We start from the raw sequence: 72,089 nt of genomic DNA on the forward strand, positions 1-72,089 counted from the left end.
GATAATTATAAATGCAGAATTGTGCAGCCCAGCTAAACTTTCTGCTTCTTTCTCAACCCCTTGCTTCTGAAAATCAGAATGAGGAAAAAAAAATCTTAAATGGCTTATTATTTAGCAGTGCCATTACATGTATGAGTTTTTCATTTAATGCCGAAAAAGCGTAAATGCCTTGGTGTGCCAGTCCATCTCCGAGAGGAAGTCCTGGCGTTAGCTGCTGCCTTTGGGCCAGCAGAGGGAGCATAGAGCTTTGGTTTTTGTGGGCTTCAAACCTGCAAGTGGAGGTTTGTCCTTTTCTGTCCCAATTTTTCCCCCAATAAAAGGTTTTTAAAACTTTACGATTGCACCTTCAGTGCTAAAGGCATCACTCTATGCATCATGAACACAGCTGTAAGGTAACACAGCTGTTAGATTGCTGTACTGTAAGCAACTTTTAGCACCTGGAACTCCAAGGCAGATACAGGTAGGGAACTTCACCAAGATGAGACATAAGCTATTGCAGGGCACGGTGGCTAGATTGCATCCCAAAGATGTACCTTCAGACCATCCTTACCTAGTGGCACAATACGTGCGTATGCACAGCAGCCACTGCACAAAAAGGAGACGCTGTTTTCCAAAGGGCGTGTTTGTACACATACGCGTATCCAACACAGCTGTGCCCAACTGGCTTCAAAAGGGGTGTGAGCTGGGTGTTGTGAGAATTAATTAGCTAATGAGCCTTATCTTCCTGTCATTACTCAGGTAAAACTTCCATGTGTCTGAAGCCCAATAACTGCAAAACTTGAGGATGAAACTTATGATATTTGTGCTACTTGTGCAGCTGACAACAGCAGGGGCTGTTTGCCCCCAGCCTCCAGCCAGAGGAAAAATGTGTGTTCAGCTCTTCCATGCACTAGAAAATCCATACAAAGGACTCCAGAAAACTTAAAGACAGAGTCAATTAAGGCCTTTTCTTTTCCTCATGATTCTCATTATCGGATTCTCACAGAATTGGATCCTACTTTACCATGTCTTCAAAGGGACTCTTGTTAAAGGAAAAAGCAGCACTCAGCATCTTACAGGTTTTCTTCCCAAGTAAAAAGCTCATTGCAAAATCCAGCAGACAGACACATCCCTTGGCTGCCTGACTCTCCCTAAAAGAGTCTGGAACCGTAAGTCTTCTGGGATCAGATTTTCATAAGCTGAGGCCTAAGGTTGTAGAGGATCTTCTCATGCACAGTTACTGCAATTGCATATGTATTGCTGCCTTTTGTACATACAAATGGAGCCTCTATGCTAGTGCACGGCTCAAAGGAAGCTAAACAGCTATACAAAAATACGCAGGGGCCTCAGTTTTTATTTTATGATGTGAATAAAGTGAAGGGGGAAGAAGGAGGTGATGGGAAAAAGATGAAATTCAGACCTCATCAAAGTCAAGGGTAGTTTTCCTACAGACTTCAAAAGATTCAGAACTTCATCTGTTACATTTATGTGCTACTGAACCCAGAGATACATTCAGAAACAGGTTTCACCCTCAATTCATTTGGCAGCCCAACTTCTTCCTGGTTGAATGGTGGAAGCACTGACAAGAATCTCTAAAGAAAATTCTACCATGATCTAAATCAGTAGTCCCCAATTTTTTCCGGCTGTCTGGGCAACGTAGCTCCTTCTAAGAGCCAGTGAGAACTTTATAACCCAGCCCTTACGACTCACATAGCCCGAGGTAGAGTGTACGTGGAGGTCCATCGGACTGCCATGCAAAGTAGCACAATGTTTCCCAGAAACCATGAATATGCTAGGCAGTTCATTCCCAAGCTGCCCCTGCAGAAGACAACTGCTGAGAGTAGGCTACAGGCTGGGTAAATTGTGTTTGCAGGCTGTGTTTGGCCTATACTTTGAAGAATGGGTGCTTTTCCTCCAAGTTCTCACTGCTTACACAAATCTGACTAATGACCATTAACTGTCCTTCAACAGCCTCTTATATCTTTCTTTTAGGAAGAAGGGGTCAGGGGAGATGTGGGAAATGTTCCCTTCCTTTGGCCAAATTTAGCCTTGGTCTATGCAAGTGCAACATTGCTGACACTGCCGGAGTTATGTATTGAGAAAAATCCTGGACCCACTAAAATTGATGGCAAAATTCCCGTTGACTCTAATAGAGACTAGATTTCACAACAAACGTTAAGGGAGTGTGACTGCAAGACTGAGGCAAAGGCAAAGTAAAAGCAAGAACGCTTTCCTCACTGCAATCTAGGGACAGGGCATGGTTCTCCAGGGCTCTAAAGCAAGAAATAAAAATATAAATAAATAATATATAAAAAGGATCCTCCTGTTCAGACAGTTACTAGTTCTTGGCCCTTTTTTCTCCCATCTTCTCATCTACAGACACCCGTCCAGCTGCCCTTTCTTCACACTTGACTGTCCAGTTAAGCTTCTCTGTCAGCCTAACTGTCACTCCTCTTTCAGCACATGATGTCAGCCCTCCTGCCATCTTGCTGTCACTCTTTTCACATGGCAGGATTCACAGCCTTAGCTCACAGACCTGTTTGTATATCAGAAGACAAATATTTGTCATACTTGCTCCTTGTCCCCCATTAAAAATGAGCTTAGGTAAGAAAGAAAAGCCTGTCAGGAAAGAACTGAAACTGGATTTCTCTGCCATTAGTGCTCAAAATTGTTGGGTTTTTTTTCTTTTGCATCTCCAAAAATCTGAGAAGAATTGAGCAGTGAAGGACTCAGCTCTGCTGGGGTATAAGCATACGTATTCTGTAATGGCCTTTCAAGTGCTTTCCTACATGTAGGTTGGGGAAGAACAGAGTTTTTTGTCATTATTACTGTTTTGTTGTGGGGTTTTGGGTTTGGGTGGTTTTGATGGTTTTTTTTTTCACACTGATCTAATGACATCTAAGCAGTCATTTTGCACTGCTGGGCAAAGGCAATAGCAAACTTGTTAACCATGCATTTTTATACCACTCCCCAGCACAAAAGACAGACCCCAAAGCACCCAAGTTGGCAGGTTCTAAAATGCTACTCAGTTTAACAGCAAAATATTGCCATACACATTGTGTGAGCAGACCTTAGAGTAGCATTAGTTGGTATAACATGACAAACGAGAATCTGTAAGTCTTGATTACAGCAAAGAAGAGTAAGTGAAACTGGTCCATATGGCGAAATCTTCCCGTCATGGGTTCCCAATGTGTGAAATCTTTGCAGGATATGAATAACCCCTGGCTTCGATGTGGAGCTGGATTCTCAGAGGATGGAAGTTAGCAATGGTAAATCAACCCAGCTGAGTATCTCCTCCTCAATATAATAAGCTGTTTATTTATCCTGCTGCAGAAGTGTTCTAGGAAGTTGCCAAACAGGAAGGAGATCCTTGCCTGAAGTAATTTGCAATCTGAAGACTGGATCCTACCAAAGCATCTGGTCTGAGGTTTTGAATAGCTTTTACTCCCATAAGATTTCAAAAGGTATTCAGGAAGGCCATGTCTTACAGCGTGCTGTAACGTTTGGCTAAAATTGCCTGTAAACTAGTCTCAGGCACTTAGCAAGCCTGTGCTACCTCAGCCTTTAAAATAGGGCAGAAATGTGCTGTGAATAGGTGAACTGGAACTAGATGCACAAGGACATGAAATTATATTAACAGACATATAAATGTATCATATTGCAAATGAAAGCTAGACAATAACAATACTCCAAAAATAATGTTAAAGAATGTAAACCTTCCTTCCCATGGCCTGACCCACGAGTGCAGAGATGCCAGAACGGAGGGGTTAGTGCAACAGGATAAACTGTGCTGCATCTACAGATCACAGACTTAAACCTGCTGCCACACACCTCCTTTCTTATGACAATTTATTTCGGTTAAATACCCCCAGGCCACCCCTAAGCGAACAGCGATGTTCCTTATATCTTGTTAGTAGGCGGCATGATAAAGAACTAAGAACACATATCCTGCATTATGTGAGTAAGGAGGACTTAATGCTGCTGGAGATTAGCTAGTTCTTTCTTTTTAAACTCGATTTTCACAGAGCCCAAATGTCCAGAAAAGTTGGTTTCTCTCCTTCATTCAGTCTCTGGCTTTACTGTTGGTTTTTTGAAGAGTTACATTTCTGGCTGGAATACAATGTTTCAGTCACAGTGGACAGACATTGCAGAATATTGCAAAGAATATTTGACCCCTGACTTTTATTTCCTAAGTGTATCGTCAGTGCCAAGCACTGAATATATTAGCAGAATGAGGCATTGCTAAATGACGACACTAAGTCTAACAGATCTGGATTTTAGTTAGTTAGCATACACTAACTACCTCATGTGATGGCAGGAAATGACAGCTCCAAGGCTGAAATCAGATCCAGGCAGGTGGGCTCCTAAAGGGGCTCGGTGCAAACACAAATGTTGGCCCGTGTGGATCCAGCTGCAGCAACAGAGGCTAAGGTTGCACAGGCCTGTGGAGAAAAACCTGTAATTGTATTTAGAATTTAATGCACCCTACGTACATCATTATGCATGCACATCATATATGATGTGTCATGTGTGATGATACATCAACACTGCCTGCATCAGATAGATAAGGGCAAGGAGTGCTGCGTATGTAAAACTTTAAGTATGGCGTAGACGTCTAGACTTGCCTATGGCAAGACATTTCAGTAATTCTCAGGTGCAGGGCTTTTGTTCCTAAATAAACAGATCCGCTGAGCCCAAGACATCTTTTTGAACTCCAGGATACGGAGTTCCTGTAAGAGGGGAGCAATCAGGGCGAACGGCTACTCCTTGCAAACTGCGCAGATTGCTTTCCTCGCTGTGCGGAAGACAAGGGACAAGTTATGCTAGCCATGGGAGCAGATGCAGAAACGAGGAGATAAAAAGTCAAAGCCCAAAGATTGGCTAATAGAGAAAGAAGTGTTGTAACTGCTAAATCACCCAAACTGCTTTGCCAAACTTTGACATGCTTGATTTCCTGTGCCTAAATAATTTTTAGGCTTAAAAAAAAAAAAAAAGAAGGGGATGAGGGGAGGGGGGGGGGAAGTGAGGAAAAATAACCAGCTGTTCCTTGTATAGTCCAGGAAACATGTTTGATTTATTGCTTTAAGGTTATTTTTGAAGGGGCTGCCTGTGGCAGCCAGAGTGCCGGAGAAGTCACTGAGGCCTGTCCACTTGAAGGGCTCAAACTGTTTCCTGAACAGCCCTTCTTCACTCGTCACCTCCGACAGCTCTTATTGACAACGTGTGACTGGGGCCCCGGAGTGTTTTAAAGCCGCGGGGGGCCGGGGCGGACAATGGGGCTGTCAATTACCTTTTCCCCCGTTGTGAAAAGGGGGCCGCGGACAATGCGCCCCGGCGGCGGCGGCGGCGGGGGGCTGTGCCGCTCGGGGGCCGCCACCCCCGCCGCATTCAGCGACGGGACGCCCCCGGACACCGACGCGGACGCGGACCCGGACCCGTCTCCGCCGGCCGAAGGTGCCGGTGCCGCCGCGGCGAGCCCCGAGGGGGCTTCGCGCCTCCGCGCTCCGGCGGGGCGGGCAGGGTGCGGCCTTCCCACCCCTTCCTCCCAGTCTCATCCCCATCATCATCATCCTCATCATCCCCATCCCCGCTCACTAGCCCGCACCCGGCGGGGAACGCCCAGGCCGCTCTACCTATATTGTGCTTTTAAAAACTTCCTGTGTGCCTTGATCACTTGCTGAGAGGACTGTCCATCATACAGGCGCTTTGTCTGGCAGTCACTTCCATTTGAATTTGACTGACTGAGGAAGCCCGAGTTATTTGTAAAGAACAACAAGGCTTTTCATTCATAATTTCAGTAGGGGGACAGGGTGCTAATGACTGAGCTTGAATAACCAGGGAATGTGGTATTCAAGGCAGGAAGAAGCCCAACTGGCTGCCAAATGAGAGGAAGGGAGGGAAGGGGAGGGGGGGATGTAGGTGAAAGTGCCTGTGTGAAAAGGCAAACAATGAAATCGGGATCACACACATGTATACAAATACAAATCAGGTTCTCAAAAGGTGAGACAGGCAAAGACAGAAGCAGGAAGGAGAGCTGAGGAAATTCCCGTTTGTATTTCATTAACTCGCCTTCATAATCGGCTTCTGCAATGCTAAAAACGAGGAGGTCTCTGCAATAGGAAGCTTTCTTCCCTCCTGCCACCCCCTCATCACAGAGAAAACGCTTTAGCTCTGCCATACCTTTTTACTACAGAAGAAAACTCAGATTTGAAGTTGGGCTGAATGAAGATTTTTGCCTTCGCTGCTTAAGCTCTAGCTTTGACAAAACATGAAAGCACCAAAGCTAGCCCAGGCTGCGGCCCAGCACGCACCATCTGTACTTATAATTTTACACATTGACTGTCTAAATACACCTATTCTCTAACTCTGCCAAGACCGCGTCTTCTCAAAAGTCAAACTTGACCTGATGCAAAAGCTATTCAACTAAATAAAGGTTGTTAGCTTTATTTCCATTGTCTGCAGTGGGATTTTGAAAAAAGCATTAACAGACATATCCTCAGCTACAACGGATTATACAGATCCGTATATTTGTGTCCCTATGGAGCAAACAAACCTACGTAGCTAAGAAAAAAAATAAAAATTGAACAGCACATAGTTTGGGAAACATAATTGCTTTGACACAACATAAACCATCAGAAGTTGATATAATTTATGTCGATTTGAATTGTGTTGTAAGAAAGCAACAATAAGAAAACTTAAACTATGTTAAATGGCTTAAACATTTAACCTCAAGAATGAAGGAAGTTTTCCAGTGGGCTTATTTTGCAAGCTCTTTCTGTCAGATGCGGTGGATTTATGGTGTATGTTTGTAATGCCATTTCCAGCGCTTCCTTTAGCTTTTGATAATTAGGACACCATCCTGGGAGCCGCTCTAGGCAGCTGGATTCCCTCCGCGACCTGGAGCACCGCAGACTTTCACTTGGGCTTCAGAAGGCGTCAGGGGCCTGCTTAGGAGGAACAGCTCTGAGATTCAGCTTCTCACTTAATTTCTGCCTTTGTCTCTGTGGGGCTTTTGAAAGTAATAGGCCTGAGATGATTACAAAACCACATATAAGATAGGAGTAACTACACCAGATGCAGAGACTGAAGTTTAGAGGAACTCTTTAATCAAGTGGTGGGAGTGGATGCTCCTGCAGAGATAACCTTGTTAAAGTAATCATTTTGTCCTCTTTCCTCTCTAAGTAAGATAAGTATAATTATCTAACAGTTCCTGCTCTTTTAAGGTGTTCCAATTCTATTAGACACAGATCCTGAAATTTTAATTGTGCAGGAAGACCCCGGAGCCCACAAGGAAACACAACGCCATGGGTCTCCATGTGAAGCAGCATCTACACAGCGGAGAGATTGGACTGGGACCTGGGACTCCTAGTTCTTGCTTTTCAGAGAAGGTACTTCTTTCTTTCACCCCTGGGTTTTCTCACCTATAAAATGGACATAGTGACATCTTTTGTAAACTATTTTGGGATCTGTGGAGAATATTGTGATAGAGTACCCAGCATTTTAGCTATCATTGTTGATATTGCCATTACAATCAGGAAAATGAAGACAGTCCTATGCAGATCTGACGGCAGGATCAGGGTCCTTCACAATTTTTTTTTTTATTGATGCCACCATACAAACAGGATTTTTTGTTGTATTCCGATTTTCAGACAAATGTTGGGGAAACACCAGTTTTTGTTTTACTTTTCGTGCAAAATTCATTCATCTCTAGGAAATTATTCTGTTCTGCACACCTCACCTCTGCTTTTGGGATGTGCTTGTGTGCTACTCAGATGAATACAAGCCTTTCACAACTGAGGAAAATAAAAATAATCTCAGCACATGGGAGAAAGATGATACAACTTTTAACAGTTGCTCAATCTGCTTGCTTTGTTTTGCAGCAAAATCTGTCTTACTTGTACCTATCTCCTGGCTGGCTTGCAAGCTAGACAGTGCCGATGGCTAATCTCTCGGAGGTACTCATTTGAACTCCGGCCTCTGGTGAAAAAAGGTACCTGACATTCTGGGAAGAGAGTAGCCGTCACAGCATGGAGGTCCATGCAAGCTACCTCTTACTTCCGAGAAGAGCAGGCATCTGAGCTGTTCCAGCTACGTTGCTTACCCGAGATATTAACTTACCTTTCCACTACATTGCAGTTTAGAGCTAGTTTGGGTATCTCTACATCAGTGGTTTTCTAACTGTGATCTGTGGGTTCCTATGGACTACTTCTAAATGGGAGGTCTTATAATTTATAATTTTCTAAAATAGTCTGCACTTCCCTTATGAGATTTTTTTTCTCTTCTAAAGCATAGAAAAAGTCTACAGACTGAAGAAGTTTGAAAACTACTGCTGCAAACCACAGCAGAGATGTGATAAATCTCTTCATAGAGCCTTCCTGTTCCCAAATATCCCGTAACTGCTAACATTGACCTAGTCACTTTAACCCCAGGTCAACACACAAGTGTCTGCATCCTGCTACAAAATATTTTGGGAATTTCCAAACTAGCACTTAGTTACTGACATTTTAATAGGCAATCTGTTAATTTTGCATAAAATTCTAGTATAGTCAAGCCCAGTGTTATCTAGCCTCTAATTGAAATGAGGCTAGACAGTGCGGTGTTTCAAATGCTGACAGACATGGCTTGTCTGTGCTGTCATTCTCATGATTACTTCTACCAAATCAGTCAAAAATGTTAGGAGGAAAATCCTAGGACAAACAAATGCAGCATAAAAGCCTGCTATAATACCAGTTCACCAAATAAATTGCACTTAGTCTCGTCCATGCCAAATTGTCCCACTTTTGAACATTTGGTCTCAAGGTATTTGAGACGAGAGAGCTAATTATAAAATGCATTGTATAAGCTGGAAAGGTTTGTAAAGTTGAATTCCAAAAAACCAATGCTGATTTTATCAAGGACACAAATATAACCAAATAACATTGAACAGCACATCAAAGAGCATACTAGCTTTATTAGAACAATTTATATGCAAAATCTCCACATTACATTATAAGTACTAAATGTACGTATTCTTTAGTATAATTTCAGAAGGATCAGGAACGGGATTTGTTTATTTTTCAAGTTTACATAGGTATATTTGGTATTCAGCAAGAAAATATTCTCCTGCAACTGTCCCTCCATATACTGGGGCAATCGTCAGATGGGATAATGTTACACAGGATCTGGCCTATATCACCTTTAAGGAAGGTGGCCATCACTAGCTAGATCTGAATAACAGTACTTTATTCCCAGACGATCTGTGCATCACTAAAAGCAGGAGACCAAATCCCAGCAGCTGCAGAGCATGTGTATTCCCAACCAGAGTGGCAGGTATTTATTCTATTTTTCACATTTAACGGTGCTACTCCTTGTCCTACCAGAGTGGGTTCCCAGTAGCACACCAAGTGTATCGCCTTCGCTCATTTTCCCTCTTAAGGAATTCTGGGGTTTCCTTCACGAGACCTCCAGTGAAAATCACAAAAGCAAAAGTAATGGTACTGAGGCAAGCACCTACTTTTCTTCATAAAAATGTCCAGCTGTTCACAGTACAGTGAGTTTGACTTCTCTATTTCTCTCTATGACATATCTAAGTGTCCTTGTCTGCCCTGAGAATCTCAGTGAAGTATCGGTACGCAAAAATCTTCACAGCTAATCACAAACTACTTTAAAAAAAGATCCTGTAATTCTCTTAGGTACATTACCTTCTTCAGAGTTACAAACATGAAAGGCAATCAATTGAAGTCTAAGTTTCTAAGGAAATACTAAGCATTAGAAGCAGTGTGCAGCCAAACTTAGTCCTTTCAGAATCAATATCCTCATATCACTGCACTAACTCGCGAGATAATGCACAAAATGTTCTGAAAGTCAGTGAAATTTACTGTGCTTTCATTCTTTGCGAGAAGCAGTTCCTTATGAATGAACTTCTTTTCCTTTTACAAAAAAAAAAAAAGGAAAATTACTACTTGTTTTCAGGTCCTGGGTCTGAAAATGGAACGAAGTAAAACTTGGGACAATTTGAGGATGTTGCAGAGAAGTTTCAACTATTTTAGAAGAGTCTCTCTCATGTCACAGACCTCGCTCACTCCGCCCAGTCCTTCACCTGAAATCACTGGATTGATACTGTTCTAATATATCACGAACACACACATATATATGTGTGCATGTAAACATATATATATGTATATGTGCGTGTGTACACATATATATACACAACAGCTACATTCCTCTGCTGACAATGAAATAAAGACCTTCATCTCCAAAATAACACAAAAATCATGCAGTGGTTAGAGCAAACCACTAGGGGAAACATAGTCACATGGATTAAGCCCCTGTCCATGACAAGAAACGAGAAATGTGAGTGATACATGTAATCCTGCGAAAGCTGGTTCCAAGGAAACATCAGATTAAAGGCCTGAGAAGTCAGTTTTGAGGTTCCAACTTGAAAATGTAACAAAAAAAAGCGCGCATTTAATTCTGCATATTTGTGCACTAGTTATTGGTTACCTGTGTGCAAGTTAAATTTCTGCACAAATCTTTGCAGGTTTGGCGCTTCTCTTTCAAACTCCGCAGCACCGGGATGCTGTATGCTTGGGGGTTTTTTTGTTGTGTCCTTTTTTTGTGGGTTGGTTTTTTGTTTTTTGTTTTTTTTTTTTTTTTTTTGCTGTATGAGATTGACAAGTCGCCGTTTTGCACACATGACTGGTTCTGTGAATAAAAATAGCTTCCACAGTTTTCGTATCTCTCTTTGGGACTGCTCACTTATACTGAGTGTATACACCTGTGCTTGAGAACCAGCATATAAATTGCCGATTGCACTCCTGACCAACAGATTTAAAAATGGCATGATGAACTTTCCGGTTTAAACACTATTTATATACTCAGTATAAACACTGAAAATCTAACAGACCTTTCCCATTTGCACAGGCTGGCGCAAAGAGTTCTTCACCTATTTTTGACTTTGCTGTGTGGGAGGAAGTGATTTTTCTCTTTCCACAGCGAAGTGAAATTAAGATCGTGCCTTCTCTTTCCCAGGTAGTTTAACCGGTGCTTGCCCCTCGCAGCCGACCCCCGTGGATTCCCTCGCGGGCACAGAGCCCCCAGCCCGCACACAGGGCGCACCTCCGAGGATGCCCCGGTCGCTCCTCACCGCATCCACGGGCGCACTCCGCTGCTGGGTACCCCCCCCGCCCCCGCCTCCCGTGGGGGAAGCCCCTGGCCTTCCTCCCGCCCTTCCCCTGCCCGCAAAGGGGGCTGCCCGACGCCGGGGCTGCCGCCGTGCCCCCGCAGCCCCCCCCCCCGGCCACCCCGGAATGAAACCCAGCCCCGCCGGGCCGCGGCTCCAGCAGCCGGCCTGCCCTCGCCCCGAGGGGCGCTTTGCTCCGTCTGCGGCTGCTGGGGGGGGGGGCGAGGAGGGTGTGGAGGGGACGGGCAGCACCCCCAACATCCCCTCCCCTCCCCCCCCCACCCGCCGAAGTGGCGGCGGTTCTGTGCAGGATAGGGGCTGGTGGAGCCGGCGCGAAAGGGCAGAAGATGGACTTGTGAAACTCGGGCTAACCTTACTGTCAAGCATCTGTGGAAAAGAATTCGCAGGTTCAAAATATTATCGTGGAGGAAGGGGTATTGGCGTGTAAAAGCACGAAAACGCGAAGGCCGTCCTTGTAGCACGCTGCCCTTTTTATTTCCATGGTTTTATTGAGAATGACCACCCCCCACCCCCCCAGAAAGCGGCGACTGGCAGGTGTAGAAGGGGAAGTGCCCGCAAAATTGCCTCAAGTAGTAAAAAATAAGAAAGCCGGTGGGGTTTTTGCACGGAGGATTATTCATGTAAATAACGCCATGCCTTTACCGCCTTTCACATCGTGTGTATTTTAAGCAGTGCCACACGTGATACGGGTATATTCGTGCTCGGTGCATGCCTACGTGGGTACGCAACTTTGCGCGCTTAAAGACACATGTAGGCGCAAGATGCCCGGGGCCGGCGACAGCGGCCCCGTCGGTGATTTCAGCTCCTACAAAAGGGACCGAGCCGTGGCCGTGTCAGGAAACGCCCAGAAGACAAACAGTCACGTTTGTGAGCTGCTCGCAGACCGTGTCCCCCACACGAATGGGAATTAATTAAAACAAAGGGGTTTTTTTCTTTTTTTTTTTTTTTCTCAAAACAAAAACCACCCGCCCCCTGCACAGGCGTGGGGAGACCCCGCTGCCCCCCTGGGCCGCCGCCGCCGGAGGGGCGGAAAGCACCGCCGCCAGCGGCCTGTCCCGCCGCCCCCCTCCCCTCCCTACCACCCCCTCCCCTCTCTGCCCCCCCCCCCCGCCCCCCGGCCCCGCCGTTCCGCGCCCCGCGGGCTCCGCTCCGCGCTCCCGCCCGGACACGGGGGCGCCCCCCGCCGCCGCCTAATCGCCTTAATCCGCGGGACAATGCCCCAAGTCATCACCCTTCCTTCGCCCTGCGCGGCCGGGGACCGGCTGCTGGGAAGGGGGAGGGACGGTGGGGGCAAAAAGTGTAAACTTTTATTCCACGCGGTTAAAAAAACACGCGGGGGAGGGGGGAGGGGAAGCAGCTGGAAACGGGTCTCCCGAGAGCCCGCGGCAGCGGGGAGAGCGTGCCTCCCTCCCCCGGGAGAAGCGAGCTCCCCTCGGCTCCCCCGCAAACCTATCGCTGCCTGCCTCTGAATAAATACACGAGCACAAAAGCAACCCCAAGCGCCGTGTGACGGCGCACGGAGGAGCCTCCCGTGAAAACAGGCTGCGGCGAGGCCCCGGCAGCGGGGCTGCGGGGCTTGCGGGGCTCCCCGCGCGGCGCCGGCAGCGGGGCCGGGAGCGGGAGCGGGGCCGAGGCGGCGGCGGCGCTGCCCTTTTGGATGCCTCCCGCAGCTCGGAGTGCTGGCAGGGCGCTGGGAGCGCCAGTGAATGTAGCCCCGCAGAGCCAATGAGCTGGGACCGGATGCGATATATCCTCTGGGACAACAACTGCTCTGTTCCTCCTCAGATCCACATGACGCCATTTACTGCTGCTTTTGCAGAGAGATCACCCTACCTCCTCCGGAAAGAAAAAGAGAGAGAGAGGGAGAGAGCGAGCGAGCAGAAAAACGCCGAGCCCCTACAGCTCAGATCTCAAATCTTCCTCCTCCTCCTCCAAACACACAACAACAACCACCACCACAAATCCGCTGCGCTCCCAAAACAGCCCCCCCCCCCTCCCCGATCGCAAACCACAGAGCTGCCTGCAACACACACACGCTCGCAGAGGGAGCGAGAAAGCTAGAGGGAGAGAGGGGAGAGGAGCTTGCAGCAAGCAGCTTCTCAGCAGAACGGCTACATTGCACAAGCTGCTGCTTTTTTGGAGGAGCTCAGTGGAAGAAAGCTTTGGGATTTTATTTTAGATCCACTTTATTTTGTTTTCTTTGGCTTTGCCTTTCCTCTTGATCATTTGCAACAACAACAAAAAAAGTGACTTGGTATTGGCGATTCGGCCTCCTGTTCATTGAGGAAAAAAAAAAAAAAAAGGAAAGTGTGTGTGTGAGAGACTGAGTGATTTCTTTTTAGGAGCAAAGGAAACCCACCCCGATCCGGAGAGGTGTTTTTATTATTATTATTATTATTATTATAGTATATACGCGCACACACGTATTTATAATCGATTTGGGGAGAGGGACCTAACTTTGCTCTGGACTTTTTTACATGGTGATCATTCCTACTCTCATTTGCAAGCTGGACTAAAGCAGGGTTTGGAAAAGAATTTTTTTTTGCTTTAGGGCTGGATTTATTTGCAAACCGCAGGAAGAAGAAAATACAAGAGAGAGAGGGGTTTGGTGCAGCGCCGCGATCACGGTGAGAGCCTTTTCCTTCTTTGCAAAACAAGCTTTTCAGTAACCCCCCCCCCCCCCCCCCCCGGTTGCTCCAAGAAAACTCGTGGAAATGTTTGAGGCCGATCCCTTTTCCATTCGTACAGGTTCTCCCTCTCCCCCCTTCCCCGCTCCTTCCTTTCCCAGAGAGGAGCCGGAGGTGGGATTTCGGAGCGGTTTCTCTCCGGGGAAGGAGGGGGGTGGGGGGGGGTGGGGAAGAAGCTGCGCTGGGGTTTGCGGGCTGCGCCGGGTTTGCGCCCCGCCGGGGTGCCCGGAGGGGCTGCGCGGGGCGCGGGGGACTGCGCGGGGCGCGGAGGCATGCCTGCGGGGGGCTGCGAGCGGGGACGGGGACGTGTAGGGAGGGGGGGACACACGGCACGACTTCGGCGCGTTCTCCCTGCTGCGGGGAGCCGGGCACGGGCGGTCCTGCGCGCTCCTGCCTCGGCGGGCACGCGTGGGTTTCCGACAAGCCCCGGGGGCGGGGGGGGGAAGTGAAAGGAGGGCGCTGCGGGGCCGGCGAGCGCCGGGGCTGTTTGTACCCCCGGCTTGGGGGGGAAAGCGAGCAACCCGCCTTACAAGTGCGTGATTTACGCCCGTCTGTAGTGGCGTCGGGAGATCCGTGCGGTTCGGAAGTGAGTGCACGTCTGGCATAAATATATATACGTGTGTGTGTGTACACACATATACTTCTCGTGCGATGAAACGAATTTGATCCATAAGACGAGGAAAGTTCTTCCCCAGGTTCTTCTATGGATATGTGTGGAGGGGAAGGAAAGCCTTAATTTTTGCCTTTACTGGTTTTTTTTTTTTTTTCCTTTGGTGGGTTTACTTTGTAACAGCCCCCTCCCCCCCCCAAAAAAAAAAAAAAAAAAAGCTGCTGGTGTTTTCAGCAAGCTATTTGTGTGTCAGTTTGCCCCACCCCGATGGTAAAGTCCCTTTTGCCCTAATCCATAGTCTGATCACACACTCGGCCCTTAATGGGGGTTTCAAAGCACTTTGAAAGAAGAGGAGGTGGTTGGTGTGTGTGCGGTGGGGATGGGGGTGGGGGTGCCTTGCACAGGCTCCGGACACAAAACAGAAATTCACGGGCAGGGGACTTCTCCCCCTTAGGCTCGCCTTCTCCCAGCCAGCGAGACACGGGGTTTTTCCACAGCACGCAAGAAGCCCCTTGCGTTTTAAACTTCCCCAAATGTGCCGAACGCGAAACCCGGCCCCCTTGCTCGCTCTTTTGCCAATCCCAGCTAGGAGAAGTTAGCAATCATGGCACTTGAGCTCTGCGAGAGTGGACTTTGGCTTTTGGAAGTGGGGAATCGCGTTATCACCCACTTGCACACACAAAAAGGCAAATGCTGCTTCTCTGCTCTTGGTGGATGGAAAGGGGAGAAGGGCTAGATCAGAGGAGGGGGAGACGTGCTTTCCCGTAAGAATTTTCCGGCAAATACATGTTTGCAAATAAATGCGCTGGAGGTTTTGCGTCTTGTCCTGTCAGCGGATCTATCAAGGGGAGGAAAAAAAAAAAAAGGAGGAGGATGGCCCGGCTCGGCCCGATGTCCCGCTGAAAATGCCTTCTGGGTCCCTTCGGGCTGGGGCGGAGGGGGGCGGGCTGAAGTTCAGGCAATCTGCAGAATATGCGTAAAATCAGAGGAGCCTTTCCAGCGGCTGGCTTTGTGAAGCTGAATGGGTGCTTACGGCGAGGCGAGAGGGGGTAATCTGCCTTTTGCCCGACTGTCCCGGAGGTGTTGTCTCAAACCGTCTGCAGGGCGCCTTGCATTACCCGGCAGGGGAAGAAGGCTGCTTTAGCATCTCTCGGGGGAAGGGCGGGGGGGAAGAGTTAAAAGGAAACATGGGTTTGACTTTCCCGATAAGGCGGCTGCGGCAGCCCCCTCCCACCTCCCAGCCCAGAGGATGTCTCTCGGTTATCTCCAGGTTGTCTGCACTTGCGGGGCTGCTGCCGGCTCCGGCGGGCGAGGGGCTGCCGCCTCCCACCTGCTGCGCGCCCCCGCCGCGCCCCCATGCAGCCGGGGAGGGGAGGGGAGGGGAGGGGAGAGGGGGCGAAGCGCCGAGGCTGCTCCTCCAGCTCCCACCTTGGCGTCTGAAGGGGGCTCTGCCACCGGGACCCGGGTCGTCTTAAGCGCCTGCTGGTCGGGGTCAGCTTTGCTTTCGCACCGGGCTGTCATTGCGGGGGAGGCAGGGGTTGGCTCGGCGGGTCTCCCCGGCTGGCTCAGGTCGGGACGTGGAGGGCAGCTGGTGCCTCTCACGGGTGGGGAAGGTATTTTATTTTCTGTTCTTTTTTATCTCCACGTAGTTTCAGGTGAGGAAAGGTCTACTTAGGCTGTGGGTTGGGACTTGTTAAATGGCAAAAGGTTTTAATTTGAAGGAAGCGTGAGCAGTGCTTCCAGATAAGTTTGCAAGACTTTTTAAATTTTATTTTATTTTTTTGGGGGGGTGGGGGACAGGACACACCATGATATACACTCTGTGTCCAAAACCAGGATTTGGCAATATTTAAAATACGTTGTCACTCTTAATATTTTTATTATTTTTAAAGAGAAAAGCACTTGAGGGGAGGGAGCCAGGAGTGAAAAGGTTAAATGTTTTCCACTGCTGTTAGAATAAAGACAGTGTCCTGAGATATTCATTGTTAAACTGTTTGGCTATATTTTATTATACTGCCGTATAGTATTATTGTTGGTAACTGATGTGTACAGAGTAACACTATGGTGCTCTTTCTAGGTATAATTGAATACATTGTGTGGTCCTTGTAAGAAGCTTGGGTCCTGCTTGGGTTCTAATTGTAAAATACTGTTCTGGATTTTTGTATAGATATTGGAGTTTGGAATCACTTTAAGATATGATAAAGGCAAAACAAACTTTAACCAATTTAGAGGGCAGTACTTGAAACTTTTGCATATCTGAGTGTGGAAGTTAGTTATTTACAAGTTCTCATCTTCTGGGTCTTTTACTGGGTTTCCATTTAAATCCTTAAGTCTGCATTTCTACTTTGTAGTTAGTGATCCTTTACAGTCATATTCGCAGTCAAGTTGACTTCTTGGATGCTGGCATTGTTTGATTATATTATGCATGCCTCTGTCCCACAAGCCACTCTTGGTAATATTTACAATTTGAAATGTAATCTATGGAATTTTTTACACGTTTTAAAAAAATAAAACTGTGGTAGCGTTGCTTTTGTAGTATTGAGCCTTAAAATAACAATCGCAGTGGTGTACACAAGTATGACACACACTAAAATACTGGAGAGAGATATTTTTACTTGTGCTGTTGAAGTTTTTGGTAGCACTAACTCATTTAATGTCTAACCTCAAACATTTTATTGCTATTTAGTGTTTTTCTTGGGACCATTGGTATTAAACTAAAATTTCCTATTTACATCATGTAAAGTTTAATGTGTAAAGAGACTAGCCTACCAAAATATTATCCAGTTTTAAACAAAATTGGAGAATTATATGTCTGTCATCAGCAGGTCACATTACACTTGCTAAATACTTGCAGGCTTTTTTTTTTTTTTTTTTTAAATATAAGTTTTTCAGTAGGCTGATGTGAAAAGAAGAGGCACTTGAAGTGGCTGAAACATAATCACTTTAAAGGCCACGGCCTGGGAAGCCTTAGTTCGCAGACGCAATACCTAGACTTTCTAGAGCCGCAAGTTAAGGTGCGTGGACCTAGAACAGGATCCCTTTTAGCTCTGCCCAGGAGTAGGCAGGACAGGCCAAGGGAAGTGCATTCAGCTGAACAGCGCCCGCGCTCCACCCCAGATGTGACTCGTTTTTTTAATGGCTGATGCGTTACTTGATTGTGTGCGGTGCTGTGGGATCCTGCGGGCTTGAAAGGCTGCTGGAGAGAGCATGAGATGTGTTGCAATAGTGAATCCTCTCTTTGTTGCTCCAGGATTTCAGATGTGTTCTAAGCCTGCCGGGGTGAGCACGCTTCCGGGCACTGATGGAGACGAGAGCTCAGCACGGCAGCGGGTCGCAGGCCTTGCTACAGGCTCGGCGTGACAGTGGGAGACCGCACGGGGAGCCCGACCTGCGGGATGTCCTGACGCAGCAGGTTCACGTCTTGTCGCTGGACCAGATCAGAGCCATCCGAAACACGAATGAGTACACGGAGGGACCTATGGTGGCTCCACGGCCGGGGGTCAAGTCCGCTCCTCGGCTAGCAACCCAACCCAAAAATGAAAGGCCCCATGGCTTGCCCGAGCATCGTCATTTTAGCCGGATTCAGCACACGCAAACGCACACCTCTCCTCGGGCGCCTCTGTCCCGATCCATCAGCACGGTCAGCACAGGTTCGCGGAGCAGTACAAGGACAAGTACGAGCAGTAATTCATCCGAACAAAGACTTCTAGGATCATCTTCGGGGCCAGTTGCTGATGGGATAGTCCGAATGCAGCCCAAGTCTGAGCTCAAGTCAAGTGAGCTGAAGCCGCTGAGCAAGGAAGACTTGGGAGCGCACAGCTACAGGTGCGAGGACTGTGGAAAGTGTAAGTGTAAGGAGTGCACTTATCCGAGGACCCTCCCATCGTGTTGGATCTGTGACAAGCAGTGTCTTTGCTCAGCCCAGAACGTGGTCGATTACGGGACTTGCGTTTGCTGCGTGAAGGGCCTCTTCTATCACTGCTCTAACGATGACGAGGACAACTGCGCTGACAACCCCTGCTCCTGCAGTCAGTCGCACTGCTGCACTAGATGGTCGGCCATGGGTGTGGTGTCCCTCTTTCTGCCTTGCTTGTGGTGTTACCTACCAGCCAAGGGTTGCCTTAAGTTGTGCCAGGGCTGTTACGACCGGGTAAATCGGCCTGGGTGCCGCTGTAAACACTCCAACACCGTCTGCTGCAAAGTTCCCAGAAACTTTGAAAAGCCAACATAGCATCACTAGTCAGAAGTACTAAAGTAACAAGGATTATTTTAACGTACATATGCAACCAACTAAGCAGCTATGGTCTTGGCACTGTAGTAGAAGGGTTGGGGATACACTTTGCTGTTTGCAGTGAAATGCTTTTCTGTGTGTGTGCCATCTTAACTGATACGCTTGTTAGAATCCAGCTAGCGAGATACAGGGAAGAAAAAAAAGAAAAAGGGATGCAGTACATTGTGACCCACATATTGCATAAGCTAAAGCAACACAGACACTCCTAGGCAACTCTATTGTTTGTGAATAGTACTTGCAAAATTTGTAAATTAGCAAATGACTCCTTTTTTTCATTGTTTTCTGCCAGAGATAATGTGCTATATTTTTGTATATACAATAATATTTTCAACTGTGAAAAGTTAAGTGGTGCCATAAGACATGGCACAGTCACAAAATATTATACTAATATGTTGTACATTCGGAAGAATGTGAATCAATCAGTATGTTTTTAGATTGTATTTTGTCTTATGGAAACCTTCTATTACAAGACTCTGATTTCCCTTTGGACTTCATGTATATTGTACAGTTACAGTAAAATTCAGCCTTTATTTTCTAATTTTTTCAACATATTGTTTAGTGTAAAGAATATTTATTTGAAGTTTTATTATTTTATAAAAAGAAATATTTATTTTAAGAGGCATCTTACAAATGTCACCCCTTTTTATGAGGACGTCATAGTTGCTGCAAATAAGGGGTGAACGATGCATATGTTCACTATAAAATAGAAAATATATTAACGTTTGAAATTAAACTGGGCTACTTGTCATTTTTTCCCCGCCATTTATTGTTCTGAGTTGGGAAAACCGGTGCATCTAATTGCAGACTTCACAGTGATGTAGTCACAGTGAGTCTTAATATGAAAATTAAAATAGGATTTTTAAGTGTATTTTGTTGTTTACTACCTCACCCGAAAATAATGCAGGATTTTTGCTTCTTTCCTTTGCACAAATGTCTCATACACTGTTCCTACAACAGAAAAGGAGAATGAACATAGGAAAATGCATTAATTCATTCCAGACTAGAACTAATAGGCACTGAAAGCTTGGACTATTCTATAAGTGATGAGCTTTTGTGCTTCAAATAGGAAATAAGTAATCATTCACAAAAAATGTTCGGCTTGCATGGCTCTACTCAGAGAGAGGGGAAGAAAAAAAGAAAATTAATAGAGTCAGTGCAAAAAGTTTGCAGGATTATTTGTTAAAAGTAGAAGAATATGCCACAGGGAATGATAGATCTGAATGCAGTCCAGCCTTATGTCAAACATTTGCCTCACTTGTACGAAGAAAGTTGCCTGATTTGTCATTTGTGGCAGTTACCTTCCACTGAGGTCAAAATCCTTTCATTGCCAAGTTTCCCACCGGAAGCCTAGAGAATGATTTACCTTTCTTTATTAACAAAGTATCATTTCCTGTTCTGAGCATGTCTCTCCAAGTTTAGAGGTCTTAATGCTGAATTTTATTTATACATTTCTTAAGCTGGCATTTAAGAAACAGTTGTAAGTATTTTTAAGCTGACGCTTAGAAAAATCTCACAGCCTTTTCTGAACCCTCTCCAACAAAAACAAGTTATAACTAATAAATTAAGAACTCACTAAAAGTTGAAAACCAGAGCATTGAGTAAACGTTACATCTTTTGGACCCTCAAATTTCATCTGTGATCTGGTGTTTGGGCTATTTTACATAGGTCTGTAGTACTGAAGAATCTTACACGGTGTGTTTGTGTGTACTGGTTATCAACCATCGAGTGAAATTAAAAAGTGCAAGTCCTGACTGGTTTGCAAAACAAAAATAGCTGATATATGGGCCTTGTTCTCTTTCTTTTTTTTTTTTTCTTTCTTTTCCCCCCTTACCTCTGGTGAAAAACGTAAGCTGGTTTTCTTTCCTCTCTGCACCAGCTGGCTGGATACTTTGGTATACAAAGACAAGCAGTATATATTTAACCTTCTGAGTGGAATTTGCCAGGAAGGAGGTGGCTTATGTTACATGAGTAATTTGTCTGTATTTAAAGTGCATCAGTACATTGTGACTGACTGTCGTGGCATATATGTGAGATTGTACTTGGCTGCTGATAAACGGAGACTTTTTATTTTTAGAAATCTGGTTCTTAAAGGGGTTGGTAACCATCATGTGTTTCCATTCACTGAATATAATTCTTGAATTAGATTAGGTGTTTGTTCATAAACTGTCCTGGGTTAGTCTTGCTGATTGAAAACATGGGGATAATCAAATAGCCCATTTATTGGGGGAATCTTTGACCTTGAGGCTGTATTTTGGAAACCCAACCGCCCCCCCCCCCCCCTCCCTCCACTTATTTCAGTAGACAGTAAATCCAGTCATTTCACTGTATTGATGAACATGGCAATGTTGAGCCCTGTCTTTTCCGTGATTTATGTTTCAGTCAAGGAAGAGATCTCTAAGGAAAGACAAAGGTGAAACTGGAAAACTGCAGCATGGCTGAAGAGGGTAGCAGATGAGGAGGGTGCAACTCTTAAATCCTACTAGATAAAGTCCAACACTAAAATTGTGGGTTTCATTTGTTTTGCACTATAGCAAATGCTTTGGCTACCTAGATAGGTTCTAAGGGAAAACCATCTTGTTGTTGATGGTGGAATTTGTAGGTTGTCTTAACATTCACCGCTGGTTGTCACCTGCTACTTGGTTCACAATGAGGATAAAGAGTGGATCCCCCCCACCCCAGGTAAGCCTGTGAATTGGGTTGCACGTATGACACTTGGAAATGAGGACGTACAGGAGGATGGCATTAGGCACTGCCCGTTGGGCTGACTACAGTGCTGAGGTCTAGGCTTCAGTTAGTATGAATTAATGTGTGTGTACAGTGGACTCTTAAAAGTTGGCTTGCGTATGTTAGTTAACATCCTAATATTGCACGTAATTAGATAAGGTTTACTATTCTAAATAAAACCAAAATCCTGCCTCAAACAGATTAGATTGTTTTAGTTAAGAATTAAGAGGGCTTTTCAGCTGGATTGAGATAATGTTATTAAAGCATGCCTACTTTGTCCTTTGAGATAGGAAAGTGGAGGTCCAAGGAAGGAGAATTTTCCATACACAGGTTTTGAGGATAACCATGAAAGCCATGCCAGATATACAGCATATTAGGCTTTGATTTTAGACAGCTATTAAGCCATGAGAGAGGGGAAAAACCTTATTATTACTCCATTTGTTGTGTTGTTGCTTCAGTGTTTTGATCTGTTAACCTATAAATTCTGATGTCACTGGGAGGTTTGCTTAATGTTAGAGACCTGCAGGACTGGACTAACAGTTACTAACAATGGAAACAAATAGCTTTTTCCCAATTATTTTTCCAAATAATGTGAGCTCTAACTAAATACATCAATTTTGCTTGTACAGTAACTTAGAAATGTCTCTATTAATATCCTCAAGCAAATTTTTTATTTTGCTCTTTAATGCTTTGAGGCTTGATTATAATTTCTTTTTTGAGATAGCGATCATAGCAGTAAAAAAAAGAAAAAGAAACTTGCATTCAAGTGGAGATTAAAAAGGTATAGTACTTTAGATGGAAATAAAATGTGTTCTTAAAGGATTTGAGATCATATTCAGGTGAGTATTTACATATTCAAGTGAGTTACCAAATCAACCTTCAAAAGCCAAAGTTCTCTAAATAAAGAAATGCAATAGTTAAGCGGTCGTGATGATTACCACAATAGCTTTTTTACGCTGTCTTACAAAACCCTCAGCATGTGTGAGGTGGAAGTGGCTTGACAGTAGCAAAGTACTGATCACTTACGCGCCGTGCAAAACTTGCCTTTTTTTGTTTGTTTGTTTTTATAAATGTGTACCGTATTACCTTTTTCACTTTTGGCAAACTGTAATTCAATTTTGTGATGAGTGAAACCTTAAGGCTTATTCTTAAGTGGCAGGGAAAGAACAGAATGCATTTCTGTACTGCAGTAGAACATTCAATTGTTTTTAAGGAATTAACTGTTGAGGAAGATGGATTTGAACAGTGTGTCTCGTCTCAGATGTTCCTAGATGGGTGCAGGTACAGCAAGTAATAATGATTTCATTTGCTGGGACTAATTTCTCAATCAGTCCCTAGAGCAGAGACCCAGAAAGAAATTGGCTGAATATGAGAGCACGCTTGACTGAGTAATGTCTGTATGAAGAGTATTGGACAGATTTCTTACTGAAAATGTCAGCAACGTATTGGCTTATCTTAAATAAATCAATTACAGGTTGGGGTTGCAGGTAGACTACATTGTGACAAAGCACGCCCAATCCTGACTAATGAAAACACTCAGTTTTGTTCCTGTTTACACAACCTGATTTTAAACTGGAAATATAGAAATAAAAATTGATGTCTCACTGAAATCAGGACAGTTTGACGTGGAAACTGTGTGCGTATATACAGTACCTTTTCTTTCAAAAATACCGTCTGTTTCAATCTGAGGAGAGTACCACTTCAATGTGGTAGTCATTTGTTTCTCATCACGTTTCTTTTTTCTGGTCCCTGTCCCTCCCTTTGACCTTTCCTAGCCATAATACATAAAGGTTTACTGCCACTTACTGGGACAAAAGGTGAAAGAGGAAGATGAAACATGCTTTTCTCATTAGTATTCTCTGTCTCTGAAAGTTTAAGACAAGGTGGAAAAAATGATTACCTTGCTGTACTTATCCTGCATTTTAGAGAGATATAAAGTGGTTTTCCATTCATGTGACATGTAAGTCCGCAGTTCCAGAAAACATCTTATTTTCATTTCTTTAGCGCGATTTTTATTACTCAAGAAGGCTTTATGTGTCTTTAAAGAGTTCCTCTTTGTTTTAACCTGTTGGTGCTGTGTTTCAGATGAGAGAGGCAGAGGTCTTACTATTGCAAAAGCATAATCTCCTGTTCCTCTGTCACAGGGATTGTTCAGAAGAGAGCTGATGGAGTTACCTTTGGGCATGAGTAGCAACGATTTCACCTGAAACAGAGTGGGAGTTCAGAGTTTTCAACCTTGGGAAAAGGCAATAGACGTTGAACTATGTATCTGAAGTTTCTCTTCGCCTGTGCTGTAGGAAACTTTTTTTTTTCTCTGTCTAAAACCTTGCATGCTGATTAGAGAAGATTATGACTGAAATGTTCAAACTTTTAGACTAAAATGCTTCGGTTCCCATTTCAGTAGAAGTTACGAATAATCAGAAGCTTTGACAACGTAGCCTACTATTATATAGGATTATTTATGGATATTTTAATACTTAGGAGTTTAAGTTACATCTTGCCAAGGGAGATAATCTGTTTTTAAAATGTAAGAAACTCTATAATCAGAGTAGCTCTGCTTTCCTGAAAGCCTGCTGTATAATTACAAAACCACTCGGTGCACCTGAGTTGTGTTACAAGAGAAGGCACTTGATGCAAATCAGATGTTGCAGGCACAAGTTTAACTCTGAGAGTCTGAGCCAGTACACAAGGGTGTATCAGGATGAATCACCAATTTATGGACATAGAGAGCACATGGAACAAAGTGGGGGGTTTAAATATTTTTTTTTTCACCCTGATTTTATTTTGATCAAGAAGCAGTGTATATGAACCAATCACAAATCATGTGGTTGTCAATATGATTCACTGATAAAAGAATATCTTGATACTCTTTCAGTATGTCTCAAAAGAACACCCCGAAATGGAAAATTTCTAAATGACCATTCAAACTTAACATTGCCATCTTCAGAAATGAAGTCAAACATCAGGGCTATAGCAGTCCATGTTTCAAAATGAGTTTCACTGTATGTAAAGCACATTAACTGGTTATACTTAAAACTGTTACTTTAGTTAGAGAAGACAGTTCCACTTTAGGTCTAAAAATCAGTTCAGACCTTTGCACTGTTGTGCCGTTTTTATCAGTTCCTGATTTTCTTAAAGTATTGATGTAATTTCCTGTTATCATATAAGACACATGTAAAAGTTGGTGTACCACAAACACTGTCAAATGCACAAAGTGAACAGAGTTATTCTTCCCTCTCATTTCTCTTGCATAAACTATTGCAAAAAGGAAAAAACATCTGAAGTTGTTTTGTTTGCTTTGGGTCATTTTGTTTATGCATTTTGTTTAATTATTGTAGACAGAGTGATAATTTAATGGAGTGTTAGTTTTATGATTTTATTTTTTTCCTGATGTATTTGGCACTATGAAGTATATAAATACAGCAGTTAAGGGACCAGAATGCACTTTGGGAACTCACCTAACTGCAGCTGCACTGAGTAGTAAAGAAAAGCAGGAGCATCAATGCCTTCTTGAATAAGTCATTGAATGCAATGTACTTTTTACCAGTAGCTTTACTGTCTTCTACCTCTGCTGCTCTGCAGGTGGAGATTATGCGGTTCTTTATTGTGTATGTGTTTTTATCCCCCAGTGACTTTTTTTGTTGGAGAAACTTTAAAAACTTGTCTTCGTACTTTAAAACCAATACATGAGGATCCCATAATATTGCAGCTAAATGTGAAGGCTATCTGACTGCACGCTGCCTGCTGCTCTCTATACTGTTCTTGGGAGGGAAGGCATTCCTCGGACCCCTTTGTCTCAAGTGGAAGAAAAGGGCTGTGTAAGTTATTCTGAAATATGTATGGATGGGGGTGGCAATGGCATGAAAAGTCAACTCGATGTCAGGGCTGTGCCTGAACTGTTCTCTCCCGCATATATACAATCACCGTACAAAGTCTGAAAGTGTGCAGCAGTGTCCCTGGCCACCTCTGTACCAGTAAATCAGACAGTAGGTGGAAATGGTCCTGGACAATGGATTGCAATTGCCCGTGCTAGTGAAGTGTTAAGACTTTCCCTGGCATGAGTTAAGCATGTGCCGAAAAAGTACTCTCCCAAGCTATTCCCCAGCACATTTCAGGAGCTAAAATGTTCCAAGGCCGTTCCCAAAAGTCAGCTTGCCAGCAGCTCCCCTCTTGCAGAGGTTAAAGGAGTTGCACATTATAGACAGTGGCCTTCCAGGGCCACCACATGGTGCCCAGAAATGTTCTTGGGCACGTTTATTTGCAGCCCAGGAGGAAGGAGATCCCTCCCACAAATCTCATCTCAAGGGAAATTCGCTCACAAAGACAGACATCCCCATGAGTTAGGATGATGCAATCTAATCCCCAAGTAGTAACTTAATTGCACAGAAGCAATGTATTTCAGTTTTTGTCAAAGGAGTAAGGCAGTTGGCAATGCAACTTGTTAGAATTTTGCAAAGCTTAGGCGATAGGGGCCCTTGCTCCAAGGTAGAGTAGCTACCTAAAATTATGTATCGATATTTTGCATCAAACCCAAATCTGTAATTTCTTGTTTGATTTGGGGAATGACACTTTTTACAAAATTATTCCTTAAGTACCTACTGACAAGTCATAAAAACAGACTTTTTCCTATATTTATCTTTCATTAACAAGCAAGCTTTTATATGTCTTAATTTTTAAGAATAAATTAACATGGTATGTCTTACTTTCGGAAGTTACATACATCTTGAAGAAAACAGTCACAAAAAATAGTTTCCTCCCATGATAACCACTATAACCTCACCTTTTCACAAGATATGGAGAATGTTCTCTCTTTTTGCCTTTCAGCCCTGTGCTCCCTTAGCCCCCAGGTTATAGGGTGGGTGGCTTATGGAACCTTGCAATTTCTGAATGATTTTGCAGGCTTTCATACAGAAAAAAAATGCTGTGTAAAGTATTGCACTTAAGCTTGGCATATGAGAGAATGGATCTTACTAAAGCATTTTAAGTGTATATTTCTTTATATCTATAAAATACATTTCTGTATACACACAGTCTGAGGGATGTGGCTGGAGAGAAAAGGACTGTCATAATTCACCCCTTAAAATCTCTTCTTTAGGAAAAATTGAACAATATCCACTATTTTTTTAAAGTGGATAAATTAAGCTAAGCAAAATATTAGATGGAGAGATGTCCTCTTCGTTATATTAAATGTGGCCAGGATTTGTGCTGTTTACATTTCACATAGTTTTTATCCAAAGACCTCACTTCAGCTGCAAGATTGGTGGGTGAAATGCCTGGCCTCACGGGAGGCAATGACAAAATTCTCCTTGACCTCCTTGAAACTTTGTATAGAGAAGAGGTGAATTCCTGAATATGTACTGATTGAACATGCACTTGAATGGGTATCCTGGGAAAATCCCAGCTGCCTAGGGGAATAAAAAAAGTTTATAATTGCATGAGACACACTTTTGAATCAAGGAATAGCTACCTTGCTTTGGGATTTTTAACCTTCATTCTGATCCTACTTAACTTACTCTACGACTAAGATAATTTATTCTTACCACTGCTGTACTATATATGCAGTTGTTTCCTTTAGGCACCAGTCTTTAAGATTTTGCTGAGAGATTCTGTTTTGGGGGTTAATTCCATTAATGGCGCTGCAGATTCCTGTTAGGCTTTTTACTGACAGACTCGTGCCAATACGAGCTTGCGTGTAGGCTCTTCTCCCTTTATTTCAGCTTACTGTTACCAAACCTTTCTTGCATACTGAAGCTGCAACAGTGTGACTGAGTTCAGTTTAGCTCAGCTGTTGCAAAAAAGTCTAGGAAGAGTATTACTTCGGTTTAGCTGACAGTCTGGTTAATTGGCATAGGCTCATTCACACTAAGAGTATCTGCACAGTGTTTTGTGACAGTATTACTGAATCTGCTATGAGCACTACCTGAAGTTAAATGAGTGAAAGCATGCTTAAAATAAACTACAGTGAGCTACTCTGAGACAGAAGTGTCTACGCGCACTAGCGTTGCTTTGATCTAAGATGCCCATTAAGATGGGAAAATATTTTTCCAGTTACAATTATACATTATATGTCCTGTACATATATGCAAATTACATCTTCTTTAGGGAAGATGAGGAATGGCAGGAGCGACACTACTTCCTACTACCATGTTTCACTGTTACTAATATGCTTCTTTCAGAGTATCGGCTTTTGCTGGAACATTCTACCCTAGTTTCTGAATGAGACCCCTACCCATGAGAAAACATATCTGCAGAGTGGAGTGCAGTGCATCTATCCTGTACTCTGTACTTTGTATATTGAAGTCTCCCAGGTGTGGTATGTTGGTCCAGTAAACAGAACAGCTTTTTTCCACTCTGTACTTTCAGTGAGAAATGAGTGATGAAGATGCTAGTTTTCTTATTGCTAATCATGCATAATACAGCAACTTTCAAAGGCTTCGTCAGTCCCCAAACAGCACTGATACAAGCTCTCATCCAGATGCACAGAAAGGCAGATTCCCAGCCCCTTACAATTTATAAACTACTTTGGGAGAAGACATCATCAGAGGGTGAGTGGTAAAAGGGAGGATGAATGCACAGATGAGACGTGCTTGTATAAACCAAGTACGTGCATATCGTGATGATGCCAAATCTTTTAAATACTTTTAAGAGTACAGGAGCTTTTTAAATGTTGAAATTTTTTAATGTATGCAGAAAGGCAGAAGAGCCCTATAGATTAACCTTATTCTTGGATAGGTACAGCTGGCTTACCAATTTCTCTCTCTGGCTGCAACTGTGCTACAAATAAAATGATTGGTTTTAAGTAAGTTATTCCTGGTTTTCAGAGGGAAAAAGAAAAAAAATATCCTGTCCAGATACATGAGGGCTGTAGTAGCAGTGGCCATGAGCAGCAATGGCCGTGAAATACTGACTGTTGGGTTTGCCATTCATTTGACTTCACTGAGAGATTCAGTCCCGCTGTAGTACAGACACTAAGTAGGCACAAAAAGCTTTAATTTCTAAATTTAGTGACTTAAACCTGAATTGTCCACATGTGATTTAGGCATCTCATGTTGATGGCATGAAAGGTATTGGTTTTTGTCTGTTTGGTTTTTTTTTTTTCTGGCGAAGGCAGGCTACAGCATGCATGGCAATGAAAATACTGCCATCCTTGGTACCCATTTCAGAGATGTGCGATAAGGCTTACTGGGACAAGGAAACATCAGAGACAAAAAAAAATGTTGAAGAGAAAGTTTTTTGCTGTTTTGGTGTTTGCTTCCTTGGTGGGGTGGGTATTTTTTGTTGTTGGTGGTGATTTTTTCCCATTGTTTGTTTTGGTCTTTCTTTCCTAACGGTCCTAGTCTCCTTCAGGTCTCTTAGGGTCTGCCAGTCCTGCGGGCATAGATCACCCCCTTGCCTTAATGAGATAACATGGGGTATGAAATGTGAAAATATACCCCTGTAGAAAATTATGTAACAGCATTGCAGGACAGTGGATGCTGTCACTTGGGGTTTTAGTGTTTTCTGGGTTTTGTTTTTTTATTAAACTGGGGCCCAGATTCTCAAGCTGGGTAACAGCCTGGCTGCACTAATGGTAGAGATGTTCTGGTGATTTGCACTAGCAGAGCATCTGACCTAGTAACTTACTACCAAAAAAACCCCATGTATTACACAGTAGAATAAGAATCTAAAGGTTTTATCAGCCTTTGTTTCTTACTGCATCTTTGTTGAACAATAGCTTTCACTATAACGCAAGACAGTTCAGATTCCTTATTTATAATACTTTAAGAGCTATCATTTATTATGTACCAGATGCTTGCACAAAAGGAATACTTTCAATTCAGTCACTTAACTTTAGAATCCTGGCATAACCTGAGTATTCCCAGACTTGTTATGAAAAAAGCAAAACACCTACAAAAGGAAGAAAACTGATCATTTGAATTTACATGCAACAGTGTTTTACACTTTTAAAAAATACTTAAAGCATGCTTTGTGTGGCAGGCATTTATGCTGAGCCTATTTATTATGGAGTGAATAATATTTTTCAAGAATGATTCATCTGGCTTATTTTAGAGGCTGCCTTGAATTCTGGTCATTTCTATAGATACTGCAATTCATAGTCATTAGTAAGCTAGTGGTTTGATCTAACCTCAGCTACCTGTTGCTGGCTGTGAATGGAAGAATTTATTTTTAGTGTGAAACCACAATATGAATATTTTCCACTCCGAAAGTATAAAAAACCCTTTAAGTAAAAATTTTACTCTTTCGCTGTGATGTGCTGTGGCTCTAATGTCAGACATACTGGGTTCTTCTTACAGAAAATCCTTTAAAATGCCTGATTCTCTATTGAAGTTGACAAGAATTTCCTCCACTTAACCCCTTCAGTGCCCCTGGGTGTTCAGCTCACATCAAACAAAAGGGAGCTCCTGTACCTCCTAGATGGGGATGGTGGGATGTTGACAAATCCAAGATGAAAAAAAGAGACAGAACAACCTGGGCCCTTGGGCGGTCAGGAAGGAGGTTTGTGGGCAGGCTCACGTAGCTGCGATACGTGAGAGAGCCAGCATCTCTGGAAAGCTGTGACTTCACAACTGCACAACCACTATAAGTGCCCTGCTGATACGGCATGTGTTTTGGCATGATGTGGGTTTTTTTTTTATTGGGCTGGGCTGTTTGGGGCTAATTCTGCCATTTCTGCAAGATTTGGAGGTAGAAAAGGTCTGTAATTTAGGGAAGTATCAGCTCTGCTTAGTAAGAGTCAACGGATTAACCATGGTAGAAAGCCATCTACAGGCCTTGAGCATGTGAATCCTGTAGTAAATTACTGAAAGTCACTGCGTGAATCTCACACATTACAGAACTTCTTTACTAGTCTTCTCAGTTAAGTAAGGTGACATGAATGATTGTATCTGGAGTTATGAAAGCTGTTATTCAGTGTAAGGGTAGGCAGACTAACTCGCTCACCCCAGACTATATTACAAAAGAATAAGAATCTGAGGCCAATATAATGCCATTGGCCTATACACGAGCTTCTCATTTTTTTCCATAAAATATTTGAATTGCATTAGAGATAAGGTGAAGCAACAATGCTCAATATCCCGGTGCCTTTATACTTATGTTTGGCTTATAAATTTGCAATCAAGCCTAATCTATAGCACATTTAAAAGCAAGGAGATAAAATGGAAAACAAGAATATAATGCAGTTTGAAAACCAGGAGAGTTACTAGCTCATAAGCAAAGCTCAGCTCATTTTCAGAACAAGGACTGGCTCCTAAGCCTTGACTGAGAGCCTGGTTTCCACAGAATATTAGGGCTTTCAGATAATTGATGGGCTTTGGTCGCTGTTCACCACTGAGCTTTTACCATTCCAGTCAGAGAGGCTACTGACCTTCCCCGCTTTAGGTTGTCACCACATTTCCACAGCTTTAAAAAGATTTAAAAATAATTTGTGGATTTCTTTGGTGGAGGAAAATGAGTTCCTCTTTCATATTTGTGATGCCTCAAAAGTTCACATTTCGTCCCCTTTCCTAACAGGCCAAAAGAAAGAACAAGCAGATGGTTTAGTTCTGTCAGCTCAATTAATTCATATTAGGTGAAGAAGGCTGCCGTCTTTGTGTCCACACTAGTAAGGAAAAAAAAAAGTTTATGTTTTTTACCAACTGCTTGCTCACACATGATCATTAGCATAAGGTAAAATGTTAATGTGGTTAAAGCTGCTGGAATTTCAGCGCATGTGGTTTGGTCATTTGTGCTACCAAGAAAATGTTTACCATCTCTACCAATGCATGTTAAAAGCTACAGTCATGCTCTTAGCACTGTGATTTTACCGTCTGATAAGTAGAAAATGTTTGTTTAAAAAACACAAGCAAATAAGTACCATTCCCTAGCCAATTTTCTTGGAGAAGGTAAGACCTGAACTTCCGGTTAACACCTACAAAGATGTTACTAAACATACTGCATTTCACATCTGTGCCTTAAAAAGCAGGAGACCTTGCTTTTGTAAATCCAAACATTTCTCCTCCTCCTGACCAGCTACAAGGAGTTTTTCCAGGTACTCACCACTCCATTGCCCAAGCAGGATCCATTTGATTTTTGGCCTAGAAGCAGGAAGGGACAGGGAGAGCATTTCGGGAGAGCCCCTCTCCTCGCTGCAGAGGGCAAGTAGCAGGAGCACACCTCACTGCATGTCCTAGAGGACGTGAAGCGTAAACATCCTTTTGGTAAGCAATGTAACCTTACCACAGGACTGTAAATATTTGTGGTAATTACATTTTTTGATTCTTACTTTTTAATGTGATTGTGAAAGAGCCGTCTCTGCTTTCAGAACCTCATTGCCCTGCACAGAAGGGAATCTTGACCATGGTTAAACCCTGGATTCAACTTCCCCCCATTTATAGGGACTGTAACAACAGGATTTTTAGGGATCGTACATTTGAAAGGACTATAGTAGACTAATATTCTGTATTTCCCTGCTAGCTAAAGACTAGAAAGGGGAGGACATCGAGACTAGAAAGGGAAGAGCCTGCTGATAGGTTTATTTAGGAACTTCTCAGGAGACTTTTGAGAAGTGGCAGCCAAGCTGAGAAGCATCCACAATCAGGAGTTAGTTGAGAAGATGCATAAGGCAATCTCCAGGGACAAACAACCTTTACAACTAGATGCAGGCGTATCAACACCCATAACGATAACTGGCTTCAAGAGCCCCACTGCAGACTGCTTCTGGACTGGCTTAACCTCCTTATTTTGTAAATTTGGTGCTAAAAAGTGAGACACGCACCTTGCGTGTATCTGTTAAATATTTGCTTTATAGACAATAGATCATTGAACAGAAATTAAAACAAATGGGGGGTGTGGGTGTGTACTGTCTAATATTCCAGTACAACAGTGGTGGATGTGGGAGGGGTAGGAAGGGAATGAACTGAAGGCAGTGACCATGTCCGTATGTTTTCCCTATACAGCATCTCTGTTGTCACCATCAGAAACTGCATCCTGGGCTATATGCACCACTTCTCTGAGGCCATAGGAAGTCCCTGTGTTCTTAAGATATTTTGGAGACACAGAAGTTCATACCAAGTCTGAACTGTCCTGGGTTTTCCTGAAGTAGGTGTAGGAGAATTACAGTGACTGTGTGTCACTCAGCTGCAGTTTACTACAGCCTATCGAGGCTCAGATGACTGTCCATCCTTGTCCATCATCGCCATCTGTATTCTGCTGGAAAACTTTTGTAAAAGTAATAAAAAACAACTCATGGAGTTGTGCTGGATCTATGAATTTTTTCCAGTGTGAATGGACATAGCTGACAATGCACAAATGTGAAAATTCTTCTGATAAACTTGCTGATAAAGTAATTTTCTACATTGATTTTAGGGAATATTTTTTTGCTAAAATTCAGTTTTTCAAACAGTTAAGTCAATGTGATACTGCCACCGGTAACACAGCTATTTAGCTATAGCTTATGGATGGTTCTGCAAGGTTAGCAAATTGGCCTGCAAGGTTAGCAGGTTGGCTAGGTGACAGTAAGCACTCATGCCCAGCAGATCAGCCCTGGGACATCCAGAAAAGATATAAACTCTGATAATTCAATAATTAAGGAATAGTAAAGTACTTCATTGCATTGCTGAATGGAGAAAAACACATCCTATTAGTCACATTTTTAATATAAAAACCTGTTTGGTGGGGTGAAATTGTTGAAGTATAGAAGTAAAATATTGGAAAAGATTTTAGCTCAGTCCTAGTGGTTTAAAGGCTAAACTTCTACCCATTAGCTTCCCTGCGCAGAAAAGTGGTAATGAGATGTGAGACAAAGTTAATGTGCAGACATAGCAGGAGAGAAAATTATAGTTTCTCAAGGTCTAGTTTTGTTCAGGTCAGAATCACGTGTGTTGTAAAGGGAACACTGAGATCCAGGCTGGACTTTGATTTGATCACCCAGTGCCTTCCTGTCTGTAAGATTGGCTCTAAGCCTGCTCTTCCCCTTCAGCAATAGTATTTTAATGAGTAAATGCATAGCCCTCAGACCTATTAGGTCATTGGCTGAGCTGACAGAAACTAAAGTTATTATAGCCCAAATTTTTCCTTCCTGCACCTCAACTAGAAAATAACTCTACATTTTAGATGCAGATTTTTTTTCTGAAGTTGGACCTTTTTGAAATATTAAATACTTGATAAGGAATTGTAAATGTAAACTGAGGATCTCCTCCCATCCCATCCCCTCCCCTCCCCTCATCTCTCCTCTCCTTTCCTCTCCTCTCCATCACCTTGCCTTGGTTTTCCTTGCTTTGCCTTGCCTTCATTAAAAGTATTTTTCAGAGAAGTCAGGGCACAATGGAGCCTTGGATGGATGAAAATCATCTCACTTCAGATGACTACATCTTATGCATCTGTTTCTATAGTCACCACCCTTGGGCTTCCTTGATCTTTAGTGTATGTAAATGAATAATCTTAGGGTGTGTCTGTGTTACCAGCTGTTATAGAGCAGAGTGGAGGACCGGGCTGGGTTTGTTGTGTTCTGTTATGATTCTAGGTCTCCATATTCACATTGCATCTTTACTGGCAATGACATTGGTGCCGGTTGCTGATTCAGACCACATCCCTATCCTATGTAGAAGAGTAACTGCTGAATGACCCTGCACCCATTTTGCAAGTGGGATGCTGCAAATGGCACCCCATGGCACAACATCCCCCTTGGCTCCATCAGGAGCAAAAGTGCTTCAAGCACACCAGCTGTCTAAATCAGAAGACTCCAAATATAGATTCAGGACAGATTTGCATCAAGATCCAGCCCTCAAATGCACTGAATAACTAGGGTAGATGCACCTGTAGGATGCAAGCTGTATGGCCTATTTAATCTAATTTTTATTCTTCTACAGTAAGTTGAACTGAATTGATTAAGAAGGGCATGTATGTGACTAGCCCAGATGGAGGCATCTATACTTTTAATTTTAAGATTGGATAAAATGAATCTGATACGGTACCTCTTTTTACAGTAAGAATTTTTCTCCACATTCAGATATATAAGATGTTGTATTGAAACTATTTTACTCTTAATCTGTACATTTGGATATGTAAGCCCTTTCTTTTTTTAGATCTTTTATCTATTCGATATGTCATATAATTCTGTAACCAAATCTGAGCAACATTTTAAAATCCTGATTTTTTTAAAGCACAAATGAAAAGATTACTATTTCCAAATTCTGTTTTAATTTGGAAATAATTAATTCAGGGCAAGCTTCTGTATTAAATGCATATGTCTATATGTGAAAGAGTTGTCTAAGCTTCCGTTACAGTCAATGGGAGTTCTACTCAGTTGTTCACATTGGAATACTTTGTGCCATTTGAGTTGTCCAAGTGTATCTGTGATATTTGCATGAGCCTGGCATGGACAGCAGGAGTGGCAGATGGAGTCCAGGTATTACACTGGGTACCTGTATGCAGGCAACGGAGTTGTCAGAGGATCAACAGAGTCAGGAGGTTCAGTGTACCTTTTAAATCACCCTAAAACAAATCTGACTAGATGAATACACTCTAGATTCCTTTGACTGGATTGTCTAGGTCTCCATCGACTTTGCTTAGACACCTACATTTATTGCTTCCTAAATTTAGATGTCTAAATCTTGAACAGAACCCCACTCCTTGTTACTGAATTACTGCATCCTATTCTTACTTGGTTAACCATTATGTAATCATTTCAAGTAACTATATGGCATACTAATTCAGAAATAGAATCTGAATTCCTTATTTTATACATTTTAATGGCATTGCCATTTTTTTAAACTGTTATAAGTATAAACAGTTTATGGTTCTGATGATTATGACAGTTTTCCATGGTCTTACTTTCATTATATTTAGTGTAATAGACTAAATATACATGAAAACTGCACATCCCACTTATTCTCACAGTTGTATCTCTGGGGCTGAACAGCCCTGTTATTGCCAAAAATAATTCCCTGAGCACAGCTTTCATGGAGCATAACACGGAGCTTCAGTAGAAAATTGGTTCATAGCTTATAAAATACACTGTCCAGTAACACTGTTGATGAAATTTTTCCAGGCGTGTAGAAAATGGCAGGACTGTACAGAATTACTTAAGATCATTTAGTGTAATCGTCTACAGTAAGAAGGACTAAATGTACTGCAACCATTCCTTGCAGGTATTTGCCTACTCTGTCCCTAAACAATCCCAATGAAGGATTTCCTGCTGGGTCCCTGTTCTAATATTTTACCTACTATATACGGGAAGATTGTTACTGCCTCCCTTTACAGGCTTCTGATTCTTGAAAAAAATTAAAAGTATCTTTCAATCAGCTGTGCATTTATTTTATGGTGATCACATCTAGAACATCCTGTGGAAGTGCTTATGTCTGCATTGACTGTAGTGGAACACCATGACCTTGTCTCACCGCAAAAATGTAAGACCAGACGCCTTGGGTCAGACAAAAGATCCATACCACCCTTTATCCTACTCTTTACAGAAGTAGGAGATATATAAAAAACGTTATAGCTGGTACAGAAGCTACCCCTGGAACACTCTCCCATAGTTGGGCAACTTTCAACCCAGAAACTTCCTGCATCCAATCTAGTGTTTTAATGGCCTTTAATAACCTCTGTGTTAATTTCTAAAACCTACTCTCTTAAACCATTCTAAAATTATTGTCTACAGTATCCTTCAGCAAGGAGTTCCATCATTAGACTATAAATATATCTTTTAGGCTGGCCAAAGAAGGTAAGATTCATTTCACCCCTAGCACTTGCAAACTGATTATTATAGATATATTTCAGTATCTTTATGAGGACTAAAGGTACACTGGCTGGTCTATACTTTGATGTCAAATTCCTTGATTGTGTTGCAGCACTTAACCTGTACTATGAACCTCTCAGCAGGGGTTATTAACTCAGGTGCAGTACAGAGCGAATTCATCTAACTGGGTACATATGTTTCTAGGGGTCTCTGCACCAAGCTTCACTATTTTCTGTAGACATTTATTATGCTGCTGTTGCTGCTAATGCTTTTGTCAAGTTGCAGAAAAGAAATATTACCAGATCATTTTCCTTGTCTTTGCAGTTCGAATTTTCAATTCGATGCAGTGCAAGAATTTTCAAGAATGATGTAGAATACAAGAATCATGGCAGTGTCATCATTCTGTTGTAAGGCAAACGTTATGCCTTTAAAGTTTCTTCTCATGGGGAGGCAGGCCTACCTCAGTATTGGGGCATAATAGATTTAGATTTTTTATCAGTGTTTGGTGAAATGTTCAAGTGCCTCTGTCTTCAGTTTTGCTTCTTTGCAGTTTTGCTTTGCATCTAGTACTGTGTGGTAGTTTTGAAGCTTCCTGTGGTCACTTGCAATGTATAAGAGTTTTCCCTTTTTCTTTGTCAGTTATTATTATCAGTGTTGCAGCAGCAGACCCCTCAGATCCAGAAAGATTAGAATTGCATCGTGCTCAGGGAGGGACGGAAAGGACAGCCATTAAATATAATGTCAAGCATAAACCCAAGACATACTTAGTGGCACAAAATGCAGATAAGGTTAGATGCACTGGTTGACTCTGGCTGGTTAGACCATATTTATAACTCCTTTGCACAGCAGCAAAAAGCAAGGAGGATAAACCAGTTTATCTGGTCTATTGATTTCTTGTTGCTCTGAATCCTGATACTTTGATTTTTTTGGCTTGAATCTTTATGCTGCAAAAAGGGTGAAACTGATGCTTAGGGCCATCTCCCTAGGGGTAATATATGGATCAGGTATGCAGGTTGCTGGCACAGGATTTTCTAAGGTAAGTCTGCAAAACATGCAGCTACAGGTCTCCCTTTAGGAAGGGTTTCAAACCCACCTCTCTCATTTTACATGTTAAATGTGGCCTAGAGGAACATCCACCCACACCAAATGGAAAAGCCAAATTTCCTTCCAGTTCCAAAAACATTATAGACATCTGCCAAATGACATTTCTAATTCTTCCCGTAAAAAATGGAAAGCTAAACAGAAGCATCACCCTTCCAATAAATCCATTCCAAACTCTTCCTGATTTATTCCAGATCCGCTGCGTTTGGTGAGGCTGTTAAATAATACCCACTTTTGTTCTCCTTACGGGGCTTACCTCAGAATGTGTTTTATATGGGTGTTCCTTCAGAGACTTTTAAAAATGCTCTAGAAATCATAAAGAGGCAAAGTTTGACTTCTGATACATGTGTTCAGTTCCTATTGACTTCGGTGGGGAATTTCAAGCCGGAATAGACCACAGTGTTGGAAACATTTATTTAGGCACGCTAAGGAAAATGAGTAGTTACGAATAAATGTTAATATTTCCATCAACTACAACAAAATTTAAGCACCTTAGTTTAACTTTTTTTTTAATACAAGGAAGAGACAAATCACTAAGATATGTTTAAGAAATCAAAGGAATGTTGAAATGAGGAAAGCCACAAAAACTTCTCGTTGGGAGGTTTTCTAAGGACTAATTAATCGCAACATCTTGCAATAGATGTATCATCTCTAAGATGTAAATAAAGGATAAAGCTTTAACTCTTTTTTTACTGCAGTGAGATTGCTGAAAAGCATCCAAATTCATATAACCGTGAAGAAAATAGGTCTTAAGATTTTATCCTTTACATTACAAGGACATTGAAAGGGCTGTTTTCGGCTGTCATTGTGGTGCCTCTGTTTGTTCTGGAAGGTTTTTGCAGCCTGACTACTTGGACAAGCGCAGGAAGACCCGAGATCCTCTGGCTATGCCCTGACCTGGTCAGACAGAGCCAGCTCCTGTCCGAAGTCAAGTAATTGCGGTCGGGTTGCTCAACCCTGCTTGCTACCTGGAAACATAAGTGCCATGTGAATGTGCCTATATATGACTTTGGATCAGAGCTGGCTCACGTCTGGCCATTTTGAAGAACAGACAAACAAGCTTGCATCTGTCTGTACCTGTCCCTGTAGACATACCCTAAAGCTGCTAAATAGCTGATTTTTTTTTTTAAATGTCACAGTAAACAACGAATATGGAATGTCAAGCAATCATCGTGGAACTAAAAAATCCTCAACAAAGGGAATGGGTAAAACAATGCAAATAAAATGAGATTTTTTTTCCTCCCACACCCATAAATTGTCATGCAAGTGCAATAGCTGGAATTAACGTAAAGTCTTTTTGAAAAGGTAATTTAGTAGTGTGCAGTCACCTTTTATTTTGTTCATTATTCTCCTATTCTAATGTGTTTCTTCTTATTTTAAGAAGAACTTGAATGTTTGATATTTCCAAAATGTGAGTGAGAAATACTGGCTATTCTTACAGGAAGTACAAGAGAGCCTGTGAAATTTTCAATTTTCTTTCAGAAGATTGAAAGTCCCAGTAAACTTTGGATACAATTCCATATTTTGATGTTGTATGTGTTGCATGAATGTGTCTGTTGGCAACATTTTCCTGAAGTATATTTGTTATTAAATTCAGTAATATAGGAAAGTAAAAATGGCCATTACACTGTATGAAAAAGCATTAATTCCTTCAGCAATATTATTAGCAATAATAAAAAAGAACGGCCCAAGTAAAAACAGAAGATGGATGCATAGTCCTCCCTGGTCATTTAGAGCAGTGCTGTCTAATATTATTCACTTATCTTTTTATCATAAATATTTCAGGGTTCTTTTTTTGTTTGTTTGTTTAGCTCTTCCTTTTCTATGTTTAAAAGTCATCTTTTCCAGATTCTGCTGGTAACATTGCTGTTTAAGTACTGATGCAGTCCTATGCCAAATATTGCAGTCCCTAGTCCATGGATCCATCCTGCATGGCCTGCTACAAGCTGTCATAGTGCTGTCTTATCTTTGGCTTTGTGCTTTTTGTGGGTGAATACGGAGGACTGATGACCACATTTGTTTTGGAAATACCATTGAAGTAATAAATGGGAGAGACATTCATGGAACGCTTCCAAAGGTCTTTCCCAGGTTTTCCAAGGAACTCCAATTAACTTGAGAGGTAAGAGAAAAATATGGACCAGAGCTTTTGCACCTAACTTGGGTCCCTATCCAAATGCCACATTCAGACGGATCAGAGGACTTGTTTAAAGAACTGCTTGTCCTCAGTGTGATCAGTGAGCCTTTCCATTTTACACTGACAGCAGGATACCATATCCACAAATAATACATTTTACAGAAGGTTTGTAATGCCCTAACTCTCACCATGATTTGAGCACAGGTCTATGCTACAAAATGGAACTTTGTTCTAGCAGGGGACAAACAGGTGACAGCCAAGTCCAGAGGTGCAGCTGCATTTGAGAAGATAGAAGTTAATTTCCCAAAGGCTTTGCATAAATGAAGGACAAATAACTTTAAACATAGCAGCACTTTACACCTAAAATATCCCCTATTTCAGTAAGAAACAGTAATATGTCCCCAAAAGTAGAACAGAACATGAAGTAGCTACAGGGCTTCATGAGTGGATATAAATTTAGAAGATCTGATGAGCCATCTCAAACTTTTCTCCAGCTGCTTTGATGACATCATTGGCTTCACTATCTACAGTGGCACCATTGTGACATTAAACAATGACAGTTCTAAAACTATCCTCTCTGCTTTCCTGACAGATATTCATATACTGCAGAAGGAAAAAAAAATCTTCTTCTTGTCATCATAATTTTTCTTTTTTTCTTTTCCTTTTCTTTTTTCCTCCCACATAATTCCCTTTTGTCCTTCAGGTCTTAATTGCAATTCATTATTATTTTTGTGAAGAGCAGCCTCATGAAGGCAAAGAGTTAAAGACGTCACTTTAAATGACAAAAGCTGAACACTTTACCCCACTTTCAGTCTCTCATCTATTCATCCTTTTCATTGTGAACTTCGCTATTTCAGCTTTCTAAGCTCTTCAACTACCTGCCCCTAATTTGTATTCCTGGGAAGAGGCCTAGGCTGGTTATTTTGCATTTGTGTGCTAATGGTGATGAGTTTGCTTCTAAGAGGAGAACTGGGAGGGGAGGGCAGGAACCTCCAAAAGGGTTTAAGTGGGAGTGGGGGTGAAGGTGCAGGAAGGGTTGTTTGGGGGAGAGTCATGCTGAATTTTAACCCTGAATGCTTTCTTATACAATTTAGCACAAAGCCCTCCTGATTATATGGAAAATGACACCCTGTGAAAACTTGCCTGTTCATATACACCTTTTAAGCAAATAGGTTAGTCAAGTGTCTGGAAAGCCTGGGAGACAGTTGGGTCATCATTTTATTAACACACTAAAACACGACATATATTTTGCAAAACTTTTTTCTTTTGTGTGATATTGCCCTAAAAAATGATGTAACTTATTTAAAGTATGTATAGTATCCTGAAATATGTTTATTAAGGGAAAGAGTCTGTACATGCAAATGATAGCAGTGCAACCCAGCTCTGCTTTGTTTGGTAAAACCATTTACTTTCACAGGGTTAATTTTGCCTGTGTGCTTAGATGCCATGTGAGATAAAATACCTTTCATTAGATTAAATAGGCAAACAGAGGCTTTTTGACTTATTGACTAGTATTTCAAAGCTGAGCATTTCTTATGCTAATCATTTTTATAACTAATTTAACAGATGTAAAAGAATGTCATTATGAATAATTAGAGATGTTAGTAATTTAGTTTCTAATTAACCAGGGATGTGACAGACCATTACAGATGGGAATACTCATTAGCCACGAGAGGCATGGGTGTTTTACTGCTTATTATAGATTCTGCTTATATTTAAAAATGGTTTGATTGTTTGCACTTTTTAGTACTGAGCACTTTCATTTCACACTGCTGGGTATATCAGCTTGTCGTATTTTGTCGCATGGTAAACCACAGAGCTGTGCAAAGGCCCTGATGCAACAAAGCGTGTAGGCAGTCATTTTCCATCTCATGAACTACTGCATGACAGTAGTTCTCACCCCAGCTCCACACCCAAGAGGTGAATTTGCAAAAGGGGCATTTTCCTTTTGCAGGTGTAAGTTGTAATACAATTAAGCACATAAGTAATTAGATCTTCAAATCGGTGCTCATGATTCATTTTGTGAGCAAAAATGAAAGGGATCCTACCCGCTAATGTCTCCCTGCTCGGTGAGTGTATGACATACTTTACAGAGGGTACTGCAGTCTTATACATCGTCCATTCACTTTGTGTAGGCTTCCACTAGTGACTGCACAGCAGTCTCTGGAGTATAAAACAGGCTGCTCCTTTACACTCTTACATCCCCTGAGTGAACTTCCACACACCACTGCTGTTTCTGCTTTTAGGGCCTTTTGCTTTCTTTAGCTACAATTTCAAAAATTGTTATTTATTCTAAATGCTCAAATTCTGTTTCAATAGGACCCAATCAAAATGCAACCATTTAAAGACAAACTTTCTACCCTTCCATTTGAAAATGAAAAATTATATAGATATATATTTACAATTTCTCAGATACTGGAAATCCTTTAGAATCGGTCAGGTCAGCTTGTTTTGGAAAAGAGACTGAATATTGATTACAGTAATCATAAGTCATTTTGCAATATTAGCAATATTGCATATAGCATATTAGCAATATGGACAGACCATTAAGCTCTCTGAGAAGGGCAGTCTACCTGATGATTTATTAGTCTGTGGGAAGCAAGAAAATGACAATTTCATGAGCTATGGCAGCAAACCAAGCTGAAGGAGAAGAGCTTCCTCCCAGGTCTGACGTTGGGGTTATACAGAAACGTGCACCCTGATAATGGCAGTCTTTGCCTATAGAACAAAGTCACGGACGGTTTTCAAGAGTGACCCAGTTAAACTGCTGTAACTTCTGTTTAGTCTGAACATGCATAACAGACTATGCATAACCTGCCATTTAATGTAGTTTAACTAGATTAGTTTAAACTGTCCCTTTAGTTAACCGGTGCAACTTTCTCCAGTAGGGAGAAACAAAAGTGGTCTCAAGTCAGATCATTCATTGTTTCTGTGCAAAACTGTTTGCAGTTCCTCATAGTTGAGAACAAGTGTGTCCCATTTCAATTCCTGGGTTAGAGTCTGCACCAAAAATATCAGAAGGTGTAAATTAAAATGAACTGCTACTTCAATTCAAGTATTCACATAGGAAAGAAGTAAAGATGGAGATTCCTGATATGCTTATTAGCCTACTTATGTATATTGTATTGCCAGTTAAACTTTGCCTAAAATACAATTCAACATTCTTAGTCAGATTAGAAAATATTTTTTCTTTTCATAGCAGAGATTAGAGCACTAACCACAGCTATGGAAAATCAGTGTTCAGTGCCTGCTCTACTATAGATATCATAATACAAATGACCTTGGGCAAGTCACTTAGCATATATTTGCACTGCAGTCAGACAACCTAACCTTAAAGTTCAGCATTCCTGAACTTTTTAGCAGCACTAGCAGACCACTGTCAACTCCCACTGTTTTCAAAGGCCACTGTGGCCCCTGTAACAATTTTAATCAAAAGAACCATTGTGATAACTTTGTTTTATATGGTTCAGCAAACCACTTACTCTAAATTGGGAACTGCAGATGGGAATGACTCCAATGGCATGGCTTCAATGTGGGTTAAATGCCGAGGGTCCCAGGCAGATTTGTGCATCCTGAGCTGCTTTGTCTACACTTCTGCAAGTGCCCAAGCTAGTCTGGCTACCACCAGCTCTCCTGTGCCTGTCCTCACTGCTGCCACACTTTCCAGCCACGGTGTAGACTGTGCCTCAGATCCCCACCTGTAAAAGTATTTGACTACCTCACAGGTGCAGTCAGAACATAAACGTATCAAAAGACTGTGAGGAATGCAGACGTCATAGGGTTAATGAGAGTATTTAATATATAGTCTAAAATACACTGAATAGTTTTCTTCTCAGCTTTCCCTAGGACCTTGTGGGAAGTCCTAGTGGGTATGACTAGACGAATGAGCAAACTACTAAAATGAATGTGGGAAGTTACATAACTGTCAAAAATTATCTCAGTTCTGTTGGTTTAACCAATGTCTGACTCATCTGACCTCTCTCTAGCCTGACTACAGCGGAGATTAAAAATAATAATAATAAAAAAAAAGCCATCAGACCATTTTAAAAGAACAGAAGGTGCTAAAAGGAAGGGGGTTGCATCATAACGAGTGGCTGATGGCCAACAACCACCTTCCCAGATGCCAGAATCCGATAGTTTGTTTGGTTTTGCCCTCAGAGTTAATATGACATACCTGAACGTGTGGAATCTTCAAACTTGAGGCTGAAATCTCCTGATGGTGATGCATGCTTCTGGCTGAGGCCAGTGGGGAAGCTACCTGCATGTCACTTCCAGAAGATATCAACTAAGGAATAGCATTAACTAAATTCTTAACAACTACCAGATTTTGGGCAATCCGAGTACAGACCAGCAGTGGTGTTCTTTGATCTAAATCAGTTTCTTCACCTTTAGTTGCAAATTCTTTTCCACTGGACAAACAATAATGTAATGCTTCCTTAAGGAAACTTTGCCTGAATTTGGATAAAAAGTAATTGGGATGCATACCCCATCCTCTTAGGTTCCTACTTTTGCCAGCAGTAAACCAAATGCATGATATCATGAGCTTCTTCCAGTGATTAAAACAACCAAGGCAAACCAAGGCAAACCAAACCAGGAGTGGGCGTCATGTTAAGTTAGTGGCTACTATATTTCTGTAGGAAAGCAGACTGTAAACATTGATGGCTACAACTAGATCAGCTGTATCTATAAATTCTGTGAATTTTCATTGATGCCAAATTCTAAAAGATCAATGTCTATACCACTGTTCTACTTCAACTGTTAATTTTTCTCTGCGTGTTGCTTCTGAATGCTCTTGGAGAAAAAGAAAAATCTTTCAACTACAGTAATCTAGCCTTCACTGTGCAATGACTGAAATAGATATTGTTTTGTCATTTACAGGTTATTGCTTAATAGAAAGTTGTCTGAGCTGGTTTCCTAAGATTAGGTGATGACATATTTGAACGTCACTTATCATAGTAATCATGTAAGCAATATGTGTATGTTAATAAAGAACCTCTGTGCTGGGATTTTTTTTTCCTCTGGGTTATAAACTATGTTCTGATGCATAAAAATGAATAATTTACTTATAAATGTACCACCACAAGTTTATTGTAAACTGAAGCCACAATTGCAATCTTGGATGCCACAAAAAACTCGCTATAAAAATATATAAATGGTTCTTTCTTCAGCTGCAATAACATACCATTTTACATTACCAGATGTTAAAACTCTATAGATTATCTGACAGCAAATACTATATCAAAGGCAGTTCAAAAGAAAAGCAAAAATGATTTTCATATTTTTAATCATGCCTGCAGATGGGTTAGGATAATCTGTCATAGTTCAGAAGTAGAAAAGAAAAGAAACAGGCTTGATGTAACTTGGCTCAGTGGTCTGTTTCAAATATGGTTCAGACACAATGGGAAAAACAAACAGGTCTTTGCTTGAGAAAACAGATGCAGCAGGCAAGTGCAAAATCTTACTTTGCCTGTTTCATGGACAAAAAGCAAAAATCTAGCTTTTTAGGAGAGAGAAAGAGAGAGAGAGATCACTCCAAAGATGCCGTGTAAGCTTTTCTTTTTTGAGATACTTTCTGCGCTTCCCCCTTCCTCTTCCCACACACGCTGAATCAACAAACCCAGATGTTCACAAGAATATGTCCCTTGGTATAGCCACATCCTATGCCACGCTTGTACAACAAGAGGAGATGCCTCACTGAGATGCATAGGAATCCCGTGGGACCAACTGTTGCGCTGCAAAGCGACGTAGAGACTGCGCTGCAGAGACAGCGGGGAAACTGAGCACGCTCTTTATTACTGCGTGGGGAAAGCTTCATGGACTGAACCCTCTTCAGGGGCCCTAGGATTGAGAAACTCAGTGCTTACAGAAAATGTGACTTCTGACTGGCAGCTCTGGGCATGCGCATCCCGGGTCCGTGCCTTTTTAGCGACATGATGTTCCTTCTTAGTCTGGCACAGCACTGAACTAAAGAGTGGGATCTGCAAGATGGAAAAAAGCCTGATACTAATAAAAAAGGCAATCTGTAATTATTATCTTACCTTCTTATGGAATTTATAGGGAACAAAGTTTCAGTTCGTATCCACTCAAGTGCAATCTTTGTCATCTGCTTACCTGCTTTTCTCAGATATTTCCTTGACTGACACCTTTTTTATTTTCATTGTTGGCGTGTGATTTCAATGTGTGACCACTTGAATCTGAAGAAAGCAGCAGGCTTGTGGTTTGCACACAGCAAATCTTGTGTCACCTTCTCCTAGTTTAGTTACACCTGAGTACCTCATAGCGCCCTTCAACCAGCCTGTTATGGAGGGGTCTAAAACAGCTAATTTAGCAGAAGCACTTAAAAAAATAAAATACAAGATAAGTGGCAGGATCAGGGGTGGCATGGAGAATGAAACCGCCTGGTGCCTGACATTAAAAAAAAAAATAATAATAAGGCAGTCCTTCACCATAAACAATAACCTGGATGTTTACTGTGCCTGGCCGCACACCCTCGAGCGACGTCCGCGCCGCCCCCCTCCCCTGGCCGGATGGCTCCACAGCTCAGTGCCTTGGCTTAGGTGCAGTTGGAAATGCCCGAGAATGGCTCTTTGTTGATTTTCGCCTGTGCGAGAGAGCCTGGTGTTGCTGCGAAGCGAAGTGCTATTGAATTTGCTCACTCAGGCAGAACACTCGACAGGAAGGAAGGAAGCAGCCATTCTTTCTGGTCCTATTGTCTGGCCACCAGGCTTAGGCAATCAAACAGCCCTGTGGCCCGGCTGCCGGCTCCTGCTCCGGCCTCTTCTGGTGGGCCCAGGGCAGGAAGGAGGGGGAAGCGGGGGGCTGCCTTCTCATGGCGTTTTACTTTGTTTTCCCTGCGCTCCAACCGCATCTTTTCATGGCTCAGGGCCTCAGGTAGCTGTTTTCCAGCCCACGGCTTTTCTCCAGTGGAAAAGGGTTGGGGAAGGGAGGGGTGAGAGCAGCCCCGGGTGGGACGGAGCTGCTCAAAACTGCTTCTGGACTGTCACCAGATGAAAAGAAAGTGCGGGAGCAAACTGCAGGAACCTCTGAAGAGTCCTTCCAGTGCTAAGAAGTATTTCTGTCATGATCAGAAGGCACTATTCGAAGCTCTGGGCTATTTAATGACACATTTCTCATTCAGGGGTAATGAAGGGTGAGGTGGAAAAGGGTGTGGGACACACAGAGCAAACCTGTCTTTTGGAACAGGTTCATTTAAAAAGGATGTGAATATGGTGTGCATTTCTGGTTCCCCAGTCCCTAGCTCAGTTAGCTCCTTTTTCTCCCCAGAGAAAAGGAGAGGATGAAAAACAGAGCCAAAGGGAGTGGTTTCATGAGGCAGAGCGCTGCAAGCCTGACTCCTGCTTGTAGTACCGCCATGGGGTCAGGGCAAGTTCTCCTGAGGATTCATGATGGAGGGAGTGCAAAAAGGATAGCCAGTCTAAGAGCATCCAGAGAAAAAATCTGACTGCCATTGCATTTTACCCGCCATATAACATCCCTGCAGTGTCTCAGCTTTCACTCTAAAATCAGGTAGCAACTGTGAAGTTGCTACATGGATTTTGCAGTGCTGCCTCTCTTATTCTTACTAAGATCTGCCTGTGAGATAGCTCCCTACTATGGTTTGGTGACTGGATTTGCTGTGCATGATAGTTGCAGGCTTTTTTTGTTTCATCGTGGCGGGCTTTCTTCAGACAATGCGATCTGGTGGCAGATCAGGTAATAGGTGTGTCAGTGATGTCATTCTTAATGTCACGTGATAGATTAGGCACCAGCAAATCTGCAACGTATGGTGAGATAGTAGAATCTGGTGAATGTAGAGGCTTTAGTATTCACGCAATCCTGTTTCTGCTAGCCCAGGGGTGGTCTCATGGCTGTTTAAGCCACTCTAAATCCAGGATCTAGTGCTCCTGCCCATGCTGGTGCCCTCATGATCCATTCTCTTAGTCAACGTTATTGCTTCAAGTCTGGCTTGGTCGCAAGCTTGGATGCAGTTGGAAACAAATGAGAGTGCCCAAATCTGCTCACCCAGTCACTCTGCAGAAGCTGGTGTTGGGAGAAAGTGGAGGGAGGGAGTGGGATGGTGTGGCGGGGGCAGCCAGCATGTTGGAGCTGCCGCAGCCTGGGCTCAGCAAGGCAGATGTTGCCCTTTGGCACAGCACCATGCTGAGGCACTCTGAGTGCCATGTTTGAAGCCAGAAGGATTTGGTTATACCCAAGGAAGCCTACGGGCTGCAGTTGCATTTTGTTAACTTCAACAGAAAGGCACGCATTGCATTTTGGAATTTTGGTCTTGGAGTATACCCAGCTTCCCACCTTTATCTTAATAAAACCTCTGCTCAACCTGCTCACACCTACCCTGGTGCAAATCTGAAATAACCTGATGAATTAATGGATTTAACCCAGTATTACCAGTGCAACAGACAGAAATCAGCATGAATTATAATTTTTTTTTTCTTTTTAACGGAAACAAGTGGAAATTACTAGAACAGAATGACATTTGAAGCCAAGCAGAGCTCTTGGGTTTGGATTTTATTACAAACTTGAAACTCGGGCCAGTTTTGATGGGATTTGTAAACGCTTTCAACAAACGTGGGCCGAGTTTCAAGTGAGGCTGGGCTCTGTTGTGAGGGAATCTGGGCCAAGGTGTGGTTTTGAGTGGAAAGCATATGAAACTCAGTGCATTTTCCTGATTTAGAGTCTTGCTTTGAAGTACTTGGTCCATTCAAACCTAAAACTCAAAGCAAAAACCCACATGGTGTGAGTGCACTGGAGCCAAAACTATAATAAAAAATTCCCTTGAAACTCCATGATTCAAAGCTAGCACAGCTCCAGATACTCCTTCAAAGCTGTTACAGAGTTGTTATTTTGCATATATATTTTACTTCAGAAATGTTAAATAATCTGAAATCTTTAGTAATTTTCGGATTCTTGAAAGATTGTATTAACATTTTACTGTAAGGGCTGTAGTGGGGTGGAAAAGTTTCAAGATTATTACTTTTGTTAGTACCTTGACTATGCATATATAACTCATATTTTTTTTTATTGTTTCCTAAATAAGATCCATCATTAGTGACCTTACTCTGTGTCTATGGGCTCCTTCACCACGCTCAGAACCATAGTGTCTGAGAGCCTCCCAACAGTGCGTGAAGCAACATGAATAACATCTGTTACGTGCTGTTTATTGTCTCATCCTTTCCCTTAAGATGCAGCATGTGCAATGGAGTGTCTTGTTCTGGTAGGGTTTTTTTTGTGTCATGATTTGTTTTATGATCAAGAAACCATTTCTTTGAAAATGTCTTAAAGGGCAAATGAGTGGAGTATATTACTGGTTAGAAACTGGAGGGAAAATTCCCCATGAGGTAGTATTGACATATTTCTTTTTTTTCTTTTCTTTTCTTTTGTCATTGACAGGCATTTTCACTTTACTGCAACAGTCACATACACAGCTCTGTGCACATATTCACATAGCTAGGCAGAACTGCTTTCAGGCGTTTTTGTTTGAACACAGCGTAATGCAATTAACTTTACTGCCCAGCATGCCTTTGATAGCAGAAAGTATGCTAAGAGCTGACTTCTCTCCCCTTTACAGATGCATCAAAATTCCATATGAGCAGCCACCCAGCGACTCGACTTTTGCATTTCCAGTTAACTACCCTGAATCATAAAAGTCTGGGAATGGATCTGAGAAGCGTGTTCCTCCAACTACTGCAACACTTCAGCAGTAAGGCTGAATTTACGTTACATGTGGAGAATCACATGTTGGTATGCATCATTCATAGTCCTATGCAGATCTATTAGACACTTCTGAGAGGGGCTGGTAGTCCCCAGCTGCCTGCCTGTGGAACACCCATAGAGTTAATGGGAGGTCTGCATGTGGCTTGCTGACAGGATCGGGCCCTGTGGCTGAAGGCATTCAAAATATTTTGTGATATCAGCAATAATTCCAGTACCAAGGGTCTCCTTTCTTGCACAGCTCTGTAATTAATCCTTGGCTGCTTCGGCTGTGATCCTGATGGTCCGGGCCAAGAGGAAGCAGTGGCAGGGTAGTCAGAACGGAGGTCTGCTTCTCTCACTTTGGTAGCTCGTCAGAATCAAAGCGATGGCCTCAAACATCACCTGGAAAAGAGAACTGAATTATTTCCGAGTGTTGTGGTTTAACACCAGTCAGCAGCCAAGCACCACGCAGCCGCTCGCTCACTCCCCCCTGGTGGGACGGGGGAGAGAATCAGAAGAGTAAAAGTGAGGCAACTCATGGTTTGAGATAAAGACAGTTTAATAGGTAAAGCAAGGGCTGTGCCCGGAAGTAAAGCAAAAGCAAAACAAGGAATTCATTCACTCTTTCCCATGGGCAGGCACGTGTTCAGCCATCTCCAGGAAAGCAGGGCTCCATCATGCATAGCAGTTACTTGGGAAGACAAACACCATCACTCCGAACATCCACCCCCTTCCTTCTTCTTCCCCCAGCTTTATACGCTGAGCATGACGCCATATGGTACGGAATATCCCGTTGGTCAGCTGGGGTCAGCTGTCCCGGCTGTGCCCCCTCCCAGCTTCTTGTGCACACGGCAGAGCATGGGGAGCCGAAAAAGTCCCTGACCAGTGTAAGCGCTACTTAGCAATAACTAAAACATCTCTGCATTATCACCACTGTTTTTAGCACAAATCCAAAGCATAGCCCCATACTAGCTCCTGTGAAGAAAATTAACTCTATCCCAGCTGAAACCAGGTCACCAAGGTGAAAAAAAGAAAGAAAAAGTGCAACTGTGGGGATGCCATGGTCAAAAGTAAAGAGAGAGCAGCAGTGAGGAAGCAGTAGTAGAAGCAGATGTACATTTGCAAGATAGCCACTGCTGCTCTTCCAAGCACATTGCCATCACCAGTGACCTCTCCAGGAATAAATGCATAGGCACATCCTTTGCTTTTCCTTCTCCTTGGAAGTTCTGAGTGAAAAACCGAATATGCAGAAGCTCTCCAAAGTTCTACCTCCATCCATTCTTCCTCCTGACAAGTCCTACTAGTCCCTTCTGCATATAAAGCAACGTGAACTAGAGGAAGGGCTGGTTTTAAGACCATTAGAGTAACACTGGAGAACTCTGTACTGGGCAGCTATCATAACATGGTGTTGCAAACTTGGCCTTATTTCACTTGTCCACATAAACAGGTATGAGAGGTGACCCTCACTTTAAAAAAGAACACGTTTCTGGAGCGTGCGTGCTAGGTGAAGCACCTCTCTATACCAAAGCTCTGTATAGCATAGGAGGAATGAAGAAAGCATCATGTTCTCAATTCTTCTGGCCAGGCCCGGACTGACTTAGACTGAAGCTCAGCCACCATAGCCTATATGAGGTTAGAGCACTGACAAAGCAAGCACATGCTTGTTCCTCTCCCTTTCCTTGACCTTAAAATTTGCATAGGGTAAACTCAGGTCATAACAGAGGAGATGATCTCACCTGTCAAATTTCTTTGGACAGAGAAGTTTGTGCTAATTCAGCATGTTTCAATTTGCTGAGCTTCACCAAACTCCACAAGATTTTTAACGGATCTCCATAGCAGATCCCGTGTGTGTTGTAGAGTTTCCTCAACACAGCTATCTACGCCTAGTTTGATAAAATACTGGTTCCATTACAGGCTCCAAAGCTTTTTTCTGATTGCTCTTTTGATGTGAAGACTTACTGGACATCTGAACTACTTGGTCTCCTTGTTGTATCCCACTTGTTCCCTACCCCATATGGATTGTAATGAGTTTGTTAGCTGTCATATCTTGGAGATTAAGCTTTTGTACAGGTTTTTTCAGGACAGACATGTGTAAAGGGGCCCTTTCAGCCGGAGAACAAATGTTCCTTAATGGCCATACACATTTTTCTGGCATGCGTCCATACATTGGCAGTATGATCAAACATTCCAGCAGACAGTAGAACAGAGATAGTTGTAGGTACAGAGACCTTGGGAGCACAGGGGAAAATATGTCATCTCTGTTTTCTTTTAGGACCTCCCTCAAGACTGAAGGCCCATGGTAAATGGTGATCCTGATTTCTGTGGTGTCAGCCTAGAGGACTGTCTGGAAAACTCCATGCAAAACAAAAGGGCTGCCGAGCCGCCTTACTGACAAATTAACTTATCAGCTGGAGAAGTTTTGATATACAATGAAATTCTCTGTTGGTTACTGAGAGTCTCCCATTTAAAATTAATGACCTCATAGCTGATGAATGATGGAGCAGGAAAGGAAGTGCACTGAACACTGAACAAAAATCATCAGGTGAAAGGGGCACTCTGTGATTATGGAATAAAAACTAGTCATTAGGGCTTTGAAAAAAAAACAAAACCCAGAGCTCTGCTTCTCACTGGTGCTAGTGGTGGATGTTTTCTTGGAATAGAAAATTACTTCCCCCCCCCAGGATCTGTGGTACTATAAAAACAGTCCCCTTCAGAACTAACTTCCAAATCTGCTAACATAATACTCCTCTGAAGAAGAATAAGAATGTTGGTTTTACAGTTAATTAAGGGTTTTGGGTCAGGAACTTGAAATATATCCATTAGGGTATGGTTTTCTGGTTAAGGAGTCATAAATACACAGTACACTTTATTAAATAGCTTGAAAAAGACTGTGTTTAAAACATGATAGCTGCCTTGGTGTGTTTAGCAACAGATAAATAAATGTTGAAAGAAGAGAGGCTGTTCACCTTGGCAATAACTGGCTGTGTAATTTCTTTGGAAAAGTGTATTTTTTGTAACCTGTGCATTCATTTTTTTTTTTCTCTTAACTGATTTGAGGATGGAGCGAGGCAAGATAAATATGGAAGCGGAAAGATAGAACAAAATAACCCAGGGGTTTGGGGTCTTTAAAACCCCAAAAGAACTGTTACAGGACAGAACTGAAGAGAGTACCTACTTCTAAAGCTTGTGAGGTGTAAGAGAAGCACCATATTAGGTGTCTACATTCTTCCAGCTGAAACAGTCATTTCAAGAAGAGGAGATGAATAGTGGAGCAAAGCATGGTCAGAAATAATTATAAAGAGGGAAAGGAATTTGTCATGCAAAACATAAAAAGACACATTCAGGTGCCAAAACCCCAAATCTCCTGTTGTGGCTCTGCCTCCAAAGACATCTCTTCAGTGTTGCAGGGGGTGGAGGTGGGGGGAGGAGGGAGAAGCAGAGTCCACACAGGTACCCTTGAACAGCGGACCATTTGTTCGTGAGCAGAATAATCTTTTAGACAGTTCATCATTTCCAGGACCATTCTTATGCTAATTCCCCAGACTTAGAGAAACCTTAAACTCCTTCCCTTGCTGAATGGAACCATTCCTCCATCAAGAGTTAATTTTAAAAAGAGAGCAAACAGAAGGACTTGATGTTTGGCAAGCTTGGGGTTAGAATGTTCCCATATACACATACACATTTAGAAGAGAAGTATATTAGTATTCATGATATTTGGTGATAGAGTACCAAAAAGCTTTCAATTAAGCATGAAAAACAAATATCACAATTTATCTCAATTCTTCAGTCTTTCATGTTCTGAAGGTATTTTTTATGGGGTCTTTTTTCCCTTTTTTCTTTTTTTTTCTGTGAGTGTCTTTCGTTTCAAGTTACCCTTATTCTGGGTGTTTTTTTTCTTCCCTTTGGTCAAAGCATTTCTGAATTTCTGCCAAGAAGTTACTATGTAAAGCCTGTTGTACTCAAGAGTTGGATTCCCATTCCTGGAATCATGACTAGCAACCCCAAAATAGAGTGCATTGTTGTTTCAGAAGGAAAACAAGAGAGGAAAGAAACCTTAGGAACAAACAGAGAAGGATGAAGCCAAGCGACAGTTACAGACTCTTCAGAAAGCTACTCTTCAATTAGACGTTTAGATTGGCTACTGATGAATCTAATCTAGATGGTAGGAAAAATTGCATTTGAAGTACGGTCAACTCTTATAAATAAATGCTATGCAAAGCTACCAATTTTTGCTTCCTGCCTAGTTGTGTTTAGGAACCAGCATCTTTACAAACTCTTGAGGGACAGAACACCTTGGAATGTCCTGTTTCTGCTGCAGAACAATTTTTTTTTCTGAACACACAGCGAAACTTCACCAGAATTACATTGCAAATTCATTCCCTGGGGAAAAAATTGGCACAATGGGTGCAAAGGGGAATTAAATAGAAAGTAAACTTTTTTTTAATGGTAGTATAAGCAGATGGGTTACTGAAAATATTGATGTTTCAGCAAAAATATTGATGTTTCAGCAAAAATATTGATGTATCAGCAAAGAAATACTGAGACTTTACAAAAAGAATCCATGCTAATGGAATCTTTCAGGAGACGTCCTTTGCTAAAGTAAGTATTTTAAGGAAACATCTTCTGTTATTATTAAAGTAAGTATATTACTGAATCCTCATCCAAAAATTCTGTACCAAGTTATCATCTCGTCAACTGAATATGTTATGCATTGCGTTTTGCTGATATCCATCACACAGAAGTTTAAATTTCATAAGTATAGCAGCATTTGATCCTGTAATAGTAAACATTATCAACAACAGAAAGTTTAAAAGCATGGAGAGCTTGACTGGAGAAAACAGAAAAAACTGGCTGGGCAAACAACATGATATCTTCTTTGTAAGGCAGTGGGATGGAGGAAAGCTGATGATAATTAAAAAGGTTCTACTAGTAAATTATATTAAAATGTGTTCTCAGGAAGACTGAATTTGAATCAGCTGAAGAATATGAAAATTAGAGGACGCCTAGGAAGGTAAAAATATTTCCATAAACTCTGTAGAACTTTATGATGGTTATAAGATTCTTCCTGTTCCCAATAGGACTTTTATGACAGCAGAAGGGAACTCAGTTTCTCTTACCCCAAAAATATTAAATCCTTTCACTTGAAGCAAGAGGACCCTTCTTAAGAATGTATGTTTTATGACACGCAGTGGACAGGCCTGTTTCTGTCCATTTAGTAGCTTATAATGAACTCATTGATTCCCTATAACATATACAGAAACAAATTCCTACTTTTAGTTTAATAAAATATGATTAATAGTGATTCAGACGTTTGTATGAAAAAAGACATGAAGCAAGATCAGATAAAAGAAGACAATTATTTCGACCTCTGCTTTCAGTGGGTGTCAGCACTACAATGTTAAGCTTTAGAAACTGTAAAGGTCTACTCAAAACCAAAAGAGAAGCATACCAGGGATGGAGAAGTGGAGGATTATCTGTTTTGATCTACAGTGACATTGCCAGAGTGTGCAGAGATGCAGATAGAAAAGCAAAAGCCCAGCTTGAATTGAAACTGGCTGTAGACATCAAAAATAACAAGAAAGCGTTCTTCAGGTATGTGTTTGAGAAGTAGTGGAGACTGGGGGATGTCCCAGAGGACTGGAAGAAGGCAAATGTTACCCCTATCTACAAGAAGGGCTCAAGAGAGGATACGGGTAATGATAGGTCCATCGGTCTTACCTCAGTCCTTGGGAAAGTTATGGAACGTATCCTCCTGGGGGCCATCACAAGTCAAATGAAGCACATGACTGGGGAAACCCAACATGCCTTCACAAAGGGCAGATCGTGCTTGACAAACCTGGTGGCCTTCTATGACAAAGTGACTTGCCTGGTTGACATGGGGCAGGCGGTGGATATTGTCTACCTGGACTTCTCCAAGGCCTTTGATACGATCCCCCACAGCCTCCTCCTGGAGAAATTAATGCGTTATGGCCTAGACAAGTGGTCTGTGCAGTGGGTGGGGAACTGGCTGACAGGCCGCACCCAGAGGGTGGTGGTAAATAGCTCTTTTCCAAAGTGGCAACCTGTCACAAGTGGGGTCCCCCAGGGATCGATATTGAGCCCAATGTTATTCAACATCTTCATAAGTGATATGGACAAAGGCATCAAGTGTAGCCTGATGAAGTTTGCAGATGACACCAAGTTGAGTGGGGCAGTAGACACTCCAGAAGGGAGAGCTGCTCTGCAGGGAGATCTGGATAGGCTGGAAGAGTGGGCCAGCAGGAACCTTATGAAGTTCAACAAGGAGAAGAGTAAGGTCATGCACCTGGGAAAACGTAATCCAGGAGTGCAGCACAGACTGGGATCCACCTGGCTGGAGAGCAGCTCTGTGGAAAGGGACCTGGGCGTCCTGGTGGACAGGAAGCTCAACATGAGCGAACAGTGTGCTGCTGCGGCCAAGAAGGCCAACAGGATGCTGGGTTGCATCACAAAGTGCATCACCAGCAGAGAGAAAGAAGTAATTATCCCGCTCTACTCCGCGCTTGTCAGGCCACACCTGGAGTACTGTGTACAGTTCTGGTCCCTGCTCTACAAAAAAGATGTGGCCAGGCTGGAAGGGGTCCAGAGAAGGGCCACCAAGATGATCAGAGGACTGGGAAGCCTGCCATATGAGGAAAGGCTGTGAGAACTGCGTTTGTTCAGCCTTGAGAAAAGGAGGCTCAGAGGGGATCTCATCACCATGTACCAGTACTTAAGGGGCAGCTACAAAGAAGATGGAGAGTCCCTTTTTACAAGGAGTGACATGGAGAGGACAAGGGGGAATGGACACAAGTTGCTCTTAGGGAGATTCCGACTGGACACGAGAGAGACATTTTTCACAGTGAGGACAGTCACCCATTGGAATAACCTCCCCAGGGAAGTGGTTGACTCGGCCACATCGGACACTTTCAAGAGTTGTCTGCACAGGGTGCTGGGCCACCTTGTCTAGACTGTGCTCTTCCTAGAAAGGTTGGACTAGATGATCCCTGAGGTCCCTTCCAACCTGTGATTCTGTGATTCTGTGATTCTAGAAGTGACGATCCACCCTGGGAAAGTTCAGCCCCTTTAAAGTGCATCAAAACTGTGCATCAAAAAGCAAGTGCAGTCCAAAATCACTAGTTCCTTTGCAAGCACCACCGTGCAGCATTTAAAAAAAAACATATGTGCAATAGAAAATACATATTAAAATCCAGTCATAAAATATGTTGGAATTCCCAGGCTAGAAATACATGGTGACATTCTAACCATCCAATGGGACACCTAATTTGTCTCCCTACTTTAGGTAATCAATGAAGCAGTTCCACAAAAGTTAATATGTAATTTGTAAGGACACAGTCAACAGAAAGTGATGGATGGCTCTGAGTTTCTATGAAAGATTTTAGCTGCTGAGGCTCAGGTACCCAGTTTGGGAACTTAATGTAGCAGCAAGCAGGTTCTGAATCTGAGTATCTTCGAATATACTATATAGTGACTTTAGCTCTTACCTTTTGGAGTATGCTGTCTGTTCCATCAGACGGCTAAAACGATCAGTTGCATGCTTGCATTAAATGAACTGGATTCTCTCCTGAACTATCTGAAAGACCAAAATTACATCATAAGGAAATTTTTTTAAATCCTGCTAAAGGTGTCACGAGGCCAGAAATATATATTTTTTCTTTTCCTCCTCTAAGTGGTAAGCAAAAGGCAGGTAGAAGACTGAAATATAAATTCAGTTTATGGCCCTACAAAACTGAATCCATATACAATGCAGAAAGCTTTACTAAGTGGACATCCACGAAGTATTCCTACAAAAAAAATACTTCCTTATGGAGTTGTCTGGCCAAAACACAATATAAGACAGTACCACTGAAATCAGATTGCAAGGGACACACTGTTTTATTTTTCTAATCCATGTTGGTGCATATTCAAGACTAATGAATATAAAGTGCATGTGTGTCTCTAAATAGTGTGTTTGCATTTAAAAATGTGACTATGTCAGTTTCTGTAATTAGATCCTGTAGCATCTGTTATTGATCATTCCTGCACTTCTTTAGCTTACACTTGTGAATCAAGTAAAATGCAGAACGTTACCATACAGAAGAGCAATGCTAAAGAAAACATCTGTAGTGTCCAGCATTACAGGGCCAGACAGTCATGAATGGTTATCAGTCTAATTTGCTGTTGGCCTGCAACATAAAACTCTCTGACATTTGAAGCAAAATGATGTTTGGGCACTTGGTGCCACACGATCACGAGGAGAGGGGTGTTCAGGCAATTGGGACAGCTGGTTAAAACTAGGCCTTGTGCGAGAGTTCACAGACAGACACTCCCTGTTTTAGCACAAACTTGGACTGCCATTTTTTTCTTAGGAATGACAACATGCTCCAAGAATGTGGAAATGAATATAACCCAATTCAGAGAGTGAGACTTTTCTCCTCCCAAGCAACACAGTTGCTTTACGCCACAGAGAGCACAGGCATACTGGTTTACTCCATGCAGTGCCTTATTCTCCACTGATTTGTATCCATCCTAGGTGTGTTACATTCAGCTGACCTGCTAGATGCACCTAGCAAAGGCAATGTGTTTATGTCTCCCCAAAGATGGGATCCAAAATAGGGCAGATGTGGACAATACAACTACTGACAATCTTTGCTTTCTTGAACCTAGCTTCAACAGTAGCTGTAGAGAACAATGCAGGTATGTATCAAGTACGAAAGGCTGTACATTTGTAACTTTTAGGAACGTTACAATAAAAATAATTCAATTTCCCACAAAGAGTCTCAAAATTAGAATGTTTTGACACTGAAGAACTAAACTCCATGAAACCTAACTGTAAGACAGAATACTTGAGGAGTTGACAGAAGAATTGAGAAAATGTGAATAAAAATGAGAATCAGTTCGGACCTGATCCTCATTGCTTTTTCACAGTTTTAGTTCTTCATAACCCTAATATTTTAAATGTTAAAGCATTCATAATAAGGTGAAGAAAGGCACCAGAGATTTGATATAGTATATGCAAGTGGAATGAAAAATGTCTCTCATAGTCCAAAGCAAAGGTTGAGAATTAAAAGAGTAAAAAATAATCATAAGAATTTTCATCTGGTTACTGTTGCTAATGATAACAGACACTGGTACTCATGTGTCTCAGATAATGTGTTTCAGAGTAGGCAATGTTATAATAATGTTCAAGAGAATTAAAAAGAGAAGAAAGTTCGTACCTATTGTAGATCAATAGTCAAAAGAGTGAATAATATGTCAGTGCTAACATAGGAGGTAAATTTCATTTAGCTCCCTTATTGATCTTGGAGATAATTACACTGTACATCAAAAGAGATTCAATTACATTAATGTGTTACTTTATGAACTACATTAGCATCAATTGGACTCATGATCTTACAGCAGGAAAAAAGCTTCCAATCAAAAATGTACGTAAACCACTATGGTTTTGCTTTCCCAGATCTGAAGTATGCATTACAGCCAGCCAGATATAGTCCCTTGCTGATGAGGTTCTAACAATAATAACAGAGTTGTAAAGTCAGCAGTATAAATGTCAATATAGGCTACAGTCCAGTCCACCTAATTTTGACGCCAAATTTGTGCCTACACTTTAAGCATCTTCAAAGCCCTTTTATAGTGCAGTGACTCTCTCTGATACAGGGAACCTGGGTGTTAGCGGCAATCCATCCCTAGGGGTCTAATGCCTGGCTTAAACTAGATCGCCCAGTTATGTGGATGGGATCTCCTGTCGCTTACCATTTTGGCAAGAGTAAAAAAATGCAGTCCTTGTCAATCATAGCTGCATAAGGCAGCAGATAATTAGGTAAAAAGATCTAGGGAGGAGTTGGTTTTGTGAAGGATGTGGATGCAAAGAGCTATATAGACATTCAAGTTGTTTGGAGTCCTTCCCATAGATACCAGAAAAAACAAAATCCTTTTCAAAAATTCTAAAAGCTCCAAGTGCCCGCTGTCGAGGTCCCAAAATCAAGCAGCTTCGCCCAACAGCCTCTCCAAGGCAGTTTGTCAGGCCTGTCAAATGCCTGGCTTGCAAACATAGGTCTACTACTTTGTCTTGCACAACTCCTTGGTAAGGGTGACAAGGTTTCTCTTTTGCTCCTGAGAAACATTGTTTTTTTCCTCTGAGAAGCGTTCCAGAGAAGGATTGCATCAGCCACTCTGTATAGAGTGCCTTGTAACACAGCCCTGTCCTATGGTGTTGCCCCTCCACAGTCACTTCCAGTGGGGATATCTGCTCCTTTGACACCCTACAAGGGGCACCCGTCTTTGTCCTTCACACAGCACAATGTATGGAGCCTTGTGTGTCAAGAAAACCAGGGTGATAAATGTGTTGTCACTGCAAAAATAGGGAAAGTCATATGTAAAATATGAAAATATACAGTTTGAATTTAATGTCAATGCTAGTAACATAGAGAATGCTTCTCTGATTCAGTTATTTGTATTTTATATTACTGCATTCAATAAATCTCTCTATTAATGAAAGCTGTAAAGCACTTCCAGATGGCAGCCTTCTGAACACAAGAATGGGCTGAACCTCACAGCTTTGCAGAGGAATTCAGGTTCATCTGTTGCAGAAGACACAGAGCCTTTTCGCTGAACTTCTCCCAGTGACATGCTGGGACAAACAAATACAATATGAAATGTAAGTATCAGCCCCTGGTTGGACAAATGTTCTAACATTTACATGTAATTAAGGGTGTGGCTTGAGAGGGCAGAGGTAAGCAGGGGCTGAACATTATGAAATGACTAATCCTTTGCTAAAGCGATGTAAGCCATTTGTGTAACCTCACTGGCGTTGTAGTAAAAATACATCACAACGTTGTTAAAGATCATCTTTGCCCCTGAAGGTGTAAAATAGTCTGTGGGTCATAGAGTTTGGAGGAATGCTGTACAATTATCATAGGAAAGAAAAAGAAAAGGATTGCACCTCAGCTTAATTTTATCTAAGTTACTTCTGAAATACTCAGTTTGGGATGTAATAGGAGGTTCACCTATTTCTTTTCCTACTTTCTAGACAACTGTTTTTACAGCAGGGTTGTAATCACAACAAACTCAAAGGAACAGGGGTGTGATATGAAGAACATCAATTAATTATACTGAGAGACCCAGCTATATCAGTACCTAGATGCCTTGAAGAAATATGACACTTATTTTCAGGATTTACGTAAATGAGCCTTATTCTGAGCCATAAAAATCGCCGGTGATCTTGACAAGGTGGGCTTCACAAACTTCACATGTCTGTATCTGAGGCAGTCACCTAAGATTCCCTTTAAGCCAATAGAGAAAAATAGGTACATTAAGGATAAGAGTGATTTGACCTATTTTCATTGTCTATTTTAGCATGAGATGAATCATACTCTGGAAGTGCTTATTTCATTTCATTGAACATAAATGAGAGCACAGAGAGACTACTTCAGATGTTAGCTACATCTACACAATGATTTATAGTGGTTAAGATACTGATTACTATATTTGGTCAAATGAATCCAAATCACATTGACTTTTGTTGGTTTTCAGTTAAGCACAATATAAAGGTTCATTTAGGGGAACGTCTTATATCCTATGCAAAAGACATTGCAAAAAAACCCAATAAGTGAGACTGAGTTCTAATAAGGTGCCTGTTATGGTTTACATGTGGAATAATTGGTTGGATTGGTAATGTACTTGATATACTACAAGTCAGTCTGATGGCATGTTCTTCCATCGGTGAGACCATGTTTTCCTTCAAAAAAGAGCTACGAATATATGTGAATGTATGATTTAATTGTTTATAGAGGCAAAAGTGCAGCATAGGATGTCACCTGGGATTTTTTAAAGGGGAGAATGCAGAGGAAGAAGCTTTTCTAGCTTCACTGGCATAGTCCAATTTCAAAAGAGAAATTATTTGATGACTGCAAGGAAATCTATGTCTTACACTGGTATTACAGTAAGCAGCGGAAGTCCTACATTTGTGTGGTATGTAAGCTGTATTTAGATATATATAAAAACATATATATAAATAGATAATATAAATAGATAAATGAAACAAGCTAGAAAGATCAAACAATTAGGTTCTGAAAAGTCCTAGTTTCAGTTCCTTTCTTGAGAACTTCTGGTTTGAGAAGCAGGTGGGTACTATACACAAGTAGTATTGCTATTTTAAGAGCATGTGTACATGGTGGTGTGTGCATGCATAAAATAAAAAAGAACATATCTGCCATATAAAAGAAAAGAATATTCATGTCCCACATTGCTGGTGATCAATCGGAAGTTCAGACAGCTGTAAATGTTATTTATTTAATGTTCTGGTAGGAGCAATATTTTTATTATGTTTATTTTATAAAAAGCTCTCCAAAAGACACCAAGGACAATTAACTTACTCTTACTGCCCCCTCCTTTTCGTCATCTGAAATCCTTGGAAAGCTTCCCATATGCATACACTGCAGTCTTCCTGATTTGTATTTTGTATATCAGTGAGGTTATGAACCTTCCAAAGGTCTGAGCTTTTGGTTGTGGGGGTTTTTGTGGGGTTTTGTTTTGTGTTGGGCTTTTTTGGTGGTTTTGGTTTTGGGTTGGGTTTTTTTTTTTTTTTGAGTAATAATACATTCTTAGCAACATTGTATCATTAGCATCCTAACCCTAAAAATGCATGACTGAGGCATCCAAATATTATAGGGGTGCTAGGCCAGACATTAAGCTCCTTCCTTCCCCCAGGAATACTCTCTGGTCTGCAGTGAGAAGTAGGCATGCAAGTATGCCCAAAAGTGAGCTTGTTTACAGCCATGTCAGAAGAAGGCAACTTCCATTTCACTAGGGGTTCCGTTGGTACGCAATACCATCAGCTCTGAATCATCACAAAACCTCCTCTCTCTTCCCTGCCCCCTCCCCCTCTGGGTATCATCACTGAGACCCACAGAGGGGGCTTTTTCCTCCTCATACCTTTACCATTTCCTCCTCCAAGGCACTGTGGTGCAGGTGGCTGTATGCTGGGAAGTGGCCAGTGCAACGGTGTGCCATGGCAGCAGGTGGCTTGATGGCACAAAACTTCGCTTCCTGGCCCAATGACTTCAGCACAGGTTCAACCGCAGTGACACTGTCATTATTTTAACTTCTGTGGTTAATGTTGCAAATCAAATCTGGCTCAGTAAACTGCCCCCACGGTGTTGGCTCGCCTCCTTAAGATTCCTCCTTAAACCCCTACTTCCAGCAGCTAGCTTTCTGTCAATACACTTTGGGTTGGCACAAACCACTTCTCCTCACACCTGTGATTGTATTGGGAAAAAAGACCAAAATAAATATTTACAGTGTACATGCAAGAAGAAAAGGGCTGTTTTCCCTTTTCTGTCATTGATTTCCTCTGTTCCTCAGTTACTGGTCCTGCTCTATTTGTTTATGATATTGTGTCTAACTTAGACTGTGTTTCGCAGGCAAAAGTCCTTCTTTCTTTGCCATGGTTGTTTGTGCTAGTCTTGCATATGATGGTGAACAACAGGGGAAAAAAAAAACCCACAGAGAACACTCTAGATGAAAGCAGTAGTAAAACCACAAAAACTGGCTGAAGGACTCGGAAGAAGATAGCCACTGAAATGACGGTTAAAGTCCTTTTTTAAATCTCTTAGCTTTCACATTCATAAGGCTTTTTTAGAATAGCATGTGCTATAGTTTAACTCACTAGACATGTAAAAAAAGAAACCCTAACCCATGGGAGTGTGTAGAAAAGATCTGATTAAAATTAGGTTAGTTTTCTTCTAAATGTTTTAAATGTAATAACAAACTTTTATTGCTGTTAACAGGATTTCACATTTTTCTCCTAAGTGACTGCAGAATTCTTGCTATGCATAAAAAACGCCAGAAACAATGGTAAATAGTGTTTCAAAATGAAAAATTCTCTCTTACGCTTGAAAATACACCAAATTTTTCAGAGCAGTTTGGCTTACCTCTGCTATCTTGTACGTGCTCTGGAAAGCTGGATTTAAGAAATCACTCAGAACTGGGTCCTCTCCTCAGTTGGAGACCAATAAGTCTTCTATTTATAGAGGACTTCTATGTCCCCAAAGACCCTAGATAACCAGAGTTCCTTACTGACAAGCATAGACTTTGCAAGAGACCCTTTTGATGGGTTCAGAATTGAGTAACAGTAATCAGGAGATCAAATCATGCTGAAAAGCTGAAGCGTTCATATGCTATAAAGTGGTGGTTGACCCAGTTGTGTTTGTTTATACTCTGAAATATTCTAAATTCACATGTTTACAAGATGGACGTGTTTCAAATGCGGGATAGTCCCATACGTTACTGGCAGTGTAGATGCTGTGTCTAGCAAAGCAAGTCTGGAAACTGCTGATTGCCAGAAGCCAGGAGGGCACGAGGGGAAGGCTTTCTCTCTACTTGCATTCCTTGCCTCTTTTTTTAAACATCTCCTACCAGCAAAAAAAGAAGCTTACTGGGATAAACAGACATTCATGTATGACTGGTCTGATATTCAGTGTTCTCATCACAAGGAGTGAAAGCCTTTGAAAGCTAATGGCTTGCTCTGTCCTAAAGGAAACCCTTCCTGAGTGGGGGGAGCTTCATCTGCCTGCCTTTGCTTTTATCTACTCTGGTGCTAATGGAAGACATCGGTTTCCTGTTCTGTCAATCTTGCCTGTCAAGCAGACACTGAATTCACTTTAATCAAAGCCAGAAACTTTTAACAAGGCGTACACGGAAGGTTCAGCTTGTCTCTCTTGCTTGTACATACGTACTTTACCTTTTTGAAACATCAGCTGTTCACATTGTGTGAGGGCCAGATGCTGAGAAGGTGAAACCCTTCCATCGTTCCACTGACTTCAGTAACCATGCTGATTTGTACCAGCTGAGCTTCTGCTCTGCAACTTACACTTTCAAGTGTCTCACATATATACATCTAAAACTGGAGAAATAAAGTTGAGCTTCTGATTTTCTTCCATTGAAAGAAATAAACGTATTACCAGAGTATTATTTTTAAATAAAGTTTTGCTTGCTGCTTCTCTCAGAATGACTTTCTATCACTGCTGAATTATTTTCTTTCATTTATACTTAAAAAAAAAATATTTTAAACTTGTTCCTGATTGTTGGCATCCTGTTTTAATGTTGAAAAAGAACAGAGATCCATTTATTTTGATAGAACTCCCATCAGGCATTGAATTACGTGGAATTTAATCTATTTTGGGTATTCTCAGTGTGACCAGCAGTGGAGGACATAGATAGCGAAGGCAAATAAATCTGAGTACAAGAAGGCAGATGAAATGTTGGTCCTACTCATAAAATACCAGAATTTAAAGACTTAAATCATTAAGCTTCACATGCTCCCTGTTTTAGGGCAATAACTCCTTCTAACTCTAAAGTACGACACTGACAAGATCTCTTAAGACCTTGGGGCACTTGTAACTTGAGTATCCTGCATGTCCTATGGTTTAAGTCTTTATAGATTACTTACAAAGATCAGAAAGTGCAAAGAAATTGAGAACAAACCATGTTCGCTTTGACACTGTTTTCATACCAAATGAGGAAACTAAAAGTTTCCTCTTTGAAAACCACATGAGTAGAATATCGGTTGCCCATGTTATAAAAACAGCAGAAGCTGTGTTACAAAAGTATTTTAACAAAGAACTCATAATTTCTCCCCTTTCTTGTAATTTGACCTTTAAATTTTTATCTCTGTTTAAGAGAAAAAAGACAAGATGAAAAACTCTAAAATGTTTTAAATTTTTTTTTGGCAGAAAAATTACAATTGAAACTAATAGATGGATAAAAAGGCTTTGAAGAAATTTTTGAGACCAATAATATTTAATCTTATTTCACTGAAATGCTAACAGTCATGATTAAAACGTACAGAGCATGAATGATGTCTTCCTCTGGCAAAAAAAGAGAAAAGTATGAAAGTGTTTTTCTATTCCCATTTTCAATGTCATATTCATAATAATCATAGCTTCAACCACAAGTTTTGCTGCTCCTGATTTAGCAAAAGCAAATACACTTGCCTCCCCCAATTTATCAGGAGTAAATATTGCATATCAAGCACACACATAAAACAAATATCCGGTCAAATGGAGGAGATGGGAATTGTCCTGCCAGTTAGTAAATTATTCAGTGCTGGTAATGTTGCAGCTATTTAACTGTTGCTAATTGCCCAGCTATATTTACTGAATACGTAAAAGAAAATAAATAAATAAAAGATGCTCTGAATCACTGGTCTGTCTGAACCAAACCATCAAAGTGTGTTGTTGTATTTGAGTTAATTTCTCCAAAAGTATAAAATTCCTCTTGCTGGAAACTTTGATGGTAGATGGTAATGGCTTCTGTTCTCTAAATGCTTATGCACATATGTACATTTGCTCAAGTAAATAGTCTATGAGACTGTGCCCATGAATAATGTGACAGATATAGAAAAGTATAGGCCTGGCTGACTCCTCTAATGTTTACAAAAACCTTGATGTATTGTAATCTGGTGTTAAAAGGTAGACAAATTTAGATATTTATCATATTAAATCTAATGTCACTCCATATTGTATCATTGCTACAGACATTCAACCTTTCATGCAAACTAAAACAACACAGTCTGTGCCTTAGTTCATTTTCATATTTCATTAATGTTGAGGCTTTAAGTAAAATTCATGTGGATTTGTTTCAGTGTAGATGATTTTTAATATCTTTTTAAAAAAAACCTCAGCTAAACTGGATCAGCAGACATGCCAAACCTAAATGCTAGGCCAGTGTTTGCCTACTCCACTGACACCTAATCTGTCTGATGCCATTTAAATATTTTACCTTATCTTTCTTTTTATGTTTCCTTTTGGAAAATAGAGGATGCCAACACTTTTTTAGCATTTTCTTTGTGGCCAGTGCTACCTCTTTCTCACTCTGCTTCCCTTTCCCTGCCCTCCATATCTACTCCTTTACCCTACTTGAGCTTTCCATGAGTGCTGATCTGATTTTCTTCCTTGACCATCACCAGGGAACTCTCATTTTTTCTTTAGCAAATGAGGCTGCAGGTACCTGACTTCAGAATGAGGCAATGGAGCTTGTGAGGTGGCAGTGGAAAGGAGTGCAGGGAAGGAGGACCATCAACCAGCTGGATGGGGTCAAGGCAAATTTTGTTCCCTGGAAATCCGTATACCTTACTTTGCTTGTCCTTAAGTATAAATAACATTGCTTTCTATTTTTTCCCTGGTGTTTTTTGTTTTTTTTACATTTTTCCTGAACTCATGTCAGTTAAGAAGAGTTCATCTGAAGGCATCTGATCTCATCAACAGCAATGTGGGCTAAGAGCGGTGTTACATTTGTAAAGCCAAATTTTCCCTGCTTTCCTCAATGCTTATAAGCCCTTACATCACAAAGGCACAGTCAAATGCTCTAGAGTATTGTCCTGTGTCAGCTGGGTGTAACAGTTAAAACCCTTCTTCCCCTGGTACTCAAATGGCCAATTTAAAGCCATTTTCTAACATGCAATGGCACCAGCGCCTGTGAGATCAGTAATGGTACACAAGAAATATTTTAGCCCTAGGTAACCAGTTCAAATCCAGCCTGGACTGAACACAAACCTTGTAAGCTAGCTGTTTAGCTGGCTTTATGAAGCGATAAAAATCATAGAATCATAGAACCTTTAAGGTGGGAAAGACCTCTAGGTTCATCAAGTCCAACTGTCAACCCAACACCCCCAGGCCTCCTAAACCATGCCTGAAGTGCCACATCTACATGCTTTTTGAACACTTCCAGGGGTGGTGACACCACCACCTCTCTGGGCAGCCTGTTCCAATGCCTGACCATTCCTTCAGTGAAGAAATTTTTCCTAATATCCAATCTAAACCTCCCCTGATACAGCTTGAAGCCGTTTCCTCTCGTTCTATCACTATTGACCTGGGAGAAGAGACCAACCCCTGCCTCACTACAACCGCCTTTCAGGTAGTTGTAAAGAGCAGAAAGGAGGCAGTGTCACACTGATTCTCAGTGGACAGGTGTCTATGTGGTAAGACAACAGATGTTACCTGGCACACTTTGCGGTGGTCTCAGCGGACAGCCCCAGGAATAAAACAGTGATCTTAATGCTGGGAATGTTACCCCTGAGTCAAGACATGTCAGCAGGGTGATGTGAGGAAGCATAGGCTGTTTATGCTGTATTTCTGCAAAGCTTGATTTAGGTGCAATCACATACCTTCCGTGAATCCTGGATGGGATAAAAGAAAAGCATATTGCGCAGCTGAGTGAAAGCCTCCTCCTTTTGTGCCTCCATTAAGAAAGTGGAGTTCATTTGAAATACATTGGCTTACATGCAAACCAGTAATGCACAAGGTAATAATATAACACAAGGAATGGAAATAGAAAAATGAAAATGGTTTTAGATCTAGTATTTAATATGAATCTAAATTAATCTTGTTGATCTTTTAGTACATAATATATTGAGAAAGGCAAAGAGTATATTAAATTACCTACAGACAGTCCACAGTCATAAAATGTTTGGAAGAAAGTGCTCCTTATGGCATTTCTACTTCTTATTTCTTCACTAGCTCCATTAAGATACAAAAAAATAAAATACAAATGTTTTAGTCTGACAATGGAATCTTTGATGATATTTCATTAAATAATAAGGGACACAAACCATGGGAAACATTACAGCATAACAACACAACAAATTAGTCTTGTGTTTAACATTGCTTTGATATGAGAGAGAAACATACTGGGGGAAGAATTTTTCCAAGGCACTTCTTCACTTTTGATTTAAATTTAGGATGCCTAAATGTACTGTTCTAAGAAAACTCCTGTGGGTACAGAGAGCTTCTCTTGCAGTTTGAAGTAAACAGGATCAGACGCCTATCAGTAGCACTACTCTAATGTGTGAACATTTGCAAGATTCAGCCTTTGGTCCATAGTTGTTTAAAACAATCCTTTATGGACAGTTTATATTCAGGGTTGAGTCAAAACGGCACTGCAAATATAACCAAGAACAAACATGGTTCACACTAGTTGTCAACTACTCTTATTTTTTGTTCAAAACTCATATGGATGTCAACACTGGGTGACATGAGTTGTGTATGGCCCCCTCTGAGAAATACGTGTAATCCCAACTGTGAATAGTTAGATGTACAACCCACCCCCCCACCCCATTTTTATTTGAATTATCTCTTCCGCTTGTCTATTTGTTCCTGTACCAACTGATAAAATTTTTAACAGGAACAAATATGATAAGAGTAATAGGCAAGTATGTGTATATACATATGTCTATATATACATGAAGTATATGGACTCATTGAGACTATTTTGGCTGCCGGACAACTTTCTGTGGTATTAATCAGACATTACATTGATTTTGATTGCATTCTTATTCTGGAAGGATAATTCACTTTTATACATCAGACATTTTTAAACAAGACGACTTGTATTCACAGAAAGGCATAATGGCTTTATTGACTATAATAAGTTATCAAAGTGCAACAGAGAAGATAAATTGTGTGCATGAACTGTGATTATATGTTTCTCGTGTTCTAAGGGCTATTTCTATGCACTTTTCATAAGGGTAAATGCTTTCTAGAGACAACCCCATCTATACATACATTCAATTTTACTTTCCTCTGTAGTTTAGGGCCTATTTAAATGAATAATGATGGAAATTATCTAAAGCCCACTGCCATTAACAGAATGACTGATACCAACCTATGCAGGGGGGGAATTCACTAGTTGGGAGGGAAGGAGGAAGGGCAGGAGGGGAGGAAACACCCCATTATAATTACAGTGTGTTATTATAATGTTGAAGAATTGTCCATGTCTCATGACAGAAAGGTGGCTGGGCAGCTACATAGCCCCTTTTCATGTGTCTTTCCTGATCAGTGTTGCAACAAGCTACTGTCATGTAGCCAGATCACTCCTGATTACAGTCTTAGGCTTCAGACTGCCCTTGAGCATCTGTAGATCTCATTTAAAAAGGTCCTTAATAAGCCTGATTTTTGCACAGGCTTACACAGTTAAATTTTGAAATATGCAGGAATTGTGAACATTCGGCATTTCTGGTAATCAGGCTTGATGGGCCACAAGTACCGTGAAGAAATTATTTTAATTTCAGCAGTGTAAAAGTAAAACTATCATGTGGTCTGTAAGTAATAATTCGGATTAGGGAACCTCTCCCTATCTATAGTATCAATGTCTACATCTGACCTAGTCATTTTAGGCTCCCTTTATTGTCAACAAGCGAACATTTCCAGACAGTGATTCTGCTAACCTATTTTAGGTACAATTATTTTAAGATAAGATGAAAATTAGATAAAGTTGTTCCCACCTGTAGTTTTCCAGCTTAGGGAAAATTGTTTCGGTTTGTTTGTTTCGTTTTTCTAATTATTTTTTTTTAAACCAAGAATGGCCAGTCTTTCTTTTATTCCACTTTTGGTTATTACCTTTTGCTTAACTCAGATTGTGCTTAGTGACATGCAAACAAAAAATAAATTGCCTTTTTCCCCAAAAAGGTCGCAATTTATTTAAATAAAAAAGCAGACAAAAGTTCATAGATAGTCTTTTATATGCTGGTATAAGCTGGAGGTGGTGTAGAGAGATTTATCACAAGTTAGTATTGTATAAAACCTCTTGATTTATCATCCAAGTACTTCACTTAAACTACAAATAACTTCTTGCACAACCACTGGCTTTAAGTCCTAGGAATGTGTATGTACACGATGAGATAAAATGAATTATTATGGTATTAACTGTAGGAAATAAAGATCAAAGGTTACCATCATGACTCTTCCTGAACTAAAACTATGCTTCGCCTCAAAGTGATACCTCAACTGTCCTGAAAGTGTAATGAACAATACTTAAGGCGATATTTATATTGGCATTGGTTTCTCTTCAGTAGTTCTGTATAAAATAAAATAGTTTCCTTCAACAAGTACTTAAATAATTTCTACGTGAAATGTTCAAAGTATTACATTCTCCATATAGGTTGTAGCTGATTTTTTTTTTCAATCCATCTATTGAGTTTACATGCAGTTTCCTCAAAAGCTGTGTGTTTCATCTTCCTTGGTGTCATTTTTGTAAGAGCAGAGAGTACTGGAGGTGAAACCGAACTATTCAAAAATTCTCTTTTTCTGTCATTGTTACATGGGAGCATCTTTGCCTTTCTAATACGCAACCAAAGTTATCTGACTGGAACTGGAATCATGACAACCTGTCAATAAAAGAAGCCAAAACCCTTTTCTTTCTGGTTCACAAGAAAAATCTTCATGCACATGTCAGAATTAATGTACTCAGCCAATACTAAATAAAATATGTGCAATAAACTTGGCAATACACTACTTCTAAGTGAATAAATACTACTTTGCCCTTGTAAGTGGCCTTTCCTCTCTTAAACAGCTATATAAACTATTCTTTTGAATCTCCCCGCAGATGGTTCATAAGCTCAGTGACCACTGTTCAAGTCAATTGTTATATTCTGCCCTTGCTTGCCAGCCACACAGCTTGAAAAACACGACTAATTCCTGTGCAGACCTACAGCCTTACAGTCTTTTTAAAAGGGAAGTGGTGGCTAAGGATTACATTGGTTGGGACATGAATCTTTTTAGAAAGCAGCACTGCCATGGACAAGCACCCCACTGAGGCTCTGGACACTGAGACTGTTCCAGTTTTTCCTCACTTTGGCCCTGTTGCAAACAATCTTTTTCTAAGATTCACACATATGATGGAAGAGAATAGTTTTCTACTATCTGCTTGTAACTGTTGGGAAATATGTATCTAGTTGTTATTATTTTCCATTTCACAAGGTGCCATTATGAATTTTGGGGGTCATAACTGAAAATGTAGTCCGGTCCCTGCATGCCAAAAGTAAGTCCAGAATCACCGACACAAGAGTCTGACAGTGTGGGAATTGGACATCAGCCCCACAGAGCAAGGCTGAGAAAGGAATACAGCTGTAACGTAAGCTGGTTGCTTTGGTACACTGCTGAAATGAGCCCATGGGTGCAGAGCAGCTGGCTGAAATGAAATCCAGACAGGACACATGTAGATGTGGTGGGAAGAGGAAAATTTAAAAAAAAAAAAAAAAGAAAACAACGACAACAAAAAACCCCCCACAAATATTACCTCTTCATAACATCAAAGTGGTTCTCAACTTTTGCTTCCTTTTGTACTCATTATTTTTTCCAGATACCCATTATTAGTCTCTGTTCTTCTACACAGAGGTTTTCTTAGCTGTTGTGAGCCATACACTCTGTCACCTACTGCTACATTTTCCTCAGTACAGTCTACCTGGGGAAGGTGAAGGATGTCACTGAGAAGTTCTAGGATTGCCGATATGTGGTGTAGCATAGGGCGACACAAAGCACAATAACAGCCTTCTTCACCAGTGATCCTGGTGTTCAGTATTCAGTGTCCCACATCCAGACACCACAGAAGATGTCTCTGGCACTGGAGTCAGAAAAAGTCCACCCATCCCCATTTACACTCTACAGCTGTGAAGAGTCCTCATGACTACCAACTTTATCTTACAGGGAGGATGTTGCATTTACCTCAGTGATAGACAAAGGATTACTTCTCTGTAGATAAATAAACAGAAGATGAAGAAAGAAAAAAATATCCTCTCCACCTCTATCTCAAATATATTACAGCTCAATTTTCAAAAACTCCTTCTTTTCTTTCTTCCAATTCCCTGTTCCATGGGAGAGCGATTACTCATTTTTCTCATGAGTACTCTTTGACACGTTAGGAAAGAATAAAAGCAGGTAGAAAACTTGCTTGTCTAGGTGGCAGAGAAAACATGTCTCTCCTCTTGGATAGGAAGGCAAAAGGAAAAACTGAGTGAATCTTATGTTTTTAAGAGAAATAGAACAGTGTAGAAAAAACTTCACTCATTACACAGATGAGAGAATATCTCAGGAAGAAGAAAGCTATTTTAATGTTAGGATCTTTGTCCCGGGATGAGATCATCTATCACATGCCTTACCTGTCAAATATGTTGAATTGATTTTAATCA

At 41.6% G+C, this 72,089-nt stretch overlaps 1 protein-coding gene across 4 annotated transcripts; it reads left to right on the forward strand.

Moving 5' to 3' along the window:
* The first annotated feature begins 12,515 nt into the window (after window positions 1-12,515).
* SPRY2 (sprouty RTK signaling antagonist 2) lies at window positions 12,516-52,532 on the forward strand. Of its 4 annotated transcripts, XR_010371113.1 has the most exons (4): window positions 12,516-13,788; window positions 23,618-23,766; window positions 49,008-49,180; window positions 51,405-52,532. XR_010371113.1 is itself a non-coding variant. In XM_064440695.1 (2 exons), the coding sequence occupies exon 2, from the start codon at window positions 17,760-17,762 to the stop codon at window positions 18,687-18,689; it is 930 nt and encodes a 309-aa protein (XP_064296765.1). In that variant the 5' UTR covers window positions 12,638-13,788; window positions 17,709-17,759; the 3' UTR covers window positions 18,690-19,482. The 4 variants fall into 4 exon arrangements, 3 of the variants coding, with proteins under 3 accessions (XP_064296765.1, XP_064296766.1, XP_064296767.1); XM_064440695.1 differs by lacking the exons at window positions 23,618-23,766; window positions 49,008-49,180; window positions 51,405-52,532 and adding an exon at window positions 17,709-19,482 and having other exon boundaries at window positions 12,638-13,788; XM_064440696.1 differs by lacking the exons at window positions 12,516-13,788; window positions 23,618-23,766; window positions 49,008-49,180; window positions 51,405-52,532 and adding exons at window positions 14,865-15,222; window positions 17,709-19,482.
* The last annotated feature ends 19,557 nt before the right edge of the window (window positions 52,533-72,089 follow it).

Source organism: Phalacrocorax carbo, chromosome 1 (genome assembly GCF_963921805.1).
Source record: "Phalacrocorax carbo chromosome 1, bPhaCar2.1, whole genome shotgun sequence".
Classification (NCBI taxonomy): domain Eukaryota; kingdom Metazoa; phylum Chordata; class Aves; order Suliformes; family Phalacrocoracidae; genus Phalacrocorax; species Phalacrocorax carbo.

Excerpts from the sequence above, each read along its gene's own strand:
- SPRY2 (XM_064440695.1), top strand. The coding sequence starts at position 17,760 with ATGGAGACGAGAGCTCAGCACGGCAGCGGGTCGCAGGCCTTGCTACAG.